This window comes from Diprion similis, chromosome 4 (assembly GCF_021155765.1).
Source record: "Diprion similis isolate iyDipSimi1 chromosome 4, iyDipSimi1.1, whole genome shotgun sequence".
Classification (NCBI taxonomy): domain Eukaryota; kingdom Metazoa; phylum Arthropoda; class Insecta; order Hymenoptera; family Diprionidae; genus Diprion; species Diprion similis.
In genome coordinates, this window is record NC_060108.1 from 20,921,260 (window position 1) to 20,993,348 (window position 72,089).

At 46.4% G+C, this 72,089-nt stretch overlaps 1 protein-coding gene across 2 annotated transcripts; it reads right to left on the reverse strand.

Annotated features, from left to right (window-relative positions):
- Positions 1-15,225: 15,225 nt before the first annotated feature.
- On the reverse strand, positions 15,226-47,429 carry LOC124405576 (protein apterous-like). Of its 2 annotated transcripts, none has more exons than XM_046880604.1 (5): positions 46,913-47,429; positions 33,431-34,185; positions 21,798-22,333; positions 17,806-18,026; positions 15,226-15,905 (listed from the first exon to the last, which is right to left on the reverse strand). In XM_046880604.1, the coding sequence occupies exons 1-5, from the start codon at positions 46,958-46,960 to the stop codon at positions 15,690-15,692; spliced, it is 1,776 nt and encodes a 591-aa protein (XP_046736560.1). In that variant the 5' UTR covers positions 46,961-47,429; the 3' UTR covers positions 15,226-15,689. The 2 variants fall into 2 exon arrangements, with proteins under 2 accessions (XP_046736560.1, XP_046736559.1); XM_046880603.1 differs by having other exon boundaries at positions 33,431-34,188.
- Between the last annotated feature and the right edge of the window lie 24,660 nt (positions 47,430-72,089).

Below are 72,089 nucleotides of genomic sequence, written 5' to 3' on the forward strand. Positions count from 1 at the left end.
ATTCGCCCGAAACCCTTGACCAAGGTCCGTGTGCCTGTAGCGTATACCGTATTACAGAGGACGGGAAGCACGTGGTCCCTGCCTTCTTGGTCGCCCCACGTGTTTCACACCCTGAAGTAGCCCGCGGTTGCAGTCTTGGCCACGGAAAGGATGATCGTGCGGTTAAGGCAAGAACAAAAATAGGAGTGAGTACGAGGTGGTGTCCGTAACCAAGGATAAGAAAAACAAACATACACTATATACACATATAATATTTATGTGTAACGGAAGTCCCTTATTTAAGGGCTTTTTAAACGACTGCATTACGATCGCTTTTCAGTGAAACATTAAGAAGAGAGACCGTGTTGAGAAAGAAACGATAACCCTGCTCGAGGTAAAGGCACAAAGCGTGCCACCGCCGCGCGGATTATTCACAGAAGAGGTATAATAATTTCTTTTTCACATCTCCGGAGCGATTCTTCGGTCGTTCGAGCGAGCGAGCGACTGCAGTCAGTCGCCGCAATGAAAACGACCGGATATGATGAAGAGAGAAGGAAAAGAGTCGGTAGCAAGAAGCGTACGCTGGACGGTGCGTTTATGTCCAGGCGTAAGTACAGCGTAGGTAAATTCATGGCCAAGGCAGGACCTAACCAGGCAATATCCCGATAGTTCGCCACGGTTCACTTGGTCCAGACCGGACGTCATGCTCCCGGGAGCACCGGGTAAATCATTAAACAAAAGGTGACGGAGGCGAGAACGCCTACCGCGGGCACGCCGACTAACGCAAACAAATAATTAGGTAGGTATCCCCCCCCCCCTCCCCCCTCCACCCCCCTGTTTCACCGCCGTGCCGCAGCGACCGGGGATTCCCCTACCACGGAGAAGGTGTTACTCGGGATCGTGTCGCTCCTAAGGGTTTCCAAACTTGCAAGAAAGAGATTTATACTTCCTAGGGGCGTCATGCCTATTTTCAACCGCACGCTCCCCTATTATCAGCCCAAGAAAAGGAGCCGGAATGGTTTTCGTCGCGGAAGAACGAAGCCCGGCGTAAAATACACCTACGCACAATCGCCTCTCCTCTCATTATAGATGTTATTCGTCGCGATTTGTTTCTTTTTCTTGCTATTTCCTTACGTCATCGAACACGTGTTGCACACCGTCTGGGCGTTGTCGCTTCCAAATCGGCGACCAATTTTTGAACACTCGGTGCGACATCTGCCGTGACAAACGCTGGTTCATCTGTCGATCCTGGAATTCTTCTAGGCAGCACCCCTTCAGTTCATCCGTGTGACAGAAACATGCTGCTCCAATATTTCATGCTACAAACATCACGCCCGAACGCCACTGAGTAATGTCGGTTTCCCAGGGTGATCGTTTTGGCTCCGGTTCACTCGGAACTTTCCGATGGTATTCACCTCGAGCCAGTATCTTCTCGTCCATCTCGACAGAAGAAACAGAATCGCGGATACTTTATGGCTTCCTCTGTGCAGAATATCGACGTACTCTTGGCGCTTCTTCATCCAACTTTGCAGATGACATCAAAGAACGTTAATCTTTGAAATATCTGCGTGAAGAATGCATGTACAAAATCGCTTCTGTTTTCGTTGGAAAAACTTATTCCCATGAATTGGCTGATATCCAAGTATCACGATGACGGAGATGATCCTCCTTGAGAACTACATAAGATTTCAAAGTTTGCCGTATATGTTCCGTTTCCCCGAAGACATTCACCACCGTCAAGCTGTATGCTTTTCAGCGCGTGCAGGTATCGTACAATGCGACAGGTTAAAATGAAGGAATTGGAAATTAAAAATTAAGCAATGAATCACGACCCATGTCAAAGGAAGAGAACGAGCCAGGAGAAATGAACCGCGGGCGGAGAGAAAGAGAGAGGATCACCTCCAGCGGAGAACACGTGTTTTCCCAGTTTGGTCGGCGGGATCAGAGGCAAATGATTTACAGGTTGAATTCTACATTAAATCTGAGTCAGCATACGCGTACGCACTATAAATAAAAGTAACAAATAGACGCCTGTTTTACGCCACCTGCATACTTATGGCCTTCAATAGGACCCGTGTAATCTTCCGGCCGAGAGCGAAGAGCGGCAACAACTTTTTAGCCTCCGCTATTGATTCAACTTGTTAATTACTATCTAAGTTATGGCTCCCTGGAGGTGATGGGCCGAGGCCCAAAGCGCCAACTCGAAAAGAACCGGAGTCCGTTGGTCTCCGGGTTCAGATTAGTGTACCCGAGCACGCGATTGCCCGAAAAAGCATCCTTGGCATTGATCACGCCAGAGCATGGATGCAGTGCGGTGCAGGTCGTATTATAGTTTCTAACGAGAAACGAAAGTCCAACGAGGTTCGGACGATTCTCTCAGAGGTCTCAGATTTCCTTCTCTCCCAAGTAGAGTCGATTATCCGTAACGGTAATGAATAAAAAATTCTTCCAAGCTCTCTTCTCGGAGGCTTCAAACGTGCACACTAATAATAATAACAACAACAACAATAATAATAACAACAATCATCTCCGAAAGATGGCCGTGCTGGCCGATCGGCATTACAATCATGGGAGTTTGTCAGCGTCGCGTAAACACTTGCCGACGCAGAGGGAATATTATATACATACATACGTACTATTTCGCGAACAAGATCACACGGGGGAGTCGTGACTATCGCGAAACGGACTTTGGACGCCGCGTTACATATCGACACGTCGGTTAAGTTTCGCCTTAGGCCGCACGTTAGTTATTCGTGCGGCTTACGTGTACGTCGAGTAATTTGTATATACATACGTGGATATCTTCGAGTACGTGTATCATCTATGCTCGATGTGTTGTGCGTGAGAGACGGCGATGCTGCGCCGATCCAATAGTGGACTATACCGCAGCTTGTTTATGCTCGAGCTATAATTGATTTGATCCTTGACCCGAGGACGCGCCGTGCCAAAGGCACGCACCGTAAATAATGTTCTTTATTAGTGAATTAATAACAAGACTAGTAAAAGCGGAATGATTGAAAAAGAAAATCGAGTCCGAAAATCTCAACAAATTCACACACGCGCCTGTATAAAACAGAATATATGCGTATACGTCGCGTCGGTTCGTCACCGAATCCGCAGCCTCCCGGAGTACATATCAAGTTTCTCCACTAGGTATTAACTATCGCTTAATAATCTTAGCAGGTTTTAATTTCTGTTACAAAAAGGATATGCGTGTAATTCAGCAGTAATTGACGATCGACTCTGTCGCTGAAGTTATTCCGAACACAGCTCGAAATTAATTTACGACCTGCCTATGAGCTCCGTGAATTTTTTTACACAAATTCAAGTATTAAAAAGTTGCTTCTTCAAGTTCTTATTAATTACCTAATCACAATATTTAAAAAAAATTCAAACACGAAGCGATAAATATTTATACAAATTTTATGATTTCCTTGTCAACTCGTCACGCGATAAAATTCAAGGATTTTTTACCGTACGAGCAGAAAATATTTGTGCGGCATGATTGGAGTAAGAAACGAAGTAAAAAAAAAAAAAAAATTATCAAAGAATCTACGCCAATAAACAGAAATGAAAAAATAAGTTGGAATCCAGAGCTGCAAATTTTGGACGACCTGCGAGTGGAAGGTGAGCATACCTGGACCTGAACGGTCGTAATTCAGAGATCGAGTTAATCGAAGCACGAATAAGGTGGGCGATCCCCGGTGATCGGGGCTAGAGAAATCTCTCGAGCATTAAGCAGGGGTTGGGATTCGAATGGCGCAGCAGGTGTCCTCGCATATACTATATTTACGGTGGCCCCTGACCCCTGGGTGGCCACCAGGCGTAAGTTTCCCCGTTGAAGTTGCAGCGCGCCGATTTATGTGTGGGCCTTGTCGAAGAAGTAACGATCTGTAAGGAGGTTTGTAAGTTGGCGGGCAACAAGCGCCCTGCGGTGCATAATCCACGTCTTGCGGATACCGCGAACCCCACCACGGGACACCGTACGTCAACTTCGCGGTTTCGCAGCCTCCCTTTCATTTTCAACCCACCCCCCCCGGCTGTCGTTAAGTCTGTATACCTCCAGTGCTGGATTATATAATATTTGTGAATCGCCGTAGATGCAGGGTAGATAGTTACATCAATTTTCATAGTTAGATATTAGAAAATGTCAAATTTTTCATGTAAAAAAGTAGAAACGATTTATCGTTTGAACCTTTGCCGTATATAGATCGGAGAATTTCAAAAGAACGTGTTTTTTGTTTAGAGTTTGTACAGAGGATTTACGTTGAGATGAATTTTTTATTCGGAGAGATCAGACTCTTTTACATTAAAAATACATTAAGTCGTATTTTCTTCCCGGTGACAGGAAATGCTGAGAATTCGAGGACGGATGTTCAATTCGAAAACGGGATAAAATTAATGAACCTGTTTCTCGTAAAAGACGTCAAGGCCTAATTAACGGTTTAAAAATTGAATGGTTTTCGTACATCGGTATGCATTATAACATATCCAAATTGTATGCAGATCGAAATTTTGCTTTTAAAATAAAAATGTGATCGAAAGTTGTTGGATCAGTGCAGAATCTGGTGAAAAAAAAAAAGAAGGTTGAAATAATGGAGTGCACACTATAGCCGGCCGTAGTGCAAGAACTGATATACAATGACGTGTACGGCACGTAGTGAAACATAGATCCGTGAGATTGATCATTCATAATTCATGAAAACCGGCCGGTCGACTATATAGACGAGAAGTTCGCCGCCCCTGGAGCACTTTACACGACGAGGAGGAGCCGTGGTCGCAATCTAGAATGGCCGCAAGACGTCTTCGAGAAACGAGATCCCAAGCCTCCCCAAGGAAGGAAACGATACGTGGCGGCGTGTCAGCTTCCCGAGAGCTAGGCCCCCAGGAGTCATCAATCATCGCGACGTTCTTCCAGCGCAACGCAGGCGGCGACCGCGGAAGGAAACGAATCCGCGACACAGAGACGTGGCGAGAAAAAGGGACCAGCATTCGACCCTGCAGGGACTGTGGGGCTGCCGGAAGGGGGATCGGAGACCTGGAGGGACCACACACGCAATTCTACGGGAAAGTCCTCGACCGGATCCTTCCGTGTTGCGGTCTGCCATCACCGAAACATTACCGTCCGCTGCAGTGCACCAGGACGTCAGACCGCGACGTTGCACGCCCTGACAACTTCAACTGCCAGAAGGTATAGTTCCTCCTCCCCTCCGCCTCTCTCCCCGTGCCGATCTGATTCTTATCGTTAAATCCACCGCGGCAATTTTTTTTTTGATTAAATTATGCGTATGTGTGAAATTAAACACACAGTGTATGTGTAAATATAAAAGCTTGTTCCGACGGATCCGACACGATTTTCTCTATCTTCACATCTGTGAAATCTTTCTTGCGTAGCAAGTTTTTGTTCAACACGCATGCTGCTGCAGTCGAGATATATGGGACGGGTTTAATTTCTTGTGACTTTTAAGAGGCTTCGATTTACCCTCTGAAGAAATTTTTCGCAGAAGGCTTTGTTTTTTTCTTAAAAATCGCTAAACTTTTTAGTCACAAACATTATCGCCTACGTCATGATTCTTGAAAATCCATGAAAGACGATGATTGGTGAATTAGAAACGTAGTATTTGCTGTAACGATTATTCCTGTTATTCAATTAAGGATCAATGGTCTTAAAAATGTCATAAGCAGTTCACGAAAGTCGTAACGAATCTTCAAACGCACAAAGCGTACTGCGAGTAGACATGTCACGTCTCACGCCTCTTCTGACCAAACGTCGATTATAATCGTCCATGTAGTCCTTTGGTCTTATCGGACCCATGCACACGGATTCGAAGGACGTGATGTCTCCGTGATCACACCACAGCATCAGCAGCGAGTGTATAGTTGATCATAAGATTGATAATCAACGAGCTTTTGTAACGGTTTGTGTTGAGCACACGTGCTTGATGGTTCGGTATTAGCTGCAGGTTTACCGGTCGTTTCACGGTCCCCCGTGGGCCTCTGGCCCATAAGATAGAATTAACGCATTTGATCGTTATTACCCGGTGGTTCGTTAAGGGTTATCATTCGGAACTGTTGAAATCTCAATCGCATCCGTGAGAATAAATTACCCAATGTTAAATTGACTGGGGTAAAGGAAAAAACGCGATACGTGTCCGTCGTTTCCGGCGCTTGACGTACACGTACCTACACACATACGTATATCGTATGTATGTACCTATACGGTCGATTCCGCGGTAAGAAACAATCGCGTGCATCGCACGCTCTGGGGACCTCGTGCAACTTCAATGTAATGGAGGGCTTAAAAATACCGTGGCGCGTTAGTTCTTCACTCCCCGTCGGAGCGCACAACGGTCTCAAAGAAAAAGGCTAACGCGCTGGAAGCAGACCAGAACAGCGGACGAGGGGCATCATTAGTTTTAGGAATAGTACATTAATATCCATGGCTTGGGCGCGTATCAGCCCTGCGAAACAACGCCGCGTCAGACGGTGACCAGAAGTCGGTTGGTCACGTCAAGCTGGCGCCCAGATGCGAGCTGCCATGGCTCTCGTTTAAGCAGCGAGGGTCACTAGTAAGCCGAAAATTGAGCAAATTTAAGATTTCTTTCCTGCCGTTGAATTTCTCAATTATTCAATCCTCGATTTACTCGTAATTGCCATTGGCATGACACTCCTTCTCTCCAAAGTCTGGATAAAATGAGAGTACTCGTCCAGCGTTCGTCATTCCCTGCGCTGCAGGGAAGAACGTAAGGGTCGTCGCCGTGGGTATTCACGGGTGATTATCATGGGCTATGGGTTGAATAGTCCGCGTCGTCGTCGAGGCGCAATTAATTGGCTACAGTATTCTTGCGATGGGTAAAAAATGTCAATCTTTGATCTCCCGGTATAGTTAAGAGAGAGAATCGCTCGTGGGTGGCGATTGTCTCGTGGCCCACGCCAATCCTGGGTTGTGGGAGTTGGGAACACGGCCCAGACTACCGATGCAGAATTTCCATCCCCGCTAAAGATGGCCCCGAAAGATTGACACCAGATTACAATGCCGTTCGCCATGATTCATCCCGGCGGCTTGCAACTATTCTTCCCAATCCTGCTGCAGGCAGGTCGAATATAATTCCGTATCCTGGGATCAATGGTGTTTGGAGAATCGCGGGTGTTGATTAAACAGCGAAAGATGCCTTGAGTGGAGCCACGGATCATGGGACGTAGATATTTCGGATTTGCGATCTAGCCAACCGCGATAAATTATCCAGCTACTCCGACGCGAAGGAATCGATATTCTAAGCTTTAAATCAACCCGTAAAAGAAAACGAAATCTACCACACAGTTACAGACAGTAAATAAACTTGAAGGAAATAAACAAACAGAGATTAGTTCCGCCAGTGCCAGCAAGTATAAATCATCTTGGAAACTCGTTAATCGTAAGCGAGCATGATTTGTTGCCGTATTGAGACCTTCGAGATATGAAGAGGAAAGGAGAGAAGGTCGTTGTGGTTATATCGGCGCCTGTGAAGAAGTCTCGGTAAAATTACCATCAACGTTTTTTCCAACTAGAATATATTCGTATAGACATATTGTGAACAAATCGGCAATTCAAGTCAATTAATACTAGCAACCGGTGACGTTCTGCAGGTTTCCAAAACCGTAGACCACTATCGGAATAAGGCGAGAGGCCCGTTTGTTGGGGACCGTTTGTTCGAGGATAACGCGAGGTGCGAGGGTATAGCGTCGTTGCAGGTAGTCCCTTCAACCAACCCCCCGAGATTATGTCATCAAACGGCTTACAGTTCAGTGAACCGTTTCGTATCGCCGAACACACAGCGTGACGAGTCACCGACGCGCACCTGTGCTAATGGGCTTTCTCTCGTATACCTATATGGGAGCGCCGGATGAAAACGTACATGAAAACACGTGTAGAGTTCCGTGTAGATACAGTGTCTGCAGCTAACGAGGACGGGTCTATAAGCTGCCAATTAACGGCCGATGAGTCTTATCCTGGACCAGCCATTAATTAATTTAAATTCACCCGCCTGGCGTGCAGACGCCCCCCCGCGATCAGGCCGAGGACCGCCGGTTTGTCGTCCTCTGAACGGAGTGATGATTTTCGTTCCCTTTCTTTCTTCCCTTCACTTGTCGTTTCGTCTATTTTCCGATAAGTCTGCGACCGGAGAGCGATACAAAGATGATCCTTTTTAGTTATGGTCAGCGATTGCATTTCGATCATAGGGGATGGTTAGAAAACACGTGACGCTGATTTTCGGAATATCCCCCCCCCCCCAGAAAATCACGTGACACGGTTAGACACCCCCTCTCACTTGGACGTATTTGAATTTTACAGATGAGAGCTCGTGCTGTAAAATTGTTGATTGTGACTACGCGTATCGTAACTTTATCCTGCCCCCTTCCGCCAGCAGTTTCACGTATTTTGTGAACGTTATATACATGCGTATTGTGTGAATACGCAAACTTTGTCCCCTCGCGAAATTTCGCAGCGCATCTGAGGAGGGAGCGAAAAAAATTTGAATTGCCAAAAGGTGACTTATCGATTATAGATTGGAACCGAGTGATTAAAACCATCGATTTATATTAGAGACAGACGAACATGCCTCGCTAAATCTCAGTACTTCGTGCAACGGCAAAAAAATTTAAGACCGCGATTAATTTTATGGACACTGAAAATTGCGAAGTTGTCGAAAAAAAAAAAATAAATGAATAAAATACGAGATAACTGATGTCGGAATAAGCCAATCTATAATAGTGACATTTCCTCAGCGATTGCTTCGGCAATTACACCAATTGTTGCGTGTCTAACTTGCACGTCCGTTATATTATCGCGTCGATAGGTAACGGAGGCGTCAGCTGACGCGGGGTTTCTCGTACGTCTTCGACGTCACAACCACCCACCCAACGAACACGCGATCAACGTGCATTCCGAATTCTGTAGATAACGGGCAAGGCTTGTAGCTGATAAATTATTCATCCACGCAAACCGACGCGTGAATCGTGTCACGCGATTCCTTTTCGAGTATAACTCCGAAATTCAAGTTTAGGTGTATACGAGTACATACTTAGCTGTTACAACACGTGAATTTCATTACTTTGAAATGAAACGAAATAAATTCGGTGGAAGAATATAGAATGTTATCAGATATCAGATAGTTTAAAATTATCTCCCATCAGCTGGAATCAGTAGTCGAAAATTTCTGGTCGAGGGGTTATCCGTTCGAGTAATCATGGTGTAATCTCTGAGATCACAATACCATTATAAAATTCTTAATCAAAGTAAAATTCGTTTGTCAAATAATCTCTCGTAATCGTGCGCTAAAAATCGTAAGTAATCATAAAATATAGTAATCATGGTGTCACCTTTTTCTGATTGGCACTAATTAATAGTTTCGCAGCCTTTGCTAACAGATATACATATATGTTATATGTGTAATAATTATGGGATCGTGTACATAATTTGCGACACGTTTACCAGGGACTGTTATAATTCTTGTCGGAAGACGACGGGGTTTGCAGCGTTGGCGCGATCAGCGTGAACGAGCGAACAATCCGTGAACAATTCCTTACAATGATTATCGATAATTAATTAGCTAATAAGCAGCTCGTTAGCGATAAATTACCTGCACTACGTTGTCGGTGGCGATCGAGGAGCCGTTATTTGTACGCTGTTACGTCACCGCGATATTGTCACTTGGAAGCTCTTTTTGGAAAGTGCTGAAATTCGACATGAAAAATTGTCAGAAAGTTGATTAATTATACAATTTTGATAAAAACAAGTCCATGGGGACGCGGAAGCGAGAAACGAAAGCGGTTCGGCTTCTCGGCCGTAACGGGATTGGTGAACGCGGAGAACAGGGTGTCCCTCGGTGCAGTAATGCAGTGAATAAACAACTCGGCAGCAGCCTCGGTATTAAGCGGCGGCTTATATTTTCGACTTGTATAGCTTTCGACATTATGATACAGTTGCATTTGAGTGCTTATACGGGCCGACCCGGCGGGATTCTTTGATATTCAAATAACACGGCTGGTATAAATAAAATTATTACGCGGTCTGAAACAATTTACGATCGAATCATGGCTTTTTTATTGCAAGCTGAGAAAATAATAAAGAGTCACCGCGGGTACGCGCCGCTCTCTTGGTCCACGCACGCGGCACGAGGCGCAGTAAAGATTAAGCGAAGCTCCTCGAGTGATCAGCCGCCTTGAAAGCAGCTCCGAAGGTGTAGATAGAAAAGTTGCGCTCTTCAAATTCGAAGTAGCACCGAATTCAAATCGGCTAATCCGAGAGGACTCGAGGCGAGTATATATAATATTCCGTATAATTTTCGGCTTCACCGTGCCGCGTGCCTGTAATAGCTCCGGCAATGGCTCTTCTAATTCAAATTCGAACTTGAATCGATTACACCTGCTGCTTGGAATCGAGTCGCGTCGATTGCTATCGGTTTCACTAATCGACGGTTATTCCGAAGACATAACAAGTCGTTTATGGGCGGTCCAATATCTAACCGCCACTTGACCGTGTAGGAAGAATCTCGATACGTTATGCTCCATTTGAAGGTTGAGCTGTGGCGAAAGGCACGCACCGCAGATTGCGGTTATCGCCGTGGCCAGATGACGGCAAACGACCTCTGCACTCCCAGGAGAGTTTAAAACGGGGACAAAGATCGGCGGAGAGGATCAAACCGGCCGAAAGAAACTACGAAAGCGGCTCCTTCAGCCCCTTTCAAACCCCGCCCATCAATTTTGCTGCCGCAATAGTACAGGGTTGATATCTCTCCCTTTCTCTCTCTGTCTCTTACTCTAACTCTCTAACTAAACTCTACTCTACTCTACTCTCTTTACCTATTTATTTCTTTATTTATTTTTTAACCTAGTTCTATCTATTTTTATCGCTTTTTTTTGGAATTCTCTTTCAGCATTAGTTTTAATTTTGCTAAAGCTAAACAATAAGACCACCTACAGTTCGTCATAACGCTCCGAGAGCCGTCTAAACTGTATCGTCAGCTACGGAAAGGAAGTGAGAATTTTGCGGCAAATTTCTCCTTCCTTCCCCCACCCACTCACTCACTCACTCACTCACTCACTCACTCACTCACTCACTCACTCTCGCCGCAGCATCCGCAAATTATTATTTAGTTCACATTATCACGGATAAAGACTAAGAAAATAATAACTTCTGACACAACATGCAAAGTGACAACTATGACCGTTGAATGAGGCAGCGGAATAAAATAGTTTAAAAAAAACTTGTTACAATACTTGTTACGTGCCTACTCGTCTCTTTGCCAAATGAAATCACCGATTCCGAGTATTCCTGATCACTTTTCGTACAGATCGCAGTTTTGAACAACAATCCTTGACGTTGATTTCTAATTCATCTTTCAATCAATCAATACAATATAGCAACAAAGTTTGTTCCAACAACGGCAATTAGAATTACGAATTTCCGTTTGGCCTGTACCCACTCCGAGTCTTCACGTGCACGTTGCTACATGTGTACAATAGTGAATACAGATGGATGTAGGAGCGAGTCGCGCAGCAACGCAGCCTCCGACATCGCGGGACTATTAAGGTGACTCGTGGCAGCAGGTGCAGCATCACTCACTGTCGCCGGTCTGTAGATATATTCAAATATCTGGGGGTATTTTCCATCCTCTTTTCTCGCTCGCCCTTCCTCGAACCGTGATCGCCGCTCTCTCTTCCCATCTTCGCTATCGTCTATTTGCCCTCTTTTCATTTTACTTTTTTATTTCACGCGTCCATGAACCGAGCCGCGAACCACCAATTAGCTCGTGTCCCACCCTGGCCGTTTTATCCGCCCTACCGCGAGGAATTCGCGTCTGTTTGTCACGCGACCCTCTCTCCCGATCACCCATTAACATTGAATCGTTGCCGTGACGGCAGAAACTTCAAGTTCACCAAAGAAGCAAATTTTCGCCGACTTTGACCGTCTTTACCGAAAATAAAACTCGCTAAATCTAATCAGCACTTCGCGAACAGAAAGCCTGGGATGAAAGTAGGATATTGACAGTGAGTAAATAAGATGGAAGAAAAAGCGAAGTCACTGCGTGAAAAATTTAACTACATATGTAAGTATACGCGTATGGGAAGGTATCTATTGAATATACCATTATAAGCGTAAATGGAAATTATCCTATCTATACATGGCAAGCTAGTGGAAGATGAATCGTTCTGTCCATCTTATAGGAAGACAGTACAGTGATCCGTCCAAGTGTAAGGTTTCACGATACATCTTGAACGGCGATTTTCCGAGACGTAAATGTCTCGAGTGTAAGCGTCAGACCGCAATCACTGGAATTTTATTTCGAAAATCTTGATGGACCTAAATTTTTCATTTTCCGTGTGTAGTTTGTCTAAAAACGTGTCACAGTTTCCGACGGATCGTCACCCTGTCAAGTGAAAGCGCGTTAACGACCCAAACGATCTGCCGCATGTCGCAATGCCAGAATTAAAAAAAAAATAAATAAAAAACAAATGAAAAAGATTTTCGCAATATCCGGCGTTGATGCAACCGCGGATATTCGAAGCACCGTTTTACCACTCGAGACTCACGAGGATTGACAACGATATTTTCAGAGGCTCCCGTGTATCGCGACAGCTCAGTGACGCCGAGAGCAAACCTCACCTGGTGCGCCATTATATTAATGAAGCGATAAATAACCCGTGAGAAAAATGGCCCACGGTTTCCAGGCCGTCGCGTCGAACCGGGTCGTCGAATATCGTTCAATAAAGTTCCCGAGGAAGCGGGCTGATCGTTCGAGATCGAGTCTCGATCGGAGACAGCCTGCGAGCCTCGGATGAATAGTTAAAAGCGGAGTCAGAGAGAGTAGAAAAGAGAAAGAGAGAGAGAAAGAGAGAGAGAGAGAGAGAGAGAGATAGAGAGAGAGAGAGAGAGAGGATGGAGGATCGGAAGGCGCAGCTGACGATGAGCGGAGACACGAAACAAACCACTCCGGTCAAATACAGCGATCGTTTACTCTCGGAGCCAATGAGGCGTGTGGAAGGCAGCCAAGGATCTGTACAGATCTTGACTCCACGATACCGGATCCTCGTCCAGGAACAATCGGAGAGACACTTGGCGAGGGGTTCGATAAGGAAAATGATCGATGCCGGGTCGAGTCGTCAGCGATGTGACAACCGGCGCCAGAGTCGACGCCATGTTTTAATAAACTGCGCGGATAGACTGCGTTTTTACTTTCATAATTACACGTCGTAGAAAACGAAACCGGAAAATGAGGCTTCAACGGCTGCACTTGTCGCGCGGCATTCTTTCTACTGATCGGCGGAATTTTTGCTACTCGGAGCTTCTTCATCCCCGTGAAAGAATCTCGTGAGATGTCGGGCCGAGTTCGACTTGCGGAAAATTATCCGTCGCTCTTAGACAAGAATAAACGTTACGGGGTGCGGAACCGATTCCGAAGCAAAGAAACTGTAATGATTGACAACGGCTGCTGCATGGCGGAATCCGCGATTCTGATGGATCCAGCTACTGTGGACAAGAAGGTTGGTGCGAACTCTGCGGTAGGTGATGGATAATTAAGACGATCGCGATTCACTGAGATTTTCTTCTCGAGACTCAGCGTTTGTTGGATTATAGCGCAGAGCAAATTGCAGATGCGTGTACACCTGCAACCTGCACATAAGATACGTCCTCGGGCATTAACTCGGAATCCCAATAAAGCATTCTACACGCCGCGTTTAGATACGTTCCGAGTGAGCCATGACCTTATCCGGACACTCGATACCCGAGCCGGTCTGCATGTGTCGAACGATTGAAATTGACAAGATAAATGTGTGGTAGGAAGAATTTCCTCGCGGTAATAACAAGGCGAGAAAAAATTCATCAGAAATTTGTGATTCAAGAGATATTATAAAAGTGCCGATAATGGAAGGGAAGATGTTGTTTACCTTTTCTGTGATGCATTATATGACCCTGCCGAGATCCGCTGAGCGACGGAAGTTGCAGAAGCTGCGAACATCCAGTGCACGACACTGAACTAATTAACTAGCACGGAAAGTCGGTCACTTTTCGCGAAGAGCACTTCAATCCCCGAATGCCGGCACGCGACTGACTGATCGTCGAAATCTGTTGGCCAGTTACGAGCTGCTGGATTGCCCGACAACTTCCGAGAATCAACGATCAAAACAAACAAGTCGTACAGCCGCCAAGAAGAATCGTGTGTGTATGGAATTTATGCAGATACCTTGAGAGTAATTTGATCATAAGCGTCGTTATCACTGCTGGTCGGATTCAGGATTGGCGACGTTTGAATAGGATCCTGCGTGAGGGGGTTAGTTTTAGGGCCAACGCAAGGATGATGAGAGGATGTCACATTGCATAACTCAATAAATACTGTAAAATATATTTAATGAAAAAAATCATCTTGTAAAATCAGATAATCGTTCCGGTGTGTTACAAGGATAATAATTATCATTATTAATTTTAGTAATGCTAGTATCGTAATACAATACAGACCTAGAGCCTAGCGGTGCTTAAGAAAATTCAGGAACGTTTCGTTATTATTATTTACATATATATTATATACCTCGAAGAGTTTTGTGCTCGCTGTGACAATGAATTTTTCATTTCTTCATTTATTTATTTATTTATTTACTTATTTCTTCATTCATCGTACATCTTCTGAGCAAGTTCCGCATTGCCTCGAACGTTCGTCAAAATAACGATACAAATCCGAATAGTAGATGCATGATGAAATTTTGATTCAAATTTTGTAAGATTTGAGAATCAGAATAAAATTAAATAAGAAGATTAGAGAAAAAAAACTCCCGCGACGACACTTTTCACTATACGATTTCTTTAATAAATATATATATATAATTATACGTATACTGGAGTTCTTTCACGCTTGTCAACTGTACAGTACACTGCGAATATATAAATATATACACATCTATATATTCATCTCCGATACATATACCTAAAAATACAACAATATCCATCATTACTCGGACTAAAAGTGTCTGCACTTCGTCAATATCTTAAGTGATAATATTATTATATATAATATTATATTATATTATATAAAAGCCTACAAATGATTTTTACACTCTTTTTCTTACCACACTTCTCATTCTTTAACCTGTTCTTTCTCTCTCTAATAAATATTCACAAATTACGCGTACGCGTATGAAGAAGAAAAGAACCACCTAAATAAAGAAGACGAAAAATAAACAGCAACAATGAAACGATCAGAAAACAAAAAAAAATAAAATCAAAAATAAAATAAAGAAAATTACACAGTTACCTTAATCCTTAAATATCGTATTGTAATGTACAGTCTTGGTCGTCACGACACCTCTACATCATATTATTATACATATACATTACATAACGTGTCGTACGATGGTATAGTATAATATACAAATGGTTATATCTCGTTATGAAATCGGTTCACTAAATCTCGCCGTGTGCCTCCTCGACTGCGTTTCATTCCCATTCCCCGTGGTCTCTCGTCCCCCCCCCCCCCCCCCCTCTATCTATTTATCTATCTATCTTTTCGCTTTCTTCTCTCTTACTCGAGCCCTTGACCAGAGACTGTATCGTAGATAGGAAAGAAACGACAGGAAGACACCTCGCGGTGTTCCTCCGCCTACAAGCTGTTACGCAGTGGTTTTTCCACGTGGCAGCAGACTCGATCCGCCCTTGTGTAAATACCGGCGTCCACCCATCACGCGCAGTCCAGGGAGGCCAAGGATGCGGGGCTGTGAGGTCCTCCCAGCATGAACGGAGGGCTCATCGGCGGTCCTCCGCTGCCTCCGCTGCTACCGTAAAGCTCCAGGTCGCCGAGAGACCCGCCGTCGACGCCTCCGCCGCACTTGTCTGACTTTCCCTCCTGCTTCAGCACCATGCGTCGCCATTTTGCGCGGGCGTTTTGAAACCAGACCTGAAACACATGCGAGAAAAAGCTCGGTTACATCGAGGATTCACCTCCACTTGCCGCCTCCTCACCGATCCGGAGAGGAATCCGGAATCGCCGATCAGGCGGCGTCGAGGAAACAAAGGAGCGCGAAGAGACGCCGCGTCGCCATCTTGGAGACAGTCTCCTCCTTCGGGAACGGCGCTTTAACTCCCCCGCGACCCCAGGAATGAAATCGCCTCGCGGTTTGCCCGCGACGTAGGAGTCGCGAAGGGAAGAGTCGAGTGGTCGGCTCAGAGCTCAGTATTCGCGAGGGCCGCGATCAATATCGGGCAAGATGGCGCGGCACCAAGCCACCGCGCTACGCCAAGTACAATAGAGGTCTTCTCTCTCTCTCTCTTTTTCTCTTTCTCTCCCCTCTCGCACCTCTTTTTACTCCCTGAGACCGAGATATACAGACTACTCGGTGTTCGAACGCCGTTAGCGAAAATATATATGTATACATGTATATATATATATATAACCGCATGCGGTAGGATATATCCTGCTTGCCTCGTGGGAAACTGCAGGAACGGTTTGAGCAAAATGTGAATAGGATGTGTGTGTTTTTATCAATCTCTCGTGTTACTCATTGTTGTACACATATTTTACATTCCGGAATATGTTTTTAATTACTTCTTCCCTATAACTCTGCAAAAGCTACGTGTGTACGTTCACAGTAGGTACGTAGGTACTTCGTGTGGTTACGTTTTAGGAAATTTATTTTCTGCACGTTTCAAACGAGGAAAATTTAAGACAGAGTTGAAAAAGCTTTCGATTATATAATCCATTTGGACAAGTTTTTCAAATTTAATTAGTAGCTATCTTTTTGCTAGTTACGGTACGCGCGAAGTTTGACGGTGAATGCAGAGCATCGCAGAAAACGAAAAGGAAGAAAAAAACACACACACGAACACAATTCGCGTATACAGTTCGACATTTACAAACCTCGCGGTCGTCCGACTACTGCAATTAAGTCACGGAGTAATGCGGTTCGGTGGTTTACGGTTCCTTGCGTTCAACGGCGGAAGGAAGTGGAGAAGATGGCGTTCTCCTCCCACCGCTTATCTCCGAGATAACTTGTAACAACCCGAGCTGGTTGCTGTATAGCCGCCCGTGCATATATGTACAACGTATATCTATACAACACCGATCGAGTCAACCGGAGTTCTCTTTCCCTTTCTCTCTCTCATTCCTTTTCTCTTACTCCCTCTTTCCCTGTTCCACCCTCTAGCAGTTTCGGACGCGTTGCGCGCGCGCGCGCGCGAATGCGCACGAACATTACGCGCGGCGCTATCCGCAAAGAGGCTGTAGCCTAGCGTGTAATTGTCGCGCGACGCATGAAAGTCGTACTTTACAGCTCGCACGTACACCTCCTTATAGACGTGCGTGCAACCTTTGCGAAGGAGACGAAAACGAAAATGAAAAAAGGAAAAAAAAAGATAAGCCCAAGAGAGAAAGCTCGAGGGTATGGGCGAGGGCGAGGGTGAGGGCGAGGGCGAAGAGGAGACGCCGCGACACGGTGTCCCGGCTGACGGAGCGCTTCTCTCGGGTACGTAGAAGCGGCTGCCGGCGTCGACGGAAATATCGCGGACTCTTCTAACCGAACGTTTGCCCGCCGACTAGAACGCACTAATTGGAAGGAGTATACTTAGGAGACGGAGATGTGAATATTTTTATAGTGCCGCTTTGAAAAGAAAAGCCCAGAGTGCCATCCATCTTGGCCACGAGCTCATGCAGGAGCCGCGGTATCGCTCTCGGCGCGCGCAGTTCATCTCGCCCGAAATATTGCCGCGATTAATTAAGGTTACACGCCGGGGTCGCGATGAACCCCGGGGATTCCGCCCCTCTAATTGACCGAAATAAGGAAATGCGATTTCATTCTCACCTGTAGTACCCTCTTCGGCAGGCCGGTCTTCTGGGAGAGCTGCTTCAGGTCCTTCGCGTCCGGATTATGGTTTATCGCGAAGTAGCTCTTCATCGTTCTCAGCTGATGGTGCTTGAAGCTGGTCCTCATCCGCTTCGTCCTGCTGTTGGATCCCGGCATCCCCGGCGTCCCGGGACCGCCTCGTCCAAAAGGCATGTCCAGATAGTCGGAGGAGTTGAGGTCTGAAAAGCACAGGGGAAGAAGAATGGTGGTGAATTAATCGCGTGAGAATACACGTGGAGACACGATCTTCGATAGATTCGTACCGTCTGTACTCCACGTAGGTATGTATGCATAAGTATCGTGCCCAGGAACTATTTGCTGCATAGAGTTGTAATTGCACGTGTATTATCTGACGGCAGTACCGCACTCCTCGCGGGTTCTTACTCCCTGCACCGGCTATCGGCTGCTGCAGGTCTCTCGTTTGCACTCGGTGGGCTAATGAGCTATGATAGGCATCGGGCATTGCTAGAGCGAGCTCGCTTCGCTCCCGCATGCAGCCAGGTATCAGCGTCGCTTAGCCAGCTCGCAACGGAGAGGAGAACTAGCTCGTAATTACTGACCGATGACTCCATCGACCAACCGCCCCGAAGACCGTACCGAGAATATATAAGAGTAAAGCAGTCGATACTGATGGCTACATCGTCTCGCGCAGTGGGGATCCCGCCACTGTGTAACGTCCGATTTGGAACAACGTTATATGCCCGGCTAATGGATGCCGCACAATTAACTTAGCCCTTCGATCGGGCTGCCGGGGCTTCACCCGTTTCGATGCGACACAAGTTTATACGCTGTAGACCGGTTCGCATTTGCATATTAAACCAGATCTCTCGCGATAAGAATACGATAGGTCGTATAAATCCACCCACGCGGGATTCTTCGAGTCAGTACCTGATGATTTTGAAGACGCGGGTCTGCGACACGTTTACCCGGTTCCCGAGTCGAACGAGATCCTCAACACGTCGAGATAACAGTCGAATATGAGACGTCGGAAATCGTGTCGGTTACGAGGAGCAAAAGAAACTGCAAAACGTCCGTCATTCTTAAATAACATCGATCGTTCGTCAATGTCCGTTTCTCTTTCGTTCTGATCGGTTTCAGATCAGTGGACAAGTTTTTATCTTCATCCGCTTGGGACAATCGGAAAGGCGGATGAAGGAAACTTCGAAATCTTCTTCAACTATCCAAGTGATTATGTACAATCTTCACGTGGCGCATCAGGATCGAGCCTCGCGTTCATTGATAATATGTCCGACCATGGAAGACCTTGGCCTTTGCAGTCGAGCAGAAACCAGTCGCAGGCAATTAAGAATTACCTCGTGGTAATTACGCGTGCCCATGGGTAGGCACGTGTGCCAATAATCAAACGAGCGTATCGGGTAAGGACTTTGCATTGATCAGCTCGCAAACTGTAGCCGACGAGATATCCTGCTCCGAGAACTATAACATTAAACGGATTAGAATTGAATTGTATTGCGTCGTTCCGTCTTCGTAATTACGAGTTTGCAATACTTCCTTGAGTGCAGATCTGAAATACCGTCGTTATGGAAACGTCGTTACGATAAGAGAGTCCGACGTTGAAGCCGCAAATTAATCTGAATGTTTTAATTAAATTATACACGCAACGGGTAAAATCGACGTTCACTACTCGTAGATTCCCATACTTGCACTTAAAAATCTGCAGATGAACGCCAAGTCGAAAGTTGGAATTGAAGATACCGATTCCGAGAGTAATCGTTTAATTAAAACAACAAGTCAATATCGAGCTGATATCGACGGGCGTTTTGAGACCCTCTATGGAAATTAGTTTTCAGCGGAGGACTCGTTTTAATTTCAAACGTACATCGAAAGCAAAGTGGAATAGATTATGTTACAAATTCAATGACTACGTACAGTGCGGTAGGCGCGGTCTTCCAAGTCTGTTCAGGCACGTAGCGCCAATCGCCAGACCTTACAGACAAAAAGCAAATGATCAAACACGGAGGTAGGAGATAACAAAAAGCTAGACAAGAGTCGAAGTTGAACACATCGAGTGCCGTGTTCGGTCCGAATTACCATCCACTAGTCGATGGTCTACACGACCATAATTCTGGTACAGAGTTAAGGCGCATCGTGTATCTACGCGTGTACACGCCAAAGGTGAGAGGGTATTAAAGCGTCGGTTGATCTCGGCTGCTCCTCGTTTTGCCGTATAAAGACGTGTCCTGAAATACGTTGAGCGACTCGCTCGCGCGGCGGCCCTGGTCATGCGTAAATTTATGTCGCCGCGACAAATTTTATCAGGGTTCGGTGGCAAACGCCTTACGCCCACGCATCAATAAATCACTTGATCTGAACCCGGCGTGTGGTTTTACCGGTCTTTCGGTCCTCGGGCCCCGGTTGCTCGCTTGGGCCTGATCGTGGCTCCCGCGACGTTCCCGCGGCGTAAAATGTGGTACCGATGTTCCTGGCCAAGAGGCTCTTGTAGGCGAGCCGATTGCCATCGAGGGAGGCACTCTTTGCGCCCGCAGCTAAGGTTGGTATAATCCAGGAACCTGGACAACGGCTCTTCGAGACCGGGGCGTATCCCGGTACCATGGACGCGAAAACTGTGGTTGCGCAGAAAGGAGAGAGGAGGACAAGGGCCGCTGATCCTCTTGCAGGTCCTTTTTCGAAAGGCTCGAATGCCTCGGAGCCGTGCAGCTCTCTCTCTCTCATGGTAGTGTGACCAGCGTGAATCCGAAGTTTCTCACGAGAAGTTTAGACTTTTATTATACCACCGAAAGGTGGCCGGAGTCGGCCGGCTTTTATGCCGGCGCAGTAAACCTCGGAAATCTTTAACCGGTACCGAACTTTGTTGTAAACAGGAACATCTACAAGCTTGTGTTGAGCAGCATCGCGGGCATCGTGATCATCGCCGACATCCAGCATCCAGCGGCAACTTCGCGCTCCAACGATTTCTGGGAATCCGTGTTGGTTCAGGTACATATTAGTTTACAACCGTACCTGACACGGGGGCAAAGTGACTCGGTCTTTGCGGGTCGCTTGTAAGACTTCTTCTTCCGCTGCGCGAGTTCGGGAACGCGCAGAAAAATTCGCAAAACTCATCCCGATCCGCTGCTCGAACGCAGATGAACGCGTACCGGATTGACGATGGCAGTCTTACGGTCGAACGTCCTTAACGTCCGTTCACACTTGAACGCTAAAATTTAATCGAGTCTGATCCGATTCACGGCTGCTTAAAGCGCGATACCGAAGCTCCGGTTTGCATTTTACCTGACATCCCGACCCGAGTATCTCACTCCTGTGGTTTTTGCCGTTTTTTTATCTCTCTACTTTTCAAACGATATAGACTTTGGTGTATACTCGTATTATACGTATACCAATTTGTGTGTGTGTGTGTGCGATGAAAGTACGTGCGGCCGGACGCGGAGTGAACGAAGCGTGACGTCACGTCCGATGGTCCGTCGATATTTTTAGCAGCATATCGATGAAATTTATTTTATTTTCATTTCATTTTTTCTCCCCTCCAGCGAGCCACGCGACCGTAGGGCGACGATAGACAATCGACCGAATCGACGTTACGTACGGAATTGCCCGCGAAGGTAAAACGACCGGAGTCAGGGTATACATGTACAATCTGTACGCATTAAAGGCGACCACCAGCCGGGTTCACTAGACCAAAAAATTACGTCCCGCTCGACGGGTTCGATCGAAGAGTACAAGCGTAGCATAAGAACCCCGCGGAAGATGCGATAGCCGGCCGTTGGGAGCGCTCGCGGAGCATCGAGGACAGAAAAACCCGAACCGCGCCGCGAGGATGAAGGTAAAATCTCTTTTGTGTAAACAGAGGAAGATCTCGAACCAAAGAATCCTCGATCCTCCACCTCTCTCAGATAATGGACCGATTCACATTGCAATTAGCGATTATTAGCGGAGCATACATGGAGTTTAAAAATGCATAGTGCACTCACCTAGACTGGCTGTCATGGCTTCGAGGTCCTTCGGCTTCCGCTTCCTGGGCCTCCCCTTCTGCCTCGGAGGCGGCACGCCGCTCGCAGTTCCGTTGAAGTAAGGAACCTTGGGTGGTGATCCCGCGCCGTCAGGCCCCGACGGCGTTTGGGACTGAAGAGGAACGGGACTGGCGTGGGGGTGCATCGAGTGGTGGGGGTGCCCAGGGTGCCCGGGGTGTCCGGGGTGCGGGCCGTGAGGATGGTGGTTGAGGAACTCCGGGGAGGGGAAGGGCTGCCCAGGGTAGTGAGGCCCCGGGGGGTAGGCGGGGACCGGAGGACTCTGGGCCGGATGTAGCTCCGCGCCCATCTCGTAGTGGAGTCGGCAGAGGACGACGCCGTCTCGCATTCCGAAGTGATCGCCCTTCGTCAGGGGGATGGTGCATATCGCGCAGCAGAAACACCGGACGTGGAAAACGAGCTCGCGAGCTCGCATCACCAGCTCCGAGGCGAGGATGGCCGCCTGGCATCGAGCGCATCGCTTCATTCCCCCGAACATTCTGTAAGAAAAAAACAGAGCCACGTTATGGTTAATGGCGTTCAACGTCCCTCGACATTTCTTCACTCCTTATCATGGCTATCGCTGTTTGTTCTCCACGCTATTATGCATGGATTATCCTATAGATACATAGGTTCATGAGAGCGTGTGTGTGTGTGTGTGTATGTGTGTGTGTTTGTGCGGACCTACGACTCGTCGTTCCCATGCAAGCTCGAAGGGTCTCGATTTTCGCGCGACTTCTGTATCTGATTGAATTTCATTAAAATTTGTAGATAGCCAGGAGCCTGGGAGCCCGTCGTCCTCGGGGGACCTCGGGGTCCACCGACCGGTCCCTCGAGCTACAGATGCGACCGATCTCTATACCATCGGGCACGACATCGCTACTGCATTAGCGGCGGTCTATACCTGCGGCAGCTACGGTCTCCATTATACCCGATACATCGTCCGCACCTATCTGGCTGATATCCGCCGACGGCACCGCTCCCACCTTTTCCGAGTCCTATACCGCGCTGCGCACACACGCAGCTCGCGGCATGAATCGCGGCAGCGCATGCAGCGCGGGGAAAAAACTTGAGGGAGTCGGAGGATATAGAGCCGCGCAAATATGCGTTTTGTTCGACGCCGTTATCGGGACCGCGAGTTATTGCCTCCTGCGACGTCGTGTATCCCATGACTATGCGCAGCGCAAACTTTCCAGTCAATGGCAATGGCGCGGCGCAGTCGTGCAGTTACCTGCAGCAGCTGTACTCTACTATATTACGCAGGTATATAACATGGAGTTCCAGGGCGGGGAATGTCTCGGGGTTTTTGCGGTCGTACAGGGGAAGGACTGCTATACAGCGATTCGTTGAACTGCGCCGTGGCGAAAGAGGGGCGCGCCGTCCGCTTCTGCGATTCGAGGAGGAATTGAATATTTATCATCGCACGTTGGGTATAAGACGCGTATCCGGCCGATAGCGATTACACATGCCCATCACCGTCCTCCAGAAGCACCATGATACACACATATGTGAAAATTCAAAAATGCAAATTGCCAATTATGGCAGCTAGGCTCGTAGCGATTACTCGCGCACGCACGCAATTTCCGCATCCTCGTGGATAACGCCGCGGCTGATGAATCGACCCGCTCTAATATGCCAGGCCGCATCCATGGGGTTCCATATGCGCAGCCACAATCGCCTGTACATATAGGTACCGCACGTCGCGCAGCGTGGCTGCATGTGTGTTGCACCGTGTTGCGCGCGCGTCCGACTTCCGGTGACTTGTCTCATTGGATCATTAACCACGTTATTTATAAACTGTGACGTATACTGTACACCAACCACCCCGCTGGCACTGCAGCAGCCCACGAAAACGCGAACCGGAAGGTTGCCCACCACGAGGCAAAGAGTCTGGATCCGCTCGAGAAAGGACCTCAAGGGAAAGCCCGAAGGTACCGAAGACCGTGTGGCACCCTTTCTCAACGTATTCGCGCGGTTAATCCCTCGCAAAAAAGCAGAAAAGAAAAAAAATCCCTACCAGTAAGCCGCAGTTGGTTTGGCCAGAGCGTGGAAGTAGAAGAGATCAGAGATCACGGCTCGAGGAGGGATTACGCTAAACTTTCCCGACGTCCGTCCTCTTGACTTTGGACAACACTGTAAACCAGCCCCTCAAATTCGCTTCCCTCCCCGTCTGCCTCAAGTATAATCGGATCTATTACGCAGTCCGCGGTAACGAACCGACCAAACCCCCGTAAGAATTTTGCAAATAAGCGCACCGAGCGTTGGTCCCGTTCCTCGTCGCTCGCGTGCTAACGAGTGGGCCCCGGGGTCCGACAGTGGGGCCCGATTTTTGCGGGACGCATCGGCCAACCGGGGCGGCGTCGACGAAAGCCCGTTCACCACAGAGATTCCCGTAGAGTTATTATGCGCAAGCTGCGGGGTCGGTGGGCATGGGCAAACGCGTAAAAAGAACGCGCGTTACATTGTAGAACGTCGGTTGCCCGCGGTGCCCTCTGTGCTTTGGGATGAACATTTATTTTTTTTTTCTTCCTCCTTTGCCCGGCAGCCATCCGAGTTGTGTGTACACAGTATGGTGTAAGTATACTATATAAGCGAAGGGCGGCCACAATGAAGCGACCCTGTATTATACACACCACCGTCGAAAACTTGTAACTCGGACAAAAGAATTCCCTTAAATCTTTTACGAGGACCACCCGCTGGCTATTCGCACACGGGTTGCTACGAGGCCCGGAGCATCGCGGTTTACAGGGTCGTCGGCGACCCGAGGAGAGACTTCGGCTTCGCGGTTCGAAGTGCGTACGACTTGATGGTTCTAGTCTCTCGACACTCGCCAGTCAACGCCACGATGTTAATGACATCTAGGATACGTCGCGTTAGCAGGATGACGGACGAGCCACTGTTCCGCGCACAAATAACCGGATACTATTTTGAGAAACGCTACAGCGTGGTCCATCACTCTCTTCTAATTATTCTTTGCCACTCTGTGTGTAGGTACCAACCTACTCCAGCTTCCTCCCGACCACTTGAAACGCCCCGGAATATCATCGAGGTTTGCTACCTATACAGATCATCGCAATACCTACGAGGCGCCATGTATTAGGAATTGGTGCCATCGCTCAAATTCCGTTTGTATTTTAGAGTTTGGACAGTTTTTTTTTTTTTTTTTTTTTTTTTTTTATAGTAAGACAGTGCAGGATGGGTACGTGGACAGAAATTCTTGGCCTTTATTCTTACCCTGTTTCACCAGAGTGCTCGCAGACCAACGCATAACGTGCCTGGTCGAAAGAAAGGTTGTAATATATCGCATTGCACTGGTGATTTCCCATGACATGTTCATGTTTTGCGTTGCGATTCTTTTACCCCGTAATCGTTCGCTCGTTGCTATGAGCAGCACGGTTGCACAGTGCTATTCAGAAGTTCCATTGCATAGTACCAAGAAAAGAATAAGTTATAGGTATGAAACGAAGACGAAGACGAAGACGAGGACAAGGAGGAAGAAGAAGTAGTCTGGAGAATTGCATAGCCAGTCGTCCCACGCGCGATCGACGTCGCGAGATCAGGATCGACTGGTATCGTACATATAACTCAATACGAAAGTAAAACGACGAGCCGGTAGGACGAGAACTACCGAGCGTCCTGCAGCGGATGATCAAACAGGTTGGCGACACAAACCCTACGCGATCGTCCCGCGGGTTCCGTGAAAGGGGGCCACGATATTATTTTACGAACGACGACGACGAAGAGGACCCCGGGGGCTGCGAGGCACTGCAGCGCTTACACGAGTCCTGCGCTTCGGTAACCTGATACTTTTGAAAGAATGGTTTATGCGGTGACACTCGCGAGTCTCCGCGCAGCGAGGTTGGGGCCGAGTATGACCCCGAGGTAGCGGCTCCCCCGCGGAGAGGAACACCGAAATTTAGTCAAAGAGATGACGGACAGTGTCTTATGAATCGTAAAACCATCCCCGTGGCCTGCGGCGATTTAGAGAGCGTGAGTTTAACTGGACCGAAGAGAGAGGCTGCGGGGCTGAAAGGGGAGGGAGATACGGAGATGATTAAATGGCGCTAGCATCGAAAATATAGACGCGTTCTCGCGGGGCGTAAGGAGGCTGAAGACGATATCTCGATGTAGTAGATCTTGTAAGATAGGAGGGCGCCGCATTTGTAGCGCGACACCTGCAACGAGGGCCCGATGTATCATGCCTGGAACAGAAATGATGGCTTCCACTCTACCCGGCCCGCTATCAGATCGGGGGACAATGGCACCCCGCTAAGCGGCCCTCTTCTCGTATGACCGCGACCTCCGCACCCCCCGATGTGCAGGTTCTAATCACTCCGCTCGCCGGGCTAGAAAGTGCTCGGAACCGACCAAACTTCATCGCAACTCGGCCCTCAGGTGCAGCTCCGCGTACCTGCGTCCACCAAAGCGTCAACTACCCTAAGACACACAATCAATGGACCGCGGGCGTCGGAGCAAGGATTGTAGAAATTTATCAGCTGTAGACGTGAGCTTGCGCCGCGGTCCGCATGCCAGCTAGGGCTGTGCAGAGGAACGGAAATTAATCCTTCTTCCAAACGATGAAAAAAGACAAAGAAGAGAAAAAGGAGGGGGCTAGCTAGGGTCGTTTTATCTCTCCGTGTACCCTTCGGGAGTGAAAAATCAAACGAATATATCAGGTTGTCCGGCAGCGGTTGAACTAACCTTTCGAACAAATTTTAATAGGTGACTGTGCCATCGTGCAGACGCGATCCAAAACATATTAATCCTGTTTTACATTTCGCAATAACAGGAAAGTGCGAAGATTTGAAGAGAGGAGAGAAAAAAGGAAAACTTCCTTCTACTCGACACTCATCGCTCTGACCGCGTTGTACGTATAAGGTATGCAAACGAGGAAGAGATTTCAGCGATGGTTGATTCACTCGTACACGAGAAGGAGCCGCGTGCAGGTATGGGATAAGAGGAAAAGGCATAATCTGGGATAAGGGTAGAGATATACGGCGACACCGCGGCAGCTACCGATGATGCATGTTCCTGACCGCTACCGCAGCGTATTATGTTACGCGGTGCGCGGTGTCTCGCCTGTGCAGCTATGCGGAGAGCAAGAGGCCGAGGAGAAAACGTGCCAGGATGCGGCAAGGATCACAGCTCTATTATATTTGTGCCTCGGAGTTATCCCGAGGAGCATGGAATCCGGCCGCGCTCGAAAATTCCGGGTGTAGGTATTAAAATATTAGCGATAATTTCGTTCGGTCGTTTCGAATGGTGATTAGTAAAATATAAAACCGCATGCGCGTTGCAATATCTTCGATCTAGTTCAGGCGTGAGGCACGCCGTAGGCTGAAATAGTATAATGATACTCGACTGCGAAATGACTTTCAGTGTTAATTTATAGGCGCGAATAATAAAAGACAGTATATATAATTTCGCTCGAAGAATAGCGGAAGCGCCTCCCTATCTCCGAGGTCTGGAGTAACAAGATTTTTTACGATCCGCGACGCGCACGCGCGTTATATATTCTTTCATAATTTCACACCCAGCTGTGCGCGTTTTATTTATTTTCTTTATTTTCATCCTTTTTCTCGGCACCATTGCAAATCGTATAAGTAGAAGATGTACGATACGTTCACGTATATTTAGTGTGTAAAAGGCAGCGCGGTGTAAAGTGTTTTAACAACAACGGGGATCATCCGGCCGGTTACCAAGTGGGTAAAACCATCCGGAACGTGAACGTGAGAGGTGCGCAGGGGCGTCGCGACGCCGGCTCTGAAATACTGCGAGGTGTCGGGTTGCAGCGTCGCCGGTAGAATCTTAATTTTGCGCTAACGTATCGCCGTGTATGCACGGAGCCGGAGAAACGGGCAAAAATATTTTTACGAAACGGCGATGCGATCCGAAGTTTGCGACTCAATTATACCCGCCTCGCTTCTGCTGCGAAGTTAATCCCCCGCAGATTCGAATCTCGACGTGAACGCGTGCAGGGCGGCAGGTTACACGACACCCGGTATAAATCGCGTCGCAATGAGACACGCGTGAAAATAAACTGTAACATGCGGATTACATTGTTAGCGATGAAAATTATTGCCACCTGCGATAGAGGATCAAAGACGGCTTGTCGGTGTATCTGAAATTTCGAACCGCGTGCTTCAGACCAGACCAACCGCCTGACTTTGATGCCAAACGGATGATTTGAGACGTCGAAGAACTCGTTCCAAAACGTACACCGAAATGTCCGTGTATAATATCTCCTTTCTTTTTTTTTCACATCTTTTCACCCATCTCGACATGCTCCAACGCGAACTATACCGCCACGCCCGCGCCCATAGCATTGCGCAGTTCAACGGAAACGTTTAAACTTTACGAAGCGGAATATTTGGCTAAGTTATGGATCCGTACGGACCGCGTATGTTTGTCGTTAACCGCACCGCACACCGCAAGCCTCCTCCGCCGGGAAGGGGAACAACGTCCGTCCCTCCAAACTATTCGAAAAAATATATTACACCCTATATTTTCTCCTTCAAATTTTTTTTGGAACGATAAATTGACCGGAATTTAAGATTTTCATTGCGCGATGATGATGATGATTTGTCTCGAAAAATTGATTGACACCGTTGGTGTTGAAATTTGCCATTTTCGTCTGATTTACTACTCGTGCAAAAATCTAGCGACGAACTTTCAAAGTTGAAAATCATCGTTAGTTGAACGATCAGGCCTCAAGTATGAAAAGTTCGAGGAAGTCAGGCGATCGTTCCTCAAAGAGATTATATATTCGTGTCTCAATATTTCACGCAACATTTCTTTGACGAGTTCAGACGGGAAGAAAACCGCGTTAAATTTATATATATATATATCGGATTCCGCGTACACGCGGGAAAAGGAAGGGAGCGTCAGTTCGAATTCACCGAGGTTATACGTCGTCCGCGTTTATTTTTGCCCTCGTTGCATGCACGTAGGTACCTATACCCACGTGAATACAGTACAGTAGAAATTTTTTCGAAAGAGAGTCATCCCCTTCGACTTGACTCTCTTCTTCCTCTCCCACGTCATTTATCGAACGAACGAGCGAGAAGCAGCTCCACGTAGGCCGCATCGTTCCCGTCTGAAACGCGCATAACTTACCTCGTTATGTGTATACGCGTGTATATCATATCTATAGCCGCATCGCACACACGTAGGTACATATATTATATGTATATTAATTCGTATCGTGTATGTTATTGCTGCAGTCACGGTAAAAACCGCACGGAATTCGCTGATCTCGATGTTAGCTGCACCGTGTCACGCGAGTTGGCGACCATGCAAGGTCCAGAAATTCGGCACAAGTCCGACAAGGTCGTCGCCAAATCGTTAATATCCTGACCATCCGGACCAAGGAACCAGATTTTCCACGTCAATGGAATATGCAAAAAAATAACATATTTCACGCAAGCTACTCGCTTACTCGCTGAGAATATTTTAACTATATACGCATACAACATGTATTCTTGTAAAGTTGTTTTCGCGATTTTACAGGATACATTTTGCTGTGTGGAGGACCCAAGCAAATTGTCAAGTCCTTCGAAACAGGATCCAGTTTTTAATACTCCAGTTCAACGGCTAGCTTCTTTCTTTTGCATCACTTTAACGATGATACGATCCATAGCAGATTTAGAAAATTATTTTACTTTATAATAAGAGATTTAAATTTAAACGGAAGAGATAGTGGAGCGCGGATGAGAAGTCAAGTAGTCCGAAGATTTTATCTATACGCAATATGCATAACTTTTTTCACAGCTATACAATTTTTTCTCTATTTCTTCTCCAGTTGTATGAGACATATCATATCCGTAAAGCTTAGACGATGAAACTTGGCAGCATAAATGGCAGAACCGCACGCAGGCTGCCGATAACAAAAGCTTGATTCGATTTTCAATTTACACTTCCTGCAATTAGTCTTGTAACCCAATTCGAGTCGTCGCTGGGGGTCCGGGTCGTCAATTACTTATGCACCGCGTGTAAAATGAAGTGAATGAAAATGGAGAAAAAAGCATAAAATGCAAGTAAAAAAGGTCAGCACCACCCCAGGGAAACTTATCCTTGACTTGTCTGCAAGATAAACGGTCGAACGTGACGAGCGTGAGATGAAGGAGCGTAGACAGGGGGCGGAAAAATAAGTAATAAAAAGAGGAGGAACACGATCATACTTTTCGACACTTTCGCATGCACGGTAATTGACCCGCGGCACGCAAGAGCAGCTCGTGTACGTAGAGGTAAGTACATTACATGCGAAGTGCGCAGTGTGGCAAGCGGGTAGAAGCTGAGAGTTTCAGAGAAGCGTTCGATTGGTTTTGGACAAAGGTATTCGAGCCCCCGTGTTTGCCGAAGAAATTATCACCTGCTCGGAAGACAAGGCGGATATACACAGTAGCTCTGCATCATGTATGTTTATCTCGTATAATATAGTGAACGAGGATCCTCATGTCGAGCTTTTGTGGAACGATGAATATTCTAAAAGGCCAAATCTAACACGAAACTGACGAAATCTGTATAATGGTATACACCATGGGATCGAAAATGAGGCCCCGCTTGATAATCGCCCGGTAAATATATTCTAACCGTCAACAATAATTGTTTTCTTTTTTTTTCTCTTCTCTTCTCTTCTCTTCTCTCCTTTCTATTACTCTCAACGCTTGCCAACAATGCGCAATGGCGTTCACGCTCGTTACGTAAAGCACACCTTTCGCAAAGGTAAATTCAACGACCTCGCAACGGAGCCTATATACCTGCTACAGCATGTATTACAGTCGAAATACCGAGATGATCACCGTTTTCGAGTGAGATCTCGGGGCGTAAGAAAAGGACCCAAGCAGTTTGGAAAGACGAGTCCATCCATACAGATGATCAATGAATGATTTGCGGTTGCAGAGGTTTTGTGAACGGGCGTGATGCGGATAACCAAAGGAATAAAATAATCCCGGAAGTACCCGGCTGTGAAAATATAGCCAACTCTTTACGCGCAAGCAATTTTTACGACGGAATCACCGGGGCGATCCGAGGCGTCACGCGAACCCCGCTTATACAAGGCTAGCGACCCTCCGCGTCGGAGGAAGGATGCATTAAGGATTTTCTCTTCTGAAACGACAATAACATAGGCGCGATGCGATTTTCCCCCGCGTGAGTTCATCATCGCGGCCGGTAGTCCTTCCGTGATTTGATGTCGTGCGGTGCAGTACATCAATCGCGATAATCTCGATTCGTATCCAGCGCGCAACACATGCCTACCTTGGGTAAAATTGCAATCCCATTGAAGACGCGTCGAGGCTGGATGCACCTAGAGAGAAAGAGAGAGAGACTCGACGTTCACCAGCTGGTTCTAAGCACGCAATGTCGCTGCTAATGACAATCCGCAAAGTTGACGATCCCACATGCGAAACTCAGATAACTTGAATCGTTCTCTCGAAACGACTGCAGCCTTGTAACTTCGCGTCGCACCGTCTTGACGGCGGATGTGAGAGCTTGCAGAACGTGCGGAGGAAGATTTCACGCTTTCGTTATAGTCTGCACGAGGCGATCGACGTTGTAGTCGGACGAAAAGTGTAGCTTATTGTTAGTGGCGAGTTGAAAAAGCTGTTGCGGAATTGCAAGTTGTGTTGCAGCGACTTACAAATGCACGGGTTGAAACTGCAGGGCGAGGCGAAAGAAGGGATGATTAATTCCCTGTAAACGTAGGAGGGATTTGCGCGAGGCGTTGCCAGAGAGAGTCTAGTCGGTCCGCATGGATATAAGGCAAGACTAGTGATTTCCGCGTAAGAGTCTTGTACGCCTACCTGTCGCAGCAATTCTTTCTAGGAATGAAAACTACTATGCCGCCAACGAACGTGAGAGAATTCTTATTGAGCCAGTAATAGTACAACAAGCCGCCTTCGTCGACATTCTAAGCGTGGAAAGCGTGCGCGAAGAGAGGCAGAGAGATGAAATGAAATGAAAAAGAAAAGAAAAGAAGAAGAAAAAAAATAATTCAAGTTGAAAAAGCGAATCGGGAGAAAATGCAAGTCCCATAATGCTCGGCGAGTAATCAACCCGTCGGGAAACATTCAGCTTTTACGGCTCTAATTGAACCCGCAGGATCATCTTGGGACTATACTGAGTAATTTTAAGTGATCATGCCGCGGCGATATTGAGCAATAGATTATTATCCGAAGCGATCTGCAAATACGGTGTCGGCGGTGCGATCGATTCCTTATAGTCTGACAGATTAAATCTCTGGTGTAAAGCAGGCGTGCCAATCCTTAAATAAATTGTATATGGCGATAGGTAAGCGCATAAGTATATGTATACCAATCGTAATCGTTTACCCGTAATTGGCGATTGCAACGGTCCGAGACAATTGCCTTTTTCCTGGAGGCATTAGCGAGGATGCAGGCTTTGCTGCATAAATTGACAATTCGTTCTGGGAACGTAATTAAGATGTAACGGAGCCCCTCCTCGGCATGTCACGTACGCCGATGCGAAATTTTCTCTCCCATTTTACAGCTAAAACCAGACGAGTATGAAAATGTTGAACCAGACTTGCCGCAGAGTTTCCGCAATTTTTATCTTCGGGTCGCATTATAACCTCGAGGAAATCGAGAGGGAGCATGAAGAACAAGTAAACCATGACCATACGCAAACAATACACAACGACACTGGAATTTGTTATTTAATACAGTGGTTACGTGTACAGGATCAAGTATTTGCAAATGGTTACAAGGATTGGAAAAATTACTCGATGCAATGCGTGCGACGAGGCTGATCACGTGACTTGTTCAACTATGCTACGTATGCTGCAGGTGTACGTATGTATAAGCATCCTTGGGTTAATAATAAAATGCTGCGGAATTGCTCAGATTTTGCGATTATATGCCAATGGTAGGTGCCTTGCAAGTTAGACACTTGCGTGTCGAATCTACGTCTACCTACCGATATTACTGTGATCCGAGAGAAAAAATTGTAGGTACTTAGCAAATGACGTTCTCTCATACAACAAGGGTCATAAAAGAGGCCGCAGTTGTTTTAATAATCCTAGCTACGTAAAAGAAAATCGGGTTGAGGAAATTTTTTGAAAAATTCATTTCCATGCACGTCGATTGTGGGCGGGATACGAACCAACCTTCTTCAAGGAATTTGCCATGTTCATTTGCGACAAGCAACGTCGTAAGCTCGCATCGTCGTTAGTCGCGACGATGGCTTAAAAGACCTTTCCCATGTCTGCGATCTAAGAAAACTCCCTCAACTACTTCGAGGTGGCAATGCCGCGGGTGAAAAATCATACGAGTAGGTGCGGATACGTTTGCACCATGATTGAAGTTATTATATTCCTCGTACATTGAAATTGCTGTTTTCCCTTAGCATGTGACTCGTGTCTCGAACTTACATAACGCGCCAAGATTCAGGGATCGGTTTCATACCCTTCACCATTACAGGGGTGGTCTTTCTGGATTTCGACAAATGTAATACCTACCTTTGATATTTGGTAATAAATGTCACGAAAAGTGTATTGCAAATACGTCTTGATATCGCTCAAAGGAACTCACGAATCTCATTCGTGGTAGATTAATGATTAACCGATAGGTGAAACTCACCGATAATAATCCTTCTTGCAGTATATATTCCCGTCCTTGCTGAAGCAGGTGACTTCACCGTCGAGACCCTGCCGACAGTGAGAGCATTGGAGGCAAGCAGCGTGCCACCTCCGGTCAACAGCCTGCAGGTAGAACCTGTCGGATATCCTGAGTCCGCACCCGGCGCAGACGACCCCTGGAGCGTCGTCGGAGTGCGAGGGTGGGGTCGGCGGGGGTTCGATTTTGGGCACCGTCCTGAGGTGTTCGGAGGCCTGGTGGTGGAGGTGGTGCTGGTGGTGATGGTGGTGGTGGTGGTGGAGGGCGTGGGGCGGCATCGCGACGCTGCCCTGGTGCTCGTAGGCCGTCCTGTACTCCTGACAGGGTCCGTGACCCGTCGACGATGGATACGCGTTGATCCTGAAGGCCTCGGGCGAGGGTTGCTGGGCCCGTTCGCCCCTCGGCGAGGATCCGTACTCCCTCGAGGCCTCGTAGGAGGTGCCGTCGTAGCAGTTGTTGTTCGGTCCGCAGTGCGTCTGGTGCAGGGACGTCGTCGTCGTCGTCGGGGTCGTCGTCGTCTGGTGCGACGAGCCGTGGTGTTGACCGCTCGGCGGGCTGCAGGGCAGAGTCGTCGGTCGCGCGGCGTCGCCCATCGACGCCGGAAGGCAGGGGGAGAGGTCGCGTGCCTGGTCTACGGAGGCGGGACCCCCCACGGCGCCTCCTGGCCCACTTTGGCACCCCAGACCCAAGCCGCTACCACGCTCCTGGGAGCTTGGAGGCTGCTGAAACCAATTGGGAATGCGATTTAGATCGGTAGCATTTATACATATTGTACTATTACTACATGAAATATATTTCGCGGCGGACTTCTGTAGACTACAATTTTGTTACGATTAAACACTGTCTGATGTTGAATTTCCGAATTCATAACGAAAGTCGTTCTATGTTTACACCGAATCTATTACAGTGTATAACCGTACGTCTTCCGATCTGTCAAGGAATTTATTTTCGCCTGAATCGTTGGCGTTATTTTATAGGATTGAAATTCATAACGACCGTCATACGTGGCAATTTAAAATACGTTTTTTCTGGAAAACTCAGTATTTCGCAAGGTTGCAGGTATCGTTTGAAGACCGGTAAACTCCCTTACAGCATTTCTCAACTCCTTCAATATTATTTTGCAGTTGCGAAATACGAATTTTTCTGTCAACATTTCGTTATTTTAAGGTAACTAACTTCGATTCGTACAATTGTCCTCTACTTTTTTCGGCGACGTCACTGCAACAAAACTACACGTGCAATTTCTCTGGCTTTTTCAAATTCTAAAATTTTCTTGACACTTGCTTAAAAATGTCCGGAATCCTAGTCTTTATAGTCACCCTGGTTTGGCTTGCGTACTTAATTGCAGCCTATTTCGGTATATGCAGTATACCTACGTAATCCTCATGGTTCGGGTGCTCGATGTTTCCGCAAATTCACGTCGTGGAGTGAACCACGTGATTCCACGACTACGAGGAATATCGCGATTAAATTCGGATATTGGCGACGCTCGTCACCATCGCGGAGTATCTATCTATATCTATATTCGTACATTCGGATTGTGCAACCAGCCACGATTGGATTAACAGTTCTTCAACCATCCTACCGTGGAGAATCTATTTCGTTAGTCTAGTTAGGCACGACCGCACAGCAAAGACCCTTCTTCGTTCGTAATTGGGGAATACCTACTATTGCAAATCGATAAAAATTACAATTGCTGTATGGGAAAAAATGTTGCGTTCCGAATTCTCGAATAACTGTTTCGGCCTTCCGACTTTTTATTCTCTTTCATCGTCGATACATTCGAACTTGCGGATATTTCGTAATTTTCAATTGCAATCGCGCAGGATTTCGGGACTTTGACATTTTGACCTGATAACCAGTGTATAAGCGATGTAAGACCAGATTCTTCTTAAAAACAGGCAATCCGAAAAATCAGAAGTATCAACGGTCCAAAATCCGAATGTTTGTGACGGAAAAGTATTCGAAATCCTTAGAGAAAAGTTCTTGTAGTGTAATCCACACGATACTCTACATAAATTCTCAGCAACAGCCTGAGCTACCTGCCTCAGCAGCTAGCTCATGAGAATGCGAATCAGCGAGCGTGAAGCGCGATGACCGTTTGATAATAAGGATTGAAGCTTTTTTGCGCCTTCCCAAACTTTTTCGCAATATTAGGTACCGAAATGTGTACTGGAATCAAGGTACTAACACACTGTGCTCGCGTGTTCATGTTGCAATTGCGTAACCGTACGTTGTTATCTAATTTTGTATATTTTCCAGCTATCCACCGCAGATTCCAGAGCATATTGATGTGTTACTCTAATTTTCATCCCGAGGTCGGCCGGGGTGAAGAATATATAAATCATATAAACCATGAACCTTATAATCCCTGGTCAATGAATGTCGACGAATGTACAGTGAACTCCAAAACCTGTTTTTATACAGCCCGAATGCATAGTGCATGGGTAGCGCTGAAGTTACGGAAAGTTGATACACCCGTTAATTATGACCCATAATACGTTCGAGAATCGAACGGTTACCACATATTTTATATACAGGTTTTCTTGCCGACGAACCGCTGCAAGGTGCAATGGGTAGAAATTTACAAGCCGGCCGGGTCAGTCTTTTCGCGTCATAAATATGCCATGACAAATGCAATTCCAAAGTGCGCGCGCCCGCTGCAGATCTCTTCCTGTGTCCCTTCTTCTCTCTCTCTCGCTCTCTCTCTCTCCCATCAGTCTCTCCTTCCTTCTCAGAGTCTCAAGTCCCGTCCACAGCGTATAATTTCCTTCCTCGATTGGCGCTCGAAATTCGACCGCTCGACGAAAAACCGCGTCGTCTCGTTGGCATTGTGCAACCCGGTTGAGCGGCGAGGTGACAGCGACCGCCTGGATGGGCTGCCGATCCACGGAGACGACGCTGATGGATGTCGCGGTCCCCGCGCATGTGCGGGACCCTATAAGGCCCTCGGCTCGGCCAATCGGAGCGCCCGCCGTGTTTCAATGTCAGCGCTGTCCGCGGTCGAGGACATAAATTACTGCAGGTAGGCAGGCAGACGCGCTCGCGGATTACACACGCGGCGGAAAACCGAAGTCTCGCATTTTGCGAGGAGTTCTTAACCGCGGGAACGAGGATTCGACTCGAGTCGATTTTCTACTCAGCTATTTCGAAACTCGAATTCGGTTTTTGGTTCCCGGAGGCGTGCGGAGAACTAAACGGTCGGCGGAGGCCTCGAGTGGCTTTTCGATGATTAAGGTATTACGCTCGACAAACAGTTTAGGCTGCTCTGACAGGGCCGTATTGTCCGGGGCCCAGACCGACGCCTGTCTCGCCGAACAATGCCCGTCCACCCGGGGACCTTCTGCCTCTTCGACTCGCCTCGGGCGAAGGGCCTCGACGTCCTTCCACGCTTTTAACTCATCGCAGGTACCCATTGACTCGAAGCGTCACAACATCGCCTCATTCATCAGCTTTCAGCTTTGCTCTTCCGCCTCACTTCGCACGCGCTTCAGACCTCTGGTAGAGAGAATCAAATTTACGCGTCACTCGGAGACGTCTGCATTATACAGATATAATACGCGTGAAAGTTAGGTAGCGTTTCTGTCCAGTCGGACGTAATCGTAACTAACGATTATCTGCAGTTTCGACATTGTCGAAAAACGTTGTGCGTTTCCTCCGGTAAACGCGAATGATATGATAACGATAATTGAGTGCTCTTATTTATACATCACTTCAATGCTCATCGAAAAGCTTTCATTACTATACGAATCTGTTGCATACATAGCTCGAGTACTTACGCAAGGTAAGTTTACTCTTGTAATCGTCAGGCAGTTAAAGGTTCGGTCACATCGGCGAATCTGTATCCATGCAAAATGCTCATTCAATAGACAGTAAGTAAGTGATTGATATTGGAGACGATGAAAATTGGCTATGATTTATAATAATTTTTTTTTTTATTGAACATAATAATTACTGCCGACACCACAAACCGAAGAGAATTTTTCGAATTAAGAACTACATGTGAATATTGATGACCGATAAAATCTTCTCTTTTCAAACAGCTACATAGTCCGTTTCCATCGATTATACCATCACCACTAAGGGAATAAACAATTCACTACAATTAACAGAGATTCAAAAAACATCAGGAGGAAATTGATTTTTCCATCACGTTTCACATAAAAACAACAAGATGTACCTCTTTGGATAAATTTCGTTTCCGATACAGCAATTCCTGCCTGCAAAAACAATTCAATTGCAATTACACGCGTTCCAGTTTCTAATTCAGACTCAGAAACGAACGATTAACGTAATTTGTTTTTTACCGTATTCCATAAAGCCGAGAGTATTTTTTATAAATTGTGGAAGAAATTCAACGGAAAACAAAACAAAAATAATTCCGTACAGTTGCCTTAAATTCACAATATTATTTATCACGAATTCCCTTATCAAAATACATGATTCCGGTACCCAGAAAAATCAACCCAACTAACAACATACTCAAATCTTTGTCCTGTGGAGGATCTGGCCAAGCTCGATAAGAAATTCCGCGCTGCAGCAGGATCTTCAGGATCAAAATTGAAAATTACTCGTAGCTCAGCAAGACTGGTCCAGCTTATGGTCGCGAGTTTCATCTGGTCGACCTCGCGGGTATTCGCATCGGTCTGTGAGCGGATAGTATTTGTGCTCGCTATTGGCTTCCTTGGTCGGTGACTGCGGTCAGCGATAACAACTCTATATACATATAGAAGTGCAGAGTTTCGGTAATGGTGGTGGTGGTGGTGGTGGTTGTGCTACTGTTGCCACCACTTAACTTAACGCTGCCGCGAGCAGCGATGCCGTCTAGTGGAAGCGAAGGTCTCTCGCGCGCTTTCTAGGTCCTAGTGTAGGCGGTTGTTGGCACGCGGTCGACGATAGCCGTTATCTGCTGCTTTCTAGCCGGCTGCAGGGTGCGTGAATAGGACCAAACAGCTCGTACTGAGCCGAATTTCACTCTATTCCATTCGGACTTGGCATAAATCGCAGCCTTTCGAATTGCACCTGTTCGCAAGACGCCTGCGGTTTCAAAGAGTGGGCGAATCCTTTTGGCGTCTTCGATCAAAGTTAAGCAATCCTGGTTGTCCATGTGAGTGCAAAAAATGAATGGACGTTCGAAATTTCCTTGTAATAGTTTCCTCTTTTTACTCGTTGTTCCGTTTCATTCGTAATCGACGAACAAATACTGTGGGATGCGGGATTAAGAAACCTCGAGAACTAGCAGAGCGTTGCAACGGAATAGTGCAAGCCTGTGTCTCGAGGTCTGGCGAAACTGAAAACTCTGCCAAGTCACCGTGGCGGTGCGATACCTGTATTTCGGTAAATTTCACCCGCAGTTCGCCGTTAAATTTTCATCTCGTTTTCTGTCACACACCCCCCCCCCCCTCTCTCTCTTCTTCTCTTTCTCTCTCCCTCTCTTTTTATCCGTATCTACCGTTCATTTGACGAGACGTGGCAATTAGGTGAGGCCCGAATTAGTCATCATTAAACCCGAGCTGCAACTGACGTTGCAGTGTCGGCTATGAATATATCGGCAATACAGGTAGTAGAGGAACTAGACGTCGAGTCAATTCGCCAGAGGGAAAACGGTACTCGCCATCGGAAGATTTCACGAGGCTCCGAATTTGAATACATGATTGGATTTTACGAGCCCTTTGATAATGTTGAAGCGAGCGAGATGAAAAAAAAAGAAAAAAATTAAAATTTTTTTTTTTAAAAAACAAAACAGAAACAACAGCTATAACGTGCTATAAAAATCCCAGCGTCTCAGGGTTTTCTTCGCGATACGCGATATTGCGGGGAGAATCGTCGATCGGATATCGAGTACCTATATCGGATGGACCGTCGGACGCGACGGAGGGCGTCTGATGCGGCCGAAGCGCCGCGGCGCCGCTGACGGCAACCGCAGGGCAATTAAAACGAAGAGGTAGACACGATTTACTGTTAGACGAGTTCGGAAGGCTGAGAGCAAGGTGCGGAGGCGAGTTAACCGGCCGACTTGATAATGCGCCGCGTAAAATACGGGCGACCGCGTCGCCGACCGCCGACCGCAAGGTTGTCGAAGGCTGTAGGTACAGCTAAGCAGCGGCTGCCGGCATTGGTGGAAGTGAAATCTACGATATTATTACACAGTATTAAGACTCGGGAGTCCTCCGGTACTAATCGCGTTCGTTCCGCCGGCCGGCCTGTTCAAAGACCGCCAATAAACTCGTCGACACTTTCTTACCTCCTGGCAGAACCCATCCTTGTGATGTAGAAATCCCTCCCCGAGCGCCCCAGAATTTATTCATCTAACCGATCTACCACGATTCCATGACGCTACCTCGAGATGAGAAAGAAACCTAGCGGTTCAGAGTCGTAAATGAAGAATCTGACGGGCATCGCCGATTCACTAAATTATTTCCATGGATTTGGTCGCCTCGTATTCACCGGTATAGGTACCAGTCGTTTGCAAGATTTTGACAGCGCGTATCTCAGCTTTTGAGAATAGTGCGGTTTACTCGCTTTATTCTTATTTATTGCATTTTTTAAATCGACGGTCATGTCTGCTGTAGCTCGTATAGAACAAGCTCTAGAGATTTTGAGGATGCATATTATTGAACACTGATTTTTTTTTCTCTAATACCCTAATCCGACTCTGTTATAAAAAATCACATATTTAAAAAAAAAAAAACATTATATGCTGATGATTTGCTGCAATTTTTTCCCTTATTTTTGTGTTCAATTACCATTATTAACATCTAAAATTTCTTTTCTTAGCCACAGTTCAGTTGCGTTTCATTTTTGATAATATTTTAAAATTCAACCGTCAAAAAATGATCCTACAGATTATTAAAATAATACCAGATAAAGAGAGATGAAAATTTTTCAGGACTACAATTACGAGTAAGTGACTGTTGCTTCGCTGAGGAATTATGGGAACTAAACGAGTGCTGTTGTTCGGCGGGAGCTTGATTGGCTGGAGATGCATGACGTATCAGCTCGAGGGAGGTCATTCGATCTTTTGAATACAGCGTTATTTTGGGCCATTCATAATTAGTAGAACCAAGTCAGATAAGCGCCGAAATAGTTATTTTCTTCGAATTTACGGAGAGAGATTATATTGTACAACATTTCAACAATACCGTTTTGAAAGTATATTTTTACAGGCTTATTTTTCTTCTTACAAAATCTTAATCCGGAAACGTGTATAGTATATTCACTTCCTGTTGTTTTTACTTTTCACTCTTTCTCTCTCTCTCTCACTCCCTGTTTCCCTCTCCGTTTTTCTGATATTGTTACCCGCATTATTGATAGCTAAAAAGAAAGAAGCTGATAAACGATAAAAAAAATCTCAGTCTATGAGCAAAACTAAACGTAAGCGCGACTTTGAGGCGACACTTTTTTACCCCCGTTACGTGAAGAAATTTCTTTAATACGGTCCCAATTTGCTGCCTCACATCAACTGTACAAGACAAAACAAGTAGATATTTCTTCGCGTATCTTCTTAATTTAAGGATCAATGAAATCGGCTGACCGAGATCCGTGGAAGTTGACACACGTTAACCCGGGTTTTCACGGAATGCTTCAAGCCTGTTTTTAGACTTGACTCGAAAACCAACGTCACGACGTTTTATCAAGGGTCGCCTATTCTGGCGATATTGTCCATATCAGTGCAGCATCCCCGACCCGCAGCGGCTGCCACAGTTACAAGGCGAAACGGAGGTCCGTTATAATAATACAGGAAAATTCAGGAAAACCGCATTTCCTTACGTCAAGCATAGATATGGGCGTACACATGACCATAAATAAAGACGAATTTGATTCCCGCGTGTGATTCGTAAATCCAGGAACCCAAACGAACGCCTTGGCTATCGGCTCCAAGAGCAGACTGCTTCGAGGTCACAATGCATGACCTGACCTCCGGATTACGTGGCAATCGCCATGGCACCCACAACTTCGTTCGAGCTAACCCATATCTGTCCGCGTCAAATTCCGTCTTCTGCTCGAGGTCTCTCTCTCTCTCTCTCTCTCTCTCTCTCTCTCTCTCTCCCGCGCGATTTCTCTCCTCTTATCCTCTAATTCTGCTTCTGCTGCTCTGTTTTTCGTCGGCTATAAGCTCTCGTGGCCTCGGTGGTTAGTCCTCGGAGGTCAGACTTCGAATTCATTCAGCACGAAAGTATGTGCACGTGCAGCGAGTCTCTCGTCAAAATAACCGATCCGATCTTTGACCCTGTTATAAACTTTAGACATTGATTACAAGCCACGAAGACACTTGCTGGCACGGTTTATCACACGAGTATATTTAGCCGTTTTGTGTCGTTTTCGCGCACTGAAGTTCAACGTTTTTCGACATCGTAATGAAAGGATGATCATGAAGGATAACGGAGAAATTGAGTAGGCATAGAAATCAAGAAACATTTCGAGTATCGTGGAAGTTTGGACTTTCGGTATTTCATTATTTTATGTTTATGCGGAATTACGCGTATGCATTACAGATGCGTTAGAATTTTCCCCTCGTCATGGTAGCGAAAATTGCATTGCAAGAATTCAATCGCACGATAATTATAATCCACGCCAGACAAAAATTCCTTGTTTTCTGCTTCTTATTTTTTGCCCCGCATATCAAACGCGACACGTGCCAAAAACGAGCTTCACGTTGCAGACCGATAAATATCGCAGACTTTGTATCCTTGCGTCAAGAAACGCAGAAGTAAAATGATCCGTACGAAGTATATCGTACAAGACATGTTAACAATTGATAACATGGTATAAGAATTAATCCAAAAAGATGAAAAAGATGGAAAAAAAAGAAAAATAATGACGACGATCTATCCGAAGATAACACATCGGTGCTCCGCAATCGTACAAAGTGAGTAATAATATTCCGCGACATCGAAGAGCAAGTTGCTATGGCTATCGCAGTATTTTGCAAATTTGTCATATATTTAAGAAGAGGCAAAAACAGCAGCAGCGGCAACAGCAGCAGCATCAGCATCAGCAGCAGCCTCTGCGCGGATACATAAATTGTAAATTATAGTTTTGAGGTCCACTATCGCCACCAGACACGCTGGAGCGATGTGGTCTCCCACTCTTATCTCGTCAAAACAGTAATAATTCTAGTTCCTTCTCTCTTTCAGTCGATGATGGGAGCGCGTTCTCCGTCGTCATTTATTCTCCCAGCTCGCTCGTCCTCACTCAACGCAGATATGCTTGGTCTTGGTCTCTTCACGACGACGCTTTTATTATCCCGTGTCTATTTCTCTCTTTATTCCGAGCGATTGTTTATAACTTGAGAGATCCGTGTGCCCCGAGCAGACGAGACGGCGTCAACTTGACGGCATTGCAGCAAAGATATTCCGCGTGCAGTGCAGGCTCATCGTTAAACCAAACGCAGCATCGATATTGTAATTTCCGGTCCTATCCAGCGCAAACTTGGCTTTCTGTTGACAATTTCATCGTCAGTTGATAATATTTTATAACACGAACAACATCCACGCGCATGTGGGACTTGCTCGAGGACGTGGACATGGACGTGGACGTGGACGTCGTCGAACGGCGGACAAACGAGCCTCTCTTATAGCACTGACGCGGAGATAAGAGGCTGTGTGTGGGATGTATCGTGTGTCGCATCTGATTTTTATATTACTCACAAACGTAGAGCATATTGTACGCACCATAGGCTCACGGTAGTCCGGAGACTCGGTGAAGATGATTATGCTAATAATTCGAGGAGTTAATTGAGCGGCACTTATACTGCCGGTAATTACTGTTGCACCTTTTCTGAAATGTATGCGATATCCTATAACCGTTGCGCACCTCCGACTTCCTCGGATAATATAACGACTACAAATATATTGTAGGTACCGTAATTACCCATCCGACATCCGAAACCCACCTTTGTCCCATGCGTAACTTTTTCTTTTTTCTTTCGCTCTTTTTTTCTCTCCGTTCGCTTTCTCCCGCGCAACTGTTACGTATACGAAAAGAAAAATGTTGTCGATCTTACATATCTCGTGGTGGATATATGGATAACGATTTTTCGATGTTAAATATACCGCGATTGTGGCAAGATTTACTAATCCGAAAATAACAAATACAAAACGAATGATAAAGAGTTTAAAATATGCTTAGGTATGTAGATGTAACACAATTGATGTAGACTTGACTTACAGTCATATACATGTACTGCACCGGCGGTTCTCCGTCACTCTGCATAATTCAAAGCTGAAAATGCATCCGCGATTCGGGATTTTTGCACGCCTTATATCTGTCCTGCTGCGGTACAGGCTGCACATGGTCATAGAAGACGCGATACCGCATTTCTTGCCTGTAGTAAACGCCTCTTGATATCAAATAATATGTAACGTGCCACATTACGTCAGCAGGATGCTCGGAATGATAAAAAATAATGCGGTGATATAGAAAGGTCGTAAGTAGGTGCGTTGACATTTGCCTTATTCTGTCTACCAAAGCATTCTACAAAAATTAATTCGAAACGCTTTTTCAAAGAACTGAAAATGTAGTCACATTTCTCAATTTTTTGATGCAAACAAACATGCTTCTTAATATTCATTTTTTACCAATCAAGAAAAATAAAAGAAAGGAAGAAAAATGGCAGGAACAATAACGTCCCTAAATTTGTACTCGAGAGAAATAATTTCTTAATTATCTTCTAACGTCTGTGCCTTGTATTCTTATGCTGGCAGGTATTTCATCGAAACAATTGTTAAATTTAAGCACATACCTGCAGTCTGTGCTTTGGTTGAAAACATTTTATACTCTTCGCAATCAGTTGAAATTATTTTATGCAGAGAAAAAGTTAGTAAATAATTACCGAAAAATAATATCGTCGGTACAATCGAATGACGTGACCGAATTGAAAACCACGAGTAATAAACAATTAAATAGATCTTGGGTATCGCATTGAAAGAAAAAAAAAATGAATAAAGAAAATTCGGATTGATCGGTAAAAAAGTTGTTTAGTTTGTGTTTTAATTTTATTTCACGACCTGTTTGCGTCACGAGAAATTATTAGAGAGGTTTGGAAAGATTTCTGCAATGAATTAAGCCTATCTGACCAAAGAAACGTGAGAAAGGAAAAAAAATATAGAAGTTAAAAAAATTTCAAGTGACCATTTCCGCTACTTCATCAAGGAAAAAAGCTTAAAATCAAAAATAAAAGAAACAATCGTGTAAAACGACATTGTAAACGTCTAAATAAATGTGTAACATATACACGGTGGTCCGCGATAAAGAAATATCACGTAGGTATAATATGCACGTGGTTTCTCTCGTGTGTGCTACCTATATGTATACCGTTATTATACACATGTGTGTTCATATTGGTATAGCATACGTACATATGTGTGTACAACAGCAACACAGTGGACTCTGTTACGTAAGAGAGCGACGGCTATACTTCATCGGATTATTATAACTCAACTGTTATATTATGTGTGTAACGTAAAATCCGCAAGTTCGTTATCCGACGTGCAAAATAGGATCGAGTCTTTTATATAGTAGGCCCCGTAGCTTGGAGCCTTGACAAGGCAACAAGGCAGCCCATCATTCCGGCGGGTGTGTGGATAGATCGTACCTAGGTATAAAATATACCTGATGATAAGTATGGCGGTACCAAAAGTGGCGCAACACCTCGTTACTCCGCAAAACGTACGCTGTTGCGTACCGCAATAGTAAATAGGTATGAGGTACAAAAGGTACGCCATTGGAGACAGCAGATCCGTTATCGGTGAAAATATATCAGGAAAATATGACTTTCTACTCTGTATTATACCGTCCAGGTATACTTATAGTACCTATATCTTGATGCAGGTGGTGGCGACAGTTGACGCAGGGCTGCCTTGCCTCCTTCCTTGTCGCGTGGTCGCGGTTATATGGCCTTTTGAAACCCCGCTGGGTGCACCTAAACTAGCTAGCCACGCCGTCAACTATGCGGCATAGCCTACTAAGTATGTGGGCACCGGGCTGCAGCACCAGGACGTCGACGTGCGTCTCGAGTTGTCAGCGCGATGACAGCCTTTCGTCCACGCTTACCACCGCAGCTTCTGTTCCGCGGCGGTTAAAAAACGGAGAAAAAATCGCGTCCCGACCCACCGCCGAGTCGCAATTTTCCTCATTAACCGAACGACGACTACCTGCCTACCAGATAGCTTAGCTTAGCTTAGTTTAGCTTAGCTTTGCTCCGCCCGCGGTGAGACTCTCCTTATTGCCGCGAGCTGAACGCGGTGCAGAAGTACAGGAAACGGGTGTCGAGTTTCGAGATGCGCATTGCATTATAGGTCACGTTCCTTCTTTTTACCAGTTTGGCAAAATTCTTGCCAATTGTATGTACACGCGTTCGTATAGAACAACGATGCGATGGTATGACGCACGCCTTTGCCGCAGCGCGTTTCCCGCTCGGCATGTTCGAGATCGTTTTAGCCTGAGACGGTGAGGCGGACGCAATTTATTGCCAATTAATTTCAGTCACATCCAGGCTCGGACATAAACGCCTTGCAATTTAGATTAATTCGAAAACAAGAGTTGGCCAAGAAAAGGACCGTGTGACCGCAGCAGCGGTTGCTGATGCACGTTTTGCCGGACACGGACCCGTTTGATCGATTGGTTAATCTCCTTGACGCTTTGAATTTAGATGAATGTTACAGCCCTGCCTCTGTAATAACACGATATATGTATACTGGAAGAGCAGATTTATCGCGAATTTTTACAGCAAACGAGTTAAAATATGACCGCGTGGATTATAAGTTCTTCGGGGATTCTTGTACTCTTCAGTTTTCGCCTTTCGTACCACCCACCGTTATGTTACACCTACTTGAGCACTACGTTGTAGGCTTAGGACAGTTGACTCGGTGTGAAGGTTTACAAAGAAAATTCTGTCTCAATTTCATTGGTTTCTCCGTAACCGTAAATGAACAGGCCATAGTGTAAGTGACAGGATCATAGTGACACTTGGCCCGCGATTATCGGAGGGATAAACATTGGCCAACGTCTTGAGAATGGATACAGCTTACAATAGAATATACGCTCCGGTTTTGTCCCGTCGCTTACAACCCGCATTCACCTTCATCCGAATTACGTTAACAGAACAATAAGTTTGTCAAGAATTACGGCTTCGTCAATATCCGTTCGGCATAATACTTGTAAGTTGCGGATAACGGCAGGCGACATAGATCCGACGGCATGAAAAGATCAGGCGTAATGCGAACGAAAATTTAATGTAAGCGGATTAATGCAGGTGAGGTAGAAATGGCACTCCGATAGCGGGAAGTGAAGTCGAGCGTGCAGGTAAAGAAGAAGAAGAATAAAAATAAGAAGAAGAACACTGACACGTAGCAAATCGCCGAACAGCCGAAATTTCTGACCAATTCATGTCCGGCGGTGCAAAAAATTGTCACCGCGAAGAAGAATTAACGGAGCAAGACTTACCCAATGCATGCCGGTGGTGGGAGGGGCGCGCTCCTCATACACCCCCATCAGGGTGGCTGCTGTCGCGGGGTGGTTCCCGCCGTGGGGTTGAGGGCGAGAAGCAGGTGGGAGGGGGCCGGGGGACCGGGACGCCGGTGACGCGGAGATGGCGTCTGCCGCGCGTCGTCCAACCCGCCCGAAGACGCTACCTCCTCAAAAGGGGGCGCGACACTTTTGACCCGAGCATAAAACGCGGCCGGTACACAGGGAGGCGGGGGCGCCGATTTATCGGCCGAGGTCAACGTTCGGCGGATCTATCGATCGCTCGATCGGCACTGTGCACACTTGGAACAGTTCCCTGCGTCCTTGAGCCGCCCCACGGGCAGGATCGGCTGTTCGTAGGGTTCACCAAGTTTAAATTTGATCTTCGAAACGAACCGCACCGACGATCGCGATCTCCGCACTGACAATGAGTCGTGTGCCGACGATTCTTCGTTCCGGTTCGAGGAATCACAGACAGCCTCACTTCGATGGTCTTGTTTTCCGTGGAGAACACTCACTGCAGATCACTGCTAATCCCGACTAGGACACCCTTGATCCCCGTCGGGTGATTGGGGTTGATCGATGTCCCGCCGCGTGCTCGAGCACTCGTTGCGCTCTTCTGGGTGTCGAAGAATCGCGAGATCTTTGGGCCCGGAGTGTTGCAAGGGTTTTTTCTCCCCCTCTTTTTTCTCAAGTTGTAAATCTCTCCCCGCTTGAGGCACCCGCCGCGTATTCGGGTGCTCGTGACGTCTCGGAGACCAGCGTGAAGGCGCTCATAAAACGGCTTTGTCGAGCTGCTGCGCAAGCTGCGCTGAGAGAGAATTCCTGTACCACCGGTTAGGGCGAACTTTGAACCCCGGTGACTGGACGGCGACGCGAATGTTTCCCCGAGTTGAGGGAAAAATCACAAAATAAAGCCTGCTGGCCGGTGGCTGCTGATCCCTCGATATACCGACGTTCCGTTTCCAATACGAAGACCGGGTCCGTCGGCACACTGTTTTTGTACACACCACACGCACTGTCGAGATACGTAAAAAACACTATTTCAAAACTTGTTTCGGGATGCGCGAGGATGCGAGACGAATTACCGATGCCCGTGCAGGAGACACTCGACGAAGGAACCGCGCGCCGCGTCAAGGAACCGGGTTTTCTTTTTCCTTTCGTTTTTTATATTACATATAGAATTATCGGGGCATCGGGGTCCTCGGTGTCGATTTTGACTTATGCATCTCGCGCACTGGCCTCGCGCATGTGCTGTGACGATGGATTCGGGGGCTCGCGCTGCGCTGTGGCGAACACACTCGGCCCGGGCCGCGTTGTGGAGTGAGGGAATGACCAGATGGAGCGGCATCGACGGCGCCCAGCGCCCCTCGTGGTCCAGACTCGAACCAGGAAAAGTGGGGCGGCTAGCGTCGGTTGGACGGCCTCCGCGTTCCCCACCCGAAACCGACAGGCTCCACCTCTTCCTCGGCGATCCCCTCGGCCCCAGGTCGCCAGGGCAGCCTGACAAGTATAACTCGACAAACGCTCAAGAGAGTCGAGGCGACGCGATGTAACATGTACCGGAGCTAACCGGGCGCTGCGTGCTTTCCAAGCTCTCCTCCAGGAGACCGGATATTCAATTTTTGTTTCCACGCGTTTGGATACACTCCAAAATTTACCTCGTTCCTGCGACGTCATACCAACCTCTGCTTTACGCTCCACTTGCAGCTTGCAGGTCCGCACTTTACCCTCTGGATTCATCTCGTATTGATCTTCTCGATATTCGATGCTGACGCCTCGCTTCTGTCGTTATAACTTCCGTCCTCTGTACTCTGTGTCAAGAGTCTAAGTCATCTTGTAATAATTAATCGATTTTCAAGCTCAAAGTTTACTTTATGCCTTCTGCCATATGCGTTTTACTTTTTCACCCCCGTTTCTACATTCTTTCTTCTGCCATCATATTCGTTACTTTCTATTTTTTACGGTACAGATTTCCGGAATTGAATTCTGCTTTTCTGCACCTTTTTTCGTTTTTATCGTATCTTGGATTTCACTTTCCACCTGATTCTTGAAGCCTGGTTATACTCGTGTCTTCAAGTTTATGACCTCACATTTCTGCATCACGTGCATCGTCTACCTTTTGAGATTTGCCTGAAACAATTCATCGAACATTCAAGCTTCTTGTTACACAAGCTACTATTACACGTAAATTTGAAACTAGAATAGCTCTGGTCAACAAAAATCCACTTTTTGTGTGTAACATGAGAACGTTTAACTGATTATGTTAGGAACAAGGTTTAGTATGATGGAATTGATATTGGATTATTTTATATACGATTAGAAACGCGTGCCGCTTACCCCGATAAATGCACGAATGTTTTAAATAAATACCTCTTGAAATAAAGCGATAAGTGTGACCGCTCATCCACAATCATCTCCTACATTCCATTGTAAATAACAAAACACCGTGAATCAAAAAAAGTGAGTCAAAAGTAGCTGTAACACAAAAATCAGACCTGATCGAATCAAAATAAATATGGTTTCACAACGAGGGTATATTATAAAGGTACTTCAAAAGTAGCAAGTACCTTCCTCGTTACAAAATTTTGTTAACCAGTGTTATTGATCTGTTATACAAAAAAACTTTCATACGATTACCGTCAGTCTTGAAGAGATCGAATTCCGACAGACTGTAGAGACTTTCATTGTCAATCAAGGTTCGATATATACATATATAATATATGTACACACGTCTTACCCACATGGTATCGCAATATGACCGCGTTGCAATCTCGATATCTTTGATTTACGTTACGCAAGTAAAGTATATGTAACTAACCAACATTCAGCAGCTACGCAACTTGTACACGAATCATGTGCGCCCGGACAACCACCTTTATCTCTACACCGTTGTGTGGAAGGTATCTTGCTCTGTCTTGCCTACTCTTTATATCCCGTAAGGTGCGTACACGCCTTGCACACCCACGAGTAAAGCAGACATAGGTATCTACTGATACATGCTACATGCAGGGAGCGTATCACCGGGTTACGCAACCGAGATAAAATAACGTGTTTATTGTTCTATTGAAAAAATGATTACTTGCCAGTTTTACTTACCCTGCTGTTGCTTGGCGAACGCGACTATACGTGCACGTTCACTAGCGTATGCCAATACCGGGGCATTCGTGTGCTTGAATAGTCCGCACTCGTATATACTACATCTTTTTTCAATTGCGAATGCTGAGTAAGCACAAGTCTATTTGGCGTGTGGGAATTTGAACCCGTCGAATTAATTATCTAGAAATTTGACAAGTGTCCTCTTTTTCTGCACGTTACGGATAAGCCTTTTAATTCCCGATGAGATCGTTACGTACGGGCATCTTCATCCTGTCAAACGCATTCATAATGTTTAAGAGATAGCGAAATCGAGGAGTTCAGATTCCAAACGTATTCCGCCAGGGTACATAATATTATCGTGCAAGCTGTGAAGGCGAGTCCGGCTTCTGGTGTACGCACTCCGTGCCGAAAGTAAACACACGTCGATAAGTTCCGAGATTTCTAATCCGTGTAATCAATTTAATAATCTCTAATCAAACACTTGAGAAACGGCGATGACTCCCCAGCTGATGCAGAACGGTTTTGATCACTCGATAAGCTCCCAGCGAACGTCACGACGGAATTTCACCCTGCACGCAGTGATTTGTGCGGTTTACCTACGACTGCTGGAATTCGGCACGTAATTGCCGAGTGCCTCTTAAAAACTTAGCACAATAAGCCGTTACATGCTAAATCCGAAGCCACGCGCCACGCTGCAGAACGACCGTTTGGTCACGTAGCTACACTATCGTCGGTTTCCTCGACGGCGAGACGGGCGTACCTGAGTATAATATCATCTGCGGGATCACCGGACCGAGCAGCAACGCATCCGGCCACACTTTCTGCGGTCGGATCTTTTTGCGGCTCGAATCTACGTCTGGTAACCCGACTCCTGGTGAATACGAGATCGCCGGACGCGTCCTTTCGCGCTTTTTGCTCCTGCAGTGGACGCTCTGCAGTTCACTACCTCGAAACTGTTTTCCCGGACGACCGGAGCCAAGGAACGTGGTCGAGTCCCGCGACTCGACGGTCTTGTACGAGTTTCTGAAACTCGCCTTCCACACGCCTCGAGGATGCCGGCCAGATCTGAAATTTCTGGGCTCCCCTTCGGCGGGCACTTTCCCAGGTGCTGAGCGCCACGTATATCGGCGGCTTCTATCAGCCCATTAAAACACGGCTATTGGCAGTATAATATCAAGAGTGACCGTTGAGCTGCCCCACGAGATATTCGTAGTACGTGCCGCTGCACAATCGAGGCATTAGCATAAGCTTGTGCTGCTTGTATGGGTTGAATAAAAGTAATCTTCGAAAATCGGTATGAAGTAGCTAATAGCATCCCAAGTGCACGAGCACCTGTCGACGGTCTTTCGACACTTGCGATCAGACAGTTACATCCGATTCGTTTATTATCCTTCAAGTCGAACACAGTCGATTTTGTTGAATCGTTCACAAAGAAAAATTGTCTTACGTATACCGATTACAGAAGGAACATAACGTTGCATAGTCGGAGGTGTAATAAGGTCACACTTTGTATGTTGATCAGGTTTTTCGACGCTGGACAATCCAACGATGGCGACAACTGATGTGAGATGGCTGTAATCTAAAACTACGAGGAAGCAACGCATGGTATTGAGTTATAGGTATCACGCAATGATCTTGATCTTGATACGGTGTTACTTGTATTAATACACGGGTATCTACATATAACAAAATATAAAAGTTTATCGTCTTGATTACCGGTCGAATCGCCGTTTTTTCGGTTTACTCGAGAGAACTGATAACATTTTTCGTTACAATTTTACCATGTACACCTTCACATACTTTACACGATCGTTTTGCTCCCGTTGATCGATCTCTGTTGTATTTGGCTAATCACGCGTGTACCTAACATTACCGAAGCGAGTGTTTATGTGGACACGGGTGGACTATCGAACACTGTATAGATAATCATTGATCGTGTATTGAAATTATCTCGACAAACTTTAATTTCTTTCTGATCATGAATGTGTCATTTCTGATCATGAAATAAGTTGGTTCGACTATTGCGACGCAGTTTGCACCTGTAGTTTGGTTTGTTTCCTGTTGAAACACTGCAGAGATGAGAAGTTCTTAGAATTCTTACAACCGGAGACGAGTTCAATGATTTCGTTGCGGGTTCCGTGCAGGAAATATAAAAAACCGTTTTACCGGTATACACATAAGTTAGTAATCGCGATATAGGTATAAATATATCACTGGTAACCGCAACTCGTTTCATTTCCCGTAACGGGAAAGAAATAAAAAAAATTTGATAGGCTATCCTGGGAAACGGCGAGCGATAACAAATACCGTGTGTATATATTATAAGCCCGACGTAACGTTCGACGGTTTAAACGTTTACGTTGTACACAAGGAGATCAAAAGGCAAATTTTTCGCATAAAAAGACGCGGAAAATTAATGCATCGATTTTCGACGCAGTCGTAACCTTTTATAAATAACGTTGGCTCTATTCGTACGGAAATATTTTCTTGTATGAATCCCAAAGGAGCGGATACCTTTGTGGTGTGAAACTTCCGACCTGTTTCTTGCAAAGCTCGTGCAGGTACAACGCCCACCCTCCGGCAGCTTTGCACAACCTCGCATTGCAAAACTGGACCGTTACGTACACTGAGAGAAAAACGTCATTGAATCAAATGAACGCGTGGTCACGAGTGGTGAAGTAAATATTTATTTGTCTCAATTCAAGATCCATCGGTCTAACAAAATGTTAAATTCATGTCAACTGAATTTTGTTGGACGGACAAAATTATTTTGTTGAATTAATAGTTAGTATTTTGTGTTTGCTGGATTTAGTTGAATCAACTTATTTTTTACCTACATTTTATTGTAACGAACTATTATAACGAATTATCCTTTTCCTGGATGGATAGAACGTACGTGTCAGTATTATATACTAGTTTGTTAATATTTTTCCTGTATGACTGGAACAAATTTTATCTCATCATTACCAAAGCGTGTTGTTTTGTTTTTGACTGCTCGCTGCTCTCTTATGGAGTAAGATTACCGAGTAAGAATAGCGTAATCAGGTGCGGTAATCGGCTTAGTGGGTTAAAAAGTGTCGATATAGATACAGATTTCGGATGTTAAGAAGCGACGGTTTGTTAGAAATGGTTGGCGATCTGTCAGCGTGGCGCAACACCTCGCAAGATAAAGATGTCGGGACCAGATCCGTTCTAAATGGAGAAACCTTGTAAAGGGTCCCGAGGAAAGCGCGATTGTACTCGAGGATGCTGTTAACGCGTCGTGTGAATGCCGAGGACCCAGGGATGGGACAATGCCTCGGAGACTCCCCGCCGATTTCGGGGTCCCGCCTGCTGAGAGCCCCCCACGACTGGGACCCGCAAAGCTATGTACGCGCGAGACTTTCGAGCCACGCCGTTTGTGTTTGGTACGGAAACCGTTTAAAGAGAAATCTATGGAACCAGATCAGCTGCTGGCTTTGATTAGCCCCCGACGACGGACGCTTTCCGGTATAACCTACAATGTGCGGTTAAGAGAAGGGATGCCTCGAGCTCAGGAGCTGGACTCTCAGGCCTTGCATCAGCTGGTTTTCCGACATTTCGTAACATTCAAAAAGACGTAAGAGGATTTGGAAACACCGATTCGATGGAATTCGGGGTACCTTATTCGGACATTTCTCGTTTTACATACGCGACTTTGAATATTTCTACTTAAGCTGTGTTTCACTTCGCCAGGCGCATCTCGAGATTGTCAGAGATTTCGTGGGACTTGAAACAGCGATGTACACGAGACCGGAGCGTGATTAACCCCCGACCTCAGCCTTCGGTGTAGGTACTGCCACACACTCGTGGGAAGTACCGTGGTTGTTTAATGCCCGCCAACGGCGGAGGTTCGGTTTCCAAAACAGACATCGTGCTGGGGCTATTGGATTTTGGCTTGACCGTTTACCAAACAACGCATGCTGCGAACTAAACACTCGGCTTACCACCCTGTGGTCAAGCTGCTGGACTGACCCACGTATACGAAGGCTGACCGGGGTGGTCGTAAAATGGTCAGGGAACGGTGATAAGGCGTGAATCCTGCAGCGATTAATTGCATCCAATTCACCACTCGTAGGGGTTGAACCCCGAACCAGTTGATACTTCCAGACTTTAAAAACGGAGCGGAAGTCGACGCGAATGACGGACCTTGAGGTGGGCCAGCCGTTAGTCGATCGGTTTCGCGAACGATGACGCGACTACCGTTGGACTCTACTCTCTAGACAGTTGCGCGGGTTATAATAAGAGGTAGCCCAGATAAATAGAGCGATAACTAAACTTAGCCTGCCTCGCTGCACCCGCGCGGTTCTCTTCGGGCTTATACCGCTTGGGTGTCGGTAAATGAGAGAATTATGTACGCGAGGGCTGCGATATAGAGCAACTCGCGAGGAGAAGATAGTCCTCGTGATTTACCGAGCTCACGGCGATGCACCGACGACGTTGCCCTCACCAAAGTAGAGCCCCATACCCGCCGCCTATCTGCGATCGCCCCAGAGGCTCCCAATTTCAAACCTTACCTCTGGCCGCCAGGTGATCGACAGAAATATTTCAGGCCCAATGTCTAGAGTTGTAGAATCTCGCTACGGCATGTATCATTATTTTAATTACATCGAAATCCCTGCAGCCGAAGTACTTAATCATTACATCCCCATTACTTGATCAGCCTTAACCATGGCTTGGGAAAATGCAATCTCTGACTGTGATAGTCTCGAAGGTATGCGTTGTCCCGACACCGATTTCATAATCAGTCGAAAGCTTTGCTATAATGATAGGATTTCGGAAAACAAATATTAAAATTTAACTAGGAAACGATTGTTTTGTTAGGCACGTCATGTCGACACCATTTTATCAATACGATACGGTGTTTAATTGTTTCGAGACCTCTTTCATCAATTAGACAGCCGGAGATTCTATTGAGAATAAAAAAAAAACAGCTTCAATAAACATATTAAGAAATTCCGGGGGTCAGACATGTCGTTACGAAGAAAGTTGCCTCGGCGTAAGAAACTCGGGAGGAAGCGAGCACCTTGCAATTAGTCTTAAGGATTGCACCTTGCACTTTGGGCGTAACTAGGTACTAGATCTCTCACTCATTAACGTTGAGCCTGTTGTCGCCAAGAGGACAAGGTCGTTTTGTCAATTAGAACCTTCACGTTCGTTCCAGAAAGTTTTCCGGTATAGTTATATTTACCTATTGCTACTGTGCCAAACAGGTCGCTCTTCTAGCTTGTCCTTGATTGCGTTACTAGAATCGGCGCGTGCAATTATTATTGTACAGTGGAATTAACCGTGATAAAATTATCCAGGTTTTTTCTTTCTTACCCAAAATTTCCCTCTTCAATCGAGATTGAAAAGTACGAGGAAAAGAATTTTCTTGCCACCATTCGAACGTGATGGAAAAACGGAATTGGCTGTCCTATCGTAACACTCTTGAGAACACTGCAGTGCTGATGAAATCGTTCTTGATCGAGTCAACAGTATCTGAAATTTGAAGCGACGCGATAGTCTGAGCACCACTGTTGCGTCATCGTGTGTAACTTATGTTAGTCGAGGAAATCTAGGATATACGCAGTCTACTTCACTCGGGAACTTGTGAGATATATGTACCTCGCGGCTGTGTGAAAAGGGGCTTCTCTGAATTTCCGAAAGGCCACACAAAGCGACGCGGTAAAGCGGCCGCGTCGGCCGCGCGCGGCATAGACAGACGTTGGATGGGAAAAGCGCGAGCGCAGCTGCGACGACGTCGAGTATGCTCGACAAGAGACTAAAGCGTCGACGTAATCGTCAGCGATGATCGTAGATACGATCTGTTAATGGCACCGAGTACGGCGAATCTCGCGATATGACTTTCAAAAACAAATTCTGCGACATTGTGCGCTATTCAGAGTGGGCTGCAGGCATATTAATGTATCTACCGCTCATGTATGGCAATTCGTGCAGACGGACCCGCAACTTTTGACGACGACAGACCGCAGTCGTTTGATTTTTGACACGTAATAAAACGGACTCGGTGCCAGAAGCTCAATTTACGGCTGCCAGAAACATGAAGTAAGAAGGTAACAAGAAGACCGTATTATGCCCAAGGGAAATATACTCGCTCATCTCCGGCGAGGCGGTTTCTTGGGACTGACAATGAGAGGTGGGCGCTTCAGAGAAGGCCCCAATGCTGTACGAAAACGGTCCACCCCTAACGCATTGTGGGCATTGTCGGCCGGACGCACCCCGCAAGCACGTAGAAAATTCTGGGGGCCCTCAGGCCCGTAATGTCCATAATGCCCATAATACCCACCGGCCAGTTACAAACGCGACAACGATATTACAATGATCCGGACACGGGTGCTCCTGATCTATTCATCGGGAAATCTTTCCCTCTTTATGTCCAACTCTCCTATGGCTCGACGGCAGCACCGGTTGCCGATCGGCACGCGTGCCGGTCAATGGAGCTGCCGAGGATTACTGGGTAACTCTCATTCACGATATGCTCCTACACCATAGATCGGATCGAACGATTCAATGGGGACAGCCCAACGGCTGACAAGTTTAATTTTAGCAAATATGTTTCGAACGTGATTGGCAATAATCAGTGGCTCGGCCGATCGTCTACTTCCTCCGATATGACCAGCTGAACGGCATCTTCTTCGCTGATCTTTTCAGGACGACGACCATCTCTCAGTCACCTGGATAAAAAATATTACAGATTATTCCAAATCGTTCTGTAAACTGCCCTTGAAACCTGCAGTATAAATACATCGTAGTTTCATAAGATTTATAGTTAATAGTTTACTGTAGGTTAAATTTATTCACGTACAAAGCAGAAAATTATGAGTTGTTATAACTTCATTGTATTGTCAATAAAGTATAAGACATTTTAGACAAGTGATATCATTTTTATTACATGGTAGAAAATATTCATAGAATGTGCAAAGATTCTTTCTTTTTTGCTTGCAAAATTTAACGTACATAATAAAAACCAGATTCGACGATTCGACTATCACTTTATAGCAGTGAACTTACAGTTAAATCGGAATCGTGAATGGAATTTGAGTCTCCACTTTCTAAGCAAACTGCATGTAACATTATGTAGATATATCTATTTACACATCACGGAGCTGTCGAGCTGTACGTCGCGACTATTACTTATAGATACGCGTTGGCCAGCTGGACATAATATTTCGAATCAATGTATAACTTAGTTGACTAATGAGTAAAATACACCACAGCTAAATTAAACAACTACAATGCAATTAGGTTGAATATTGATTATCCGGACATACTCTCGGCTTGTCTCCATTCGTCTCCGGTGACTAAAAACGATGACAAGTATTAATGGACATCGCTCAAACAAATGACTCCTCCGCATGATGCTATATTAGGACCAATACGAATACAAGAACGCTTACACAGTGTACTTTTATGATACTAACGGCGTCGATAACTCTTCCACTTGAAGCTCTAATTTTAAAGGGTCCTGAATCTTAAATTGGAAGTGGAAAAAATATTCGCTCACGAATCAAGCAGAATTTCTCTTTCACGAAACTTGGACAGATTTTGGAATACCGTCTTCACGCATCACTCACATAACGATACAATCTCGCGTGAAAAACAATATATTAAGTACTTACCGACAGACAAAAACTACACAAGAAACCTGCCATAAATTTATTGAACAAATTTTAAACCTCAGGTGTAAGAGTTGCATGTTTGATTTTAAACAGCAATTAAAAAATCGTTGACCGGTTGTATTCTAGCAACCGCTTTTGGAATATCTGCCAATTCGTGGCCGTCGAGAGCGCGCGTGACAAACGCGGGAATTCAGCGTCAATCGCGATGCCAGGGTGTCTGGATAGCGCGGGTTCCTGGCGCTACGCTTCGCAGCATCGCGAGAGCAAGAATTCGCTTGACGCTCGGCTCCGTTCTTGCTCGCAGGATTCCTTTGCCGGGTTTTAATGCGTGCGATTCCTATGCGCAGCGAGGTACGCATAAACTGCAGGCAGAGTGTCAGCCTCGGTACGTTGGAAGGGTGAGCCGAGCTTTTCTTGCGCGATTCTCCCGCGGCTCGTCGCGGCACCGCGATCAGGTAAATTGCGTAAAAACGAACCGCGACACCGTATTCGGCTAATGGACCTGGCCGATAGATCATTCGAGCTCGTCCGCGCCGCCGTGATAGCTCAAATGGACGCAGGATCTGATTTTACGAGTCCAATTTAACGCCGCACGTATACCTACATCCGTCGCGTGTCCCCAGGAAGCTCGCCGATTCGTCGGACTCCCGAGCTTTTGCGTAGCGTGTTAAAAAAGCTCTCCAAGGATATACCTACGTATTCACGACTGCGGAGGAATTAAACGGTGTCGCGGTTTTAATTTCTCGCCTTACTAATTGCCGAGAGCGGAGAGCAATTAACGCCACCCTCTTCACCGGGGCTCGTCGCTTTCGTTCGTTAATTCGTTTCATGCCGCTAAATTTTTCCGCCGCCGTGGAATATCCGCATCCGTCGATTCAAGGGCGCCCTCTAAACGAGTCACGCTCCAGCTCCTGCTGGCTGCGTCGCGCAGCTTTGGGAATCACCCGTCGTCCTGGACGGGATCAGCCCAGCCCAGCCCGAGGCCTGAGGCACCTGAGGCGCGTCGCAGGCGAACGCCGCGCCACGTCGGCCAGGGTGGGACGGATGGATATCCTCTTACCGACACGTGCGAGGCACGTGCCCGCCACGGCCTTCCAGAGGAGAACAGAGGCCGAGAGCCGAGGGTCCGCGACTATAAGGCTATTAATTAAGCGAGATTTGAGACACGCCGGATTTCGGCTGCGCTACATTTTTACAGATAATGGGCTCGAGTTGCCTCAAAGCCTGGTTCCCGCTTTGAACTCCCGCGCGAAGAAAATTTTCGCACCGAGGGCATCGGAGAGGGTGGATTTAGACTCTTTTCTTTTCTCATTCTCGAGTTACTGGTGTTATTACAGGCGTCGTCGCAGACTTGTAATATCCAACGCGATACGACGCCTGTAAACCTCGAACTTGAACAATCCACTCGCAAGACTTCATCTTCGATTTTGAAAACACAATTTTAATTAAGCGACGTACGCGAGTGATATCTTTTGGAATTTAAACGAATTGAGGAGACCCGTCAGACTCGGTGAAAGTAAAAACCCCTGTCAAATGGTGTTTAGAGAGCACCGTTCATCGGAGCGATCTCTAAAATTTGATGGATGCCTGAAATGAAGCTGTTTAGAATTCTACCAGCCACGCGCACGGCGTGATGAATCATTCTCTGATCGGGGTACGTGGAGATTATTTTTTCTCAAGTAAAATACTTCACTTTTTTCGTTCGATATTTGCTTCATTAGAGTGCAGGATTATTTTCATCAAATATTTTCGTACGAAAATAAAGACTGTCTAAGATACAAAGATAATATCAATACTTTTTACACTGTTGTAAGGAATAAGGGGTGCGAATTTAAGAAAAAGCGTTTCATTTTCAGATGAAAAATTAGAGCAATATCATGATGATTAAAAAGAATATATCTCTACTAAAATGTGCTGACCCACAATTTATTATCACCGTTATCGTTAAGCCCACCTTCTGTCCTCCGCGATGAGATTTTAGATCCCTCGTCCCAGTAATTCGACGTTTTACTTCACGAAGATCAGGCTGCAGCGTTCGGTGAAGCACATTGATGGAATTTGACCATCACGTGGCTCCGACTTGAATCTCACCTCGAGAACTTGCTCAAGTTACGATCCCTCTCGAGATACTCTCCAGCCTCGAGAGTAACTCGAGTAAAATCCACGGGCCCAGGGTGACGGGCCCGAGTAGCGCTTACCGCGAGGGCCTTAATATTTCTCTGAATCTGGACGGGCGGATCGGCGGCTAACTCTGCACCCCTCGGCTCCCGAGGTGCGTGGCGATAAATTCAAGTCTCGAATCTGATCGAGAAGATATGATCGTTGTCGGTGCAGATGCGGGTCAGGGCCGTCACGTCGGTGGTGAAGATTTAATAAAAAAAATCGAGCTCGCCGTTAGGCTCGAGTTCCCGGCGTCCGCGTCCCTTTCGGAGAGACGTCGCTCGCCTCCTCCTCTCTCCACGGCTTGACGACTTAATCCTCCGTGAAACGCGATACTGAACTTTGACGAGAGCCGATCTGACGCTCCGTAAGGGATACCCCATAAAAACTCTACTCTATTACCCCCGAAACCCGTGCGCCAGGCGCATGATTTTTATTGTGGGAAAGCGAGGCTAAAGCATTTACATCGCACTGCCTGCACAATCGAGCCTCCGTCAAGTTCCTCGATGCTTGTTTCGCGCGTCGCCTTGTCGCCTAAAAAATTATTTTATTAAATTATTTATAAGTTTTTAATGGCGCATGATTTGAAGGAAAAATTTGGGGAAACTATAATTACGAAAATTCCAGACAAGTCCTAACTTTCTAACTTAGAAAATGATGAAATAAAACATGAAAATACTCACTGATAATTAGGTGCAAGAATTGACACTTGACAACATCTTTCTAATTTTTCATCAACTTCCTAGGAGTAAATTTCCTCTACGGGGCCAATCAGCTAGATATTTTAACGAAAAATCATTAACGCTTTACTGATGGTTACATCTTAATTGACGAGAAAATAAATCACGTGCATCGTACCGGGGTGTTGAGTTTTCTTCAATTTTAACCGTCGAAACATTCGTACCTAATGAAATCAACGTCAAAAACGCGTCATTCCCTTCCTCCCACTTATTTATTTCTTTCGACAGATTATTATAAATCATCCATTTCGGAGCAGCTACAACTCATGCAGTTATTGTATACGTTGCCAGTTAACGAGAATAACTGTACGAACGATATATTATAACGCAGATGTATGGTGCAGGGAATATTTTCTGCGACTGCAACCCCTATACTACGTACAGCGTCAATATTTTCACACGAAAATAAAAAAACCAGCCCGACCCAGCACGCTTGGAAAAAAGATAATATAATACATCTACGATGTGGAAAAAAAAGTATGAGTAAAAAAGAATCTCACCATTATCGTCGTGTCGTACGAGTGGGTGGGTGGGTAGATTATTAAAACGAAGGGCGGTGGAAGAACCGCAGTTCATTTTCCAGACCGTTTCATCACCATAAAAATCCAATAAACAATATGATTAGCTCCTCGGTATAGGCGCGAGTATAAGGCTGGCGGATGGGATAGGTATACTTTAGTATTTGGTGGTTCATCCATCAACGGTGTAGACAGCGACAGGACTTGTCGGATGCTGGAGGAGCCCCGAGGCATTTCGAGTGATTGATAAAACGTCAAATTAGCCGACGGGATTTTTGTGGTAATGCTAAACCCCGCGCTCCACGGCCCGGAAGGGGGAAGTTTGAGATGGGATGAGAGTAAAGTAGAGGGAGTGGAGTGCCGGGAATTGTTTGTTTGTTGCCTTAACAGGACGCGGGTAACCTGAGATGTGTTTTGTATCCGTTCGAGTGGTAAGCCGAGGCTGATCGTCCCGGTCGCACACATTATAATCAGCTATCAGCGAGTCCTCGATGATCCACAGATTTCGCTTTTTCGTTGTAGGAAAAACATAAGGATGACGTCACGAAAAAAAAGGAAAAGAATCCTAATGGGAAAAAGAGAGAAGTGAATCCGAAAATGGAAGAAGGTAAACGAGGCCTCTGCACCGACGATAGATCCGCGGTATACTCGCAGGATGGATGAATGGCGCCGCCCAGGACCTCGCCACACCTGGACCCCGCACACCGCAGGTGTCGATCCGTGGACCTCCTAGCGTCCCGGGTCTTAAAAGCCCGTTCACAAAAGAGGGCGACTCCACGCTGGGCGCCAAGGGTAACCGAGCGATTTTACACAAATTAACCAAAGCTTCCCTCTCTCTCTCTCTCTCTCTCTCTCGCCCCGCTTGCTGGGCCTCGCCCCAGGACTCGTTACAAATCTACAACGAATAAATACACTGTGTATAAGCTTTGCCTTTACTTTGCTTACATGGCGACGCGTTTCGTCAACCAATGTACAGTGCATTCATACCCGTAGTACATGTATATTATACAGACATTCGGTGTATCGTAAATACCAGGCATTTCGTCCTTTAAATTTACCAGGAGCTGGACAGCGTGACGGTGTTCCAATTTTCACGCTGACGAAATGGGCAAATGGATCGTCTGGTTGTTGGGATACTGGAACGAATTAGGACCGCAAGTTTTCAAGATCTTCCAATCACTGACCGCTTCGTTGATTCGACTTGCGGAAAGCTTCACACGTGACAGATAATAATACCAGGTATACCTAGACAAATTTTTACGTGTCACAATATTTTCCATTCGGAGACATCAGGTGCAGCATCATCATGCATCGTCAGTTCGACAACTGCACTCACAGCTACTGCACATTTTCACCTTGGACTAAACGGATCATTCTACCACTTGGAAGTCCATCCTGCCGCAGCAACCGAGCTGGTTCCTCATTCCGCCGAAAGGGTGACCCGGATTTGTCTTGGTCGTCGAGGATCCATGATGCTCGTTATGCTCTTCTGGTTGGCCGCAGCGGAGAGCGGGGCAGCCGCATCGTGGAAACGTGGTGGATGTCGGCGGGTCTGCCACGTGCGGACCCGCTGCAGGGATCTGAACGACCCCCTAGGAAAATCCTCGGCCTCTAAAGCGCCCCTGGAGTGATGCTGAATAGGCGTAAAATCGATGAATGAAAAATTCTTCCCGGGCTACGTCGGTGTATTCATAAAACGAGGCCCGCGTGCCCCGACGATGACTCAATCTCGTTCGAGATCATTCGCCTGGAATCAACACCGCGGTCTCACCGCTCTCTGATGCGGTTTTCACGAGGCTGTAATGGGTACGCGGTGCTCCTCCTTGTCCCAGTTTGCAAATAACTCGCCAATTACCCGGGAAGGAACCATTCGAAGCCGCATGTATTTGCATCGAGATCTGGACGGAGCGAAGAGCCGCTGCGAATCGACGATAAATAAATGGAGCAAAGTGAGAGATCGACAGAGAGGAAACAGTTCTGGAGCATTTAGATCACCGAATGAGTTCGCGATTGCGAGTCTTTGCAGAGCAACGTTTTCGGCCAGCCGCAGTCACGTAACCGAATCGTTGCGTCATTACCGCGTGCAGTAAACTTTCGTCGACGCGACGAATCAAGAGTTCGTTTCACGATCGAGTATCTTGTTCTGTTTGTTAATACTAGATACATTGTGCCGGTTCGGTGAAGTGTAATATCTACTTATTGCTGCACGAGTTTAGCGATCTGCTAACAATTTGTGACTTTGTATTTCTCCGCTTCTCAAGTGCCCGACGGGTATTTCATGGCGAATGAATGTGTAAATAAACTCGTCAATCGCGAGTGGACGTACAAACCAAGCAATGAAAGGTAATGTCAAAATCATAAGATCAACTTCCACTGCGCCGTAGGTTTGAGGAAGAAATCCACGACCTGACCGGACTCCCTTCTCGTCGAATGACACTTGCGAAATTTATAAATAAGCACTGCGAAAAACGGAGCCGTGAATTTTACCCTGAAAATGGGTCCGCGGTTGATGGACGTCAGGTGGGCAAAGTCGGGACTTTAACAACCTGTTGGGTCTGCATCCTGCCGATCCAGGTGCTTCTCTCCGTCGACCAAGGCCAGAGCGTCAGAGCTGGGCGCTAAGTCTCGTCAGTTTTTAATCCACTTACTTACCTGCAGCAGACGAAGCACTCGAAGAGGTGACGTGCGTTCGGAATTCTGCGAACAGCGGATGCCGACGAAGAGGAAACAGGCTGACCGAGGGTGGATTCGGCAAACTTCTGTTTCGAGAACCCGCCGTCCACCTCTTTCTCTTCTTTCTTTTTCTCCATTTTTCAGCTGCCGCGAAGAAAGAACCGGTGATAATAATTATTGGAGCGAAAACTGGGGTTCGTTGTACCTGACGGAGGAAGCGAGACGAGAGTTGGCAGTGCGTCGCGACGCCTGAGCCGGTCGATTAATCGCGACGGACGTATCGCGGTGGCAGCGACGGGATAACGATCATCCCAGCGTTTGAACAAAGTACAGCTTTGATTTGATATCAAAGCAGCAGAGCCTGCAGTACGTGCGGTAACGACTCCGGCCGTTGGATCGTCGCCTCGTTCCCTTGGTCTTGGAGCCGCAGCGCGTTAACTGCCGCGCATTCCTTCGTTTTTTCTCTCTCTCTCTCGCGCCTTCCAGCGGTGCAGTGTTACATGTGAATCTACGTTTTCCTAGGCGATCCGTCCCGTCTTGTCGTCGCCTGACCTCTTCGACCTTGTCCACAGCATGACGCGATCGCGCTGATGCAGGGGACATAGGTGAGGTGAAAACACGACGAATCCACATCCCGATGTTCCTGATCTCTGGAGATTTCCCGCGTCCAGCACCTGAAACTTGGACATCATTCGTATAGTTTTGAGTCCTGACGTCGAGGCTCATTGTCGGAGTACAAGAAGATGGATGACAAACGTAAAATGAACCGTTTGGCCCAATATTTTTCACACAGTTTCCGAAATTTCCCGAGTGTCGGCCCTGCATTTCTCACATCATTTATCAATTCCAGGACTTGTGCTTTGCGGGAGCTACCGTAGAAAATTCCCACGAAAAGCTGTACCTGTCATATCGAGAAGATGCGATGAAGATCCGAGATTGTAGAGGATACGCGACCGCGACGATGAAACCGTAGATACGGAGATTCTTGGGCGTCGCGACGACTGGCCCTTCGATGACTTTCCATACAGCTCGGAAAGGTGAAGCGGTCGCGATGTGATGCGTTGTTGGGCGCATGCCGAGGAACCGAGGGATCGACAGACGATGAGACCGCGTCGATGATTCATGGTGTATTAATAAATCGAAGATAGTTTAGCTCTCTCGCGGATCGTTTCTGGACAATGTCTTAGCGCCGACAAGTGTCTCTCGTTGTATGCAGTTTGTAGCCTTCGAAGTGCCCGGTTATTTATGATCCAACGTATTATAGCGGCCGTTATAAACGTCGGTATTGCAGACACTTAACAGTGCGTATATCAATCAGACGCCAAGTTGCACTAGGCCTCCCTCGTGGCCCTGAATACGCGCACCCGCGTCGCGACGCCCTGCTGCGTCCAGTCCGCGGGATAGCCGAGCAGATCGTTCGAGACAACCAATTATTATCTCGTCGATACTCGACGTTTTATAATATATGACCACCATCCCCACGGGGTAAAGTGTCCGTCGGGCTTGTGCGTCGCGAGCAAAAAGAAACGGGTGAAAAAAATAACGATAAAAATAAAAGAGAGCGGAGGAGAAAATTTTAAACGCAAAAAATTACACCAACGAATGAGGCCCTCGCTGTCCGGGCCTTCGTATCTTTAACATATCGAACACCGAGGCTGACAAATACACGCAGCGTGTCACGTTTGCTCGACCGCGTTGTATTATTATTCTATTCTTTTTGATTACATTATACCTACATATATATATACATGTATATTGAATATCGTTGCAAACGCTAGAGTGCATGAATAGTAATACTTTCTCCAATGGAGGAGGTGGGCCCACCTCGTAACAAGCCCAACGATTAAAATAAATTTCTTAATTTTTACTATCACTCGTATAATTATTTCCATTAAGATCTTATCTGGGAATATTTTCATAACTTTGAATATTCACCTTCAACCGTAGACTATCTTCATCGATTATATTCACTAGAACAAATTTGAACGTAAAATGGATATCGAGAAGTCAATTGACCACAAGGCTCCACCGTTCGCAGCGTGAAATTCTGGGCGTCGTCCGTGCAGAGCCATGAAGTGGCAAAAAATTGTCCCACGAACCAGGATGAGAGGGAGAGACGGGATCGACATGTTGTCTAGGCCAGAGGTGGCAGTAAATAATACGACGGGTAGCGACGGGCACGCGGGTCACGCCGGTTGCCCGGCGTTCGATAAGCCCGATAAGACGCATAAAGAATACTCGCATCTCCCGGCCCTCCTTTCCTCCTTTCCTCCTTTCCTTCTTTCCTCAGACCGCAGTGCAGCGGCAGTCATTCTCTTCCGCGGAGGAGAGAAGAGAGAGAGTCGGCTCGGGTATCTTAATGTCTCCTCGATGTTATAAATTACCAGCAACACGACTTGTTCACGCACTGCAGCTGCGTCGCAGCGACTTGCCGTCGACTTCTTGACGGGTGAGCTCGTCACGTCAGAACAAAATTTACGGACCTCGGCGATTCGGGACTCCCTCTCTATCGCGTGCACGATTTTGCAAAAAAGTGCGAAACCCGGTCCATTTTTTACAAACCGAGTTTTCCATTTCCATCTGTCGATCCGGCTGGTTTATTCTTCACTGACGAGAGGCGTTGACGCGGGACTCATAACCGAGCGACTGCACGCAGCGAGGATATACAATATACATATATGTATATGTATAGCCGAAGATTTATGCCGGACGGATTTAAATTTGTCAAAACTGTACCGAAAATAGCCGATAAATTTCCCTAATTAACTGCAGCATCCGTAAGTCAACGAGTGCCTGCAGCTCACTGGCATGGCACGGCGATGCGATGGTTGTTTAGGGGCCCTCGCATGCCTAACGACCAGGAAAATTGACACCGCGTGCCTTGTGTACTCCCTGCGTGCCCTGAGCATTTCAAAGCTGCTTTTTCCCCAAAGCATCGTGCAGGTTATTTGATCGCCATACCCGAGCGGGAGAAGCGAGTCTAGCTGGCTGCAGCCAGCCGTCGTCGATCCGGAGATTTACATCTTGGCATCGACACTCCTGAGGGAGTATAACGGCCTCATGCGGAAATAATTATATACCTGTTCGACTTCACGTAGACTTTTCGCCGCGTGACGGTGAGAACCTTCTAATATCGAGCTCCCGGGAATATCGCAGGCATTTCGGCGTCTTACGCGACGGCTATCGAGAGAATTGTGACATGTCACACATTTAAGGGGTTCTTGCCGCTAAGCCGAACCCTCGGTAACAATATATCTTCATTTAGCTCGAGTAAATAAGTCACGAGTCGTCGTCTATCGGCGGGCGATAAGGAATTAGTCATTTCTAATTCAGTATTGGGGATTCGTTCGTTTTTAGTCGCTTTTGAAGGAAGGGTGAAGAGGTGGAGTCGAAAACGTTTTGCCGAGACCGAAATCATCCGTTGTCCCTGACTTTGACAAAACAATGATGACGTTTTGACAAAGGGAACTGCACCTCCTCTGATCTCGGAAGAACCCTTCAGGATCGACCCTACTTCGAGATTACGATGACAGGAGGGCGGGTGCGTAGCAGTTGGACTTGTAAGTAAATATTTTCTTAGGTATAGATTGCGATCTTCAGGCTCCCTGTGCGGTACTTGAATAGTAATGGAGACAATGAAAGAGAAAACAATGAATTAGGCGGAGCTTAAACTTTTAACGGGCCTAAAGAAGTTTACCACAATCTTTATTTTTCGACAAGATGTAGGGAATAAAAATTTTGCTAGTTTAGAAAATATAAGGGTGACAATCTATCGAAATATATTTCCGTTGGTACTTTAAATATTGTATGAAATAAATTTTCGCGTTTTTGATAATTCGATATTCTGACCCTTTTATTTTCCAGTCTCTCCACTATTTTACCCCCTCCTTTCGAAACACTGCATGTAGAATGGTGAATCCTACTCTTTTTTTTATCCAAGTTTTTTTCTTTTCTGTCTGTTGACCGTGGCATAAGTAATTAAAGATTGAATCGTAAAGATCCGTTAAAAAACACCAAGACAAATAGGTACCGAGATATCGGTAATGGTTATTGATGGATGATTATACGCGCTGCCCGCTTATCGGTGACTTTTAACCCGGACTAATTATTTCAGAAAACGACTCGAAACTGGTCTCTTCCTTTATCATATGGACCGTCCATAAAACCTGCAGCAGCTTCGGAATAACGAAGTGCGGGAAAATAGATCTTCGGAGATTTTTTTTCCAAACGTACAGTTTCATCTCAACATGTCCTCTCAAATGACATTCGGCGTTGAAAAAAAGGCAAATCTGTAATCGATATGGACTGATACAAAATCCACGTCTTGCCTTCGGCTTCTTTCGACCGCGTTGTTTCCTGTTTTCGAGGCAATTCCTACGACGAGGAGAGAACACGTGTCCCATACAGCCATTAATGCTTCCAAGAAGTAACACAAGTCTGCCAAGACTCTCCCAAACCCGGGTTATCTCCTGGTCCAGATGTTCCAGTGTGAATGGTCCGTGACACGCGGAACGAGATAAAACCGCGCGTACACAACGAGAGTGCAAGAACGCGTTATGAAGACGCGCAACGATTTAGCGCAGAGTGCAAGGTGCTGTATCATCGATGTATGCATTTATATAGCGTAACGGGTTTTGGGCGATATAACTCCATGCGGTCGTACAGAGAGAGAGAAAGAGAGAGAGAGAGAGAGAGAGAGGGAGGGAGGGAGAGAAAGACGATCATTGGCGTAGGAAAATTGCGAATAATAAATATCGCCGTGCGGAGCGTATACGTATTGCGTTGGCGATAATGTATGCGAAGTATAAATAATGAAAATGGCAAATTCAGTGCTGTTTATAGAGTCTGACGCGGCTCTTATATACGCGTGCGTACAGCGCAAGTGCGATAGCTATATCTATGTTCGGAGTGAGTTAACTCTGAATAATAAATCCCGAGGGCTCTCCTTGACTCGGCGAATGCTCCCAAGATGCATTGCGTTATTTCACACTGCGAACACGCTAGACGTAGTTTTGAACGAGGATTAATCTTGCGGCCACGCATCGCGAACACGTGAGTTAGCCTCGCCACGGAACAGCCAGCGTATGGAAATGCGATAACAGGATACCTGCCTGCTCGCCCTCCTCCAAAGCGGAATCTTCTTCACGCCGTTTGACTGCATCCATCAATTCACCTCTTCATAATCAATCAGACTTCATTATAGACTCCAACATCGATTATGGCCGGTGCTGAACTCGGTGCTTCCAACACATGCCATAACGATTTTCTTCCTGAACCACGCTAATATCACATTCAAATTGGACTGATTTTTTACATCTTCCTCTTTCAGAAGAAACGAATTCATATAATCCTCGACCAGAATACCGATTAGTTTATTCACCCTCAAAGTTGGCCCATGCTCATTTTGTCCGGGTCTCACTTACATCCCCATAATTAATCTGGCTATGACAGCCCCCATGTAGCGTTACTCGGACATTGAACATTTTAGAACCGGCGACACGGTGAACGTGTTCAGCTGGGATACGCACGGCACGGCGTACGGATATACAATACGTTTGAAAGCGAGTGGCTGGCTGGCTAGCCGTATGCGCATCTGTGCGTGGAGGGCACACGGATAGACGCGTAGCATAACCTAAGGACAAACGGACAGGCAAACCTGAGGACTATCCCCGTGTCTTGTAGATGACGGTGGGCGATAACCAGAAAATGAATAATAAAACCTAATATTTGTTGCACTTCGTAATCTCCGAGGATCTTAATGCGTTACGTAATGCTCATATATATACGTTTCAGCAAGAGGGTATTATATTTTCCTCACCGGACACTCGCTGCACTCTTCTGCATGCGTTCGAGAGCGGCTGCACTTGCTCGAGCCTGTATTCGTATATATACAATATATCAATATGTATGTACATGATACTGTTCTTCTTCCTATCTCTACACGAATTTGTGCATACACATATGTAGTATACGCACGCGTGCGTGTTTCGAGTAACCGTGCGGCGCAAAGTGCATCGGGCTGCTGTTACGAGAACTGCCCTCGTTTGTCATATAAGGAATAATCATTACTAATTCATGTATGCTAATTAACACCTTGCCCAACGTTCACATCCACGATTTAGATATCTTTTTAACGCTACGTCAACTACTGAGGTACTCAATTCGGTTCAGCAAACTGAAGCTTGATTTTCCCCCCACATGATCGAATAATGACTTCCTTATTTGCAGCTAAACGACAAAGCGCCGCTCAAGACAGCTGTCGAAATGACACGGTGTTAACGTCAACAAACCTCTCAGGGGGTTCATTGTGCGTGAAGAAGTAGCGCCGAAGCTATTGTCAACTTTCCCTGAACTTCAAACTCTCCGTTTCCACTCGCGCCTCGTCGATCGCCCCCCTCTTAGCATCGAATTTTGGACACACACGCACACAAACGTTTGCTATTTTCTCAGAGCCAAGTGGCTCGGGAGTGAACAAGACAGCGAGAGGCTGCAGGTGGTAGGAGAGATTGTCACCAGTAACGTAAACCGTCATAAAGGCGGACGGCTCCACACGTAACGCAACGCAACGCAACGCGCATGAACGCGACGCAAGTCACAAAGCACATAACGCAGTCCGGGCGTGATAAACATGTCAGGATGACTGGACCCCCTGTAGGGGCCACGGCGCTGAGACCCTGGGAGTTTGATGCCCCCTGCCTGAGCCTGCGAGTCAGCTCGCTCTCCTCCAGGTCTTCAGATTTATAAACTTTGTCACCGTGCTTTCGGTCCAGCCCCCTTTGCAGGCTCGATCGAGGACGTCGTGAAGGTGGACGAGTCGCCTCGACGCGGGGCCTTTCCCTTTGAATGAGGGATTTTCCCTTGTCGATTCATAATTTATATGGGACGAGGGAAATGACCGGAGTAAGCAGGTGTCGCCGTGACTTCGTAACTTTCATCCTATGAGTTGAGATGTCTGAGAGAAATTCGACGTCCCGTTTGTTTGCGGCCCAATTTCGCACACTCGGGGCCCAGGCATACTTGCTACCCACATTAGATCGGGTACTATTAATCATCGGGGACTTAATAATGACTCCGTTGCACGGCAGTCAGCCGTCAGGTGCACCATTCACTCGACTCCACGTAATTCGCTTTATAAATACAATATGTGTTCATGATAGGCTTTAGGGTATAGGAGCTGAGCCGGTGCAGCGTGACTTCTAATGGAGTTAATTATAGGCCAATTTTCTTACGTGAACTTTGATTCGTATCTGTGGAAATTTCAACGCGTTTTCAAGCCAGGAGTTTTAGACGGCCCTTGAAAAACGACCAGCAGGTATATTCAGAGTTTTTTACTCTCTCATTATGTCACAGAATCCAGACTCAGCTTCAATAGAGCGATGCTTTGCAGATCCGTCAAATTTAGATGAGGCTTTTTTTTTTTATTCACGGCAAAAATTAACAAAATAACGTTTGTCACACTTTTTCTCTATCGCACGGTGCAATTATAGATACGTATGAACGGATCTTCCAGAGTCGTCAACCCTCGTGAAAAAAAAAATTGAGAGAAGAAGGGTAGGATGGTAGGTAAAGCAAAAATACGGAAAAAAAATCGAATAAAAATTTGCGCGTTTAAATTCCGGAACACGCTGAGAATGCAGCGTAAAATGCAGTCGAGAGATCGGAAACTACCGCGACATCGCCGCGGCAGGGACTCGACGACTCAAGTATTTCATTCTGCATACGGCGCGCAGCTTCACGCAGCCGGGAACGACAGATCCTCATATAGGGTATCTCCCATATTACATCGCCGCTCCAAATGCAGTCTTCAAATGCTCCGTTGGCGAGCCTGAGAATGCAGTCCCAATAGAGCAGTGGTTCTCATGACCGAAAATTCAAAAATCCTTTGTTGGCTTCTCGAGATTTGACCGCTCCGTATTAAGGAGCCGTTCAATTCTAGGTGTATTTCTTTCTTCTCCAAAGATGCAATCAATCTGGTTACTCGTTCAGTGTGTTTCTGTTGCAAGTAGGTACATGCATATTATAATAAACCGCATGCAGTTCTACCCACAGCCGACTGACTCAGAAAATTATTCGACGACTTAGTAGATATATTTGGGGTAATTATTTCTGATCATCGAACCAACTGTCCGGCGATATTTGACGTTTGAAATTTTTTTAATATCCTTTTTAATTGAGCAATATATATATATCTCACAATCAGCCCGCTCGCGGCACCCTTTGAACAATTAAAGAGATACTTAACAATCGGTTGTTCGGTGTGCATACTTATCGTCTTGTCCTTATAACGAAGATGCTTGTATCATGAAGGCGTTCACGAGCCCGGCGG

Bases quoted from the DNA above. Each gene is read 5' to 3' on its own strand.
- LOC124405576 (XM_046880603.1), bottom strand. From the start codon at position 46,960: ATGGGGGTGTATGAGGAGCGCGCCCCTCCCACCACCGGCATGCATTGG. The intron at 34,189-46,912 runs GTAAGTCTTGCT...AATTGGTTTCAG, and splicing joins CCACCACCGGCATGCATTGG to CAGCCTCCAAGCTCCCAGGA. The intron at 22,334-33,430 runs GTGAGTTTCACC...TTTTTCTTACAG, and splicing joins TGCAAGAAGGATTATTATCG to AATGTTCGGGGGAATGAAGC.